Source organism: Carcharhinus amblyrhynchos, chromosome 16, assembly GCF_965287045.1.
Source record: "Carcharhinus amblyrhynchos chromosome 16, sCarAmb.v2.hapA, whole genome shotgun sequence".
NCBI lineage: Eukaryota > Metazoa > Chordata > Chondrichthyes > Carcharhiniformes > Carcharhinidae > Carcharhinus > Carcharhinus amblyrhynchos.
This window is the reverse complement of record NC_137339.1, coordinates 59,627,811-59,699,899: the sequence shown is the minus strand read 5'-3', so window position 1 is coordinate 59,699,899 and position 72,089 is coordinate 59,627,811. Positions and strand designations below refer to the sequence as shown.

General features: G+C 43.8%; 2 protein-coding genes across 3 annotated transcripts in view; both read left to right on the top strand.

The window, feature by feature from the left end:
• The first annotated feature begins 31,854 nt into the window (after window positions 1–31,854).
• Window positions 31,855–57,967, top strand: LOC145354047 (DNA-binding death effector domain-containing protein 2-like). Of its 2 annotated transcripts, XM_080205158.1 has the most exons (4): window positions 31,855–32,420; window positions 38,463–38,573; window positions 45,701–45,835; window positions 55,087–57,967. In XM_080205158.1, the coding sequence occupies exons 1-4, from the start codon at window positions 32,081–32,083 to the stop codon at window positions 55,449–55,451; spliced, it is 951 nt and encodes a 316-aa protein (XP_080061284.1). In that variant the 5' UTR covers window positions 31,855–32,080; the 3' UTR covers window positions 55,452–57,967. The 2 variants fall into 2 exon arrangements, 1 of the variants encoding a protein (XP_080061284.1); XR_013888787.1 differs by lacking the exons at window positions 31,855–32,420; window positions 38,463–38,573; window positions 45,701–45,835 and adding an exon at window positions 45,842–52,889 and having other exon boundaries at window positions 55,087–55,201.
• A 13,048-nt stretch (window positions 57,968–71,015) lies between these two features.
• Window positions 71,016–72,089, top strand: part of LOC145354046 (uncharacterized) — a 22,542-nt gene continuing 21,468 nt past the window's right edge. The window contains 1 exon segment of the mRNA XM_080205157.1: window positions 71,016–71,115. The gene's annotated coding sequence lies outside the window, so the exon portion shown is untranslated.

The window sequence follows — 72,089 nt, the reverse complement described above, 5'->3', positions numbered from 1 at the left end:
CTCTCCTGTCCTTAATGCCCTTCACAGTGTCACAAACCTTTACACTGCAGAAGAAAGCCATTGGGCCCGTCCAGTTGACATTGGCTCTCTAAAGGAACATTCTGCCTCATCCCACACTGTGACGCCACACATTCCCTCTTTTCAAATAGCAATCCAGTTCTCTTTTGAAAGCCTCAATCAAACCTGCCTCTCCCACCCTCTTAGGAAGCTCATTCCAGACTCCAACCACTCTCTGGGTGAATAAACGTTTCCTCTGGGTGAACAAATGTTTTCTCTGGGCAAATAAACATTTCCTCTGGGTGAATAAGTGTTTCCTCTGGGTGAAAAAATGTTTCCTCAATTACTTCACCTCCTTTTGCTCATGATCTTGACTCTGTGCTCTCTAGACCTTGATGTTCTCTTGAGAGGGGACGGTTTGCCATTGTTTACTTTATCCCAACCCCTCTGGTCCTTCAATAACTCTATTAGGTCTACTCTCGGCCTTCTTTTCGCCAAGGAAAACAGTTCCAAATTCTCAAACTATTCTCATAGCTACAGTACTTTATCTCTGGAATCATTCTTGTCAATCTCCTTTGTATTGTCTCTAATGCCTTCACACCCATTCTCAAGAATGGCACCCAGAACTGGATGCCAACTCCAGATGAGGCCTAGCTAGTGTCTTATACTTAAGATGTTAACATGAAGGGTCACAATAAACTAAAGAGACCCCTCTTTCCTGAATCTTACATGCAAGAATGTTGGACCCTAAGAGGATGAGAGGGGGGATTTAGTGGTGGGAGATGAGGAAATAGCTGAGGCCTTAAATAAGTTCTTTGCCTCGGTCTTCACAAAGGAAGACGCAAATAGTTTGCCGGATATTAAAGATAGAAGGATGATAGGAGTTGAGGGCCTGAATGCGATTACTGTCACTAGAGAGGTAGTGCTTGATAGACTAACGGGACTGATGGTGGACAAGTCCCCAGGACCGGATGGAATGCATCCCAGGGTTCTGAAGGAAATAGCAGAGGTGATAGTGGATGCCTTAGTGATTATTTACCAAAATTCGCTGGATTCAGGGGAAGTGCCGGAAGATTGGAAAACAGCTAATGTTACGCCGCTGTTTAAAAAAGGTAGCAGACAAAAGGCAGGGAATTATAGGCCGGTTAGTTTAACATCTGTAGTTGGAAAAATGCTTGAATCCGTCATCAAAGAAGAAATAGCGAGGCACCTGGAAAGGAATAGTTTGATGGAGCAGATGCAGCATGGATTCGTTAAGGGGAAGTCATGTTTGACGAATTCATTGGATTTCTATGAGGATGTGACTAGTGCAGTAGACAGAGGGGAACCGGTGGATGTGGTGTTTCTCGATTTTCAAAAGGCGTTTGATAAGGTGCCACACAAAAGGTTGCTTCAGAAGGTTAGGGTGCATGGAGTTGGGGGTAAAGTGTTAGCATGGATAGAGGATTGGTTGTTAAATAGGAGGCAGAGAGTTGGTATCAATGGGTGCTATTCTGATTGGCGGTTGGTGACTACTGGAATGCCGCAGGGATCGGTGCTGGGGTCTCAGCTATTTACCATTTATATAGATGATCTGGAGGAGGGAGCTGAGTGTAGGGTGATGAAATTTGCTGATGACACAAAGATGAGCGGAAAAGCAAATTGCGCAGAGGGTGTGGACAGTCTGCAGAGGGATCTGGTTAGGCTGAGCAAGTGGGCGAGGACCTGGCAGATGGAGTACAATGTTAGCAAGTGTGAAGTCATCCACTTTGGCAGGAATATTAGTTGGAGGGATTACTATTTAAAGGGCGAAAAGCTGCAGCATGCTAGAGTGCAGAGGGACCTGGGGGTCCTTGTGCATGAGTCGCAAAAACCCAATCTGCAGGTGCAGCAGGTGATCAAGAAGGCAAATGGAATGCTGGCCTTTATAGCGAGGAGGATAGAATATAAAAGCAGGGAGGTCTTGCTGCAACTGTACAGGGCACTGGTGAGGCCGCAGCTGGAGTACTGTGTGCAGTTTTGGTCGCTGCACTTGCGCAAGGATATATTGGCCTTGGAGGGAGTGCAGAGAAGGTTCACTAGGCTGATATCAGAGATGAGGGGGTTGGACTATGAAGAGAGACTAAATAGACTGGGTCTGTACTCGTTGGAGTTTAGAAGGATGAGGGGGGATCTTATAGAGACGTATAAGATAATGAAAGGAATGGATAGGGTAGAGATAGAGAGATTCTTCCCGCTTAGAAAGGACAGCAGGACTAGATTGCACAGCCTCAAGATAAGGAGGGGGGGGCAGTTTAGATCAGATTTGAGGAGGAACTTCTTCACTCAAAGGGTGGTGAATCTCTGGAATTCTCTGCCCATTGAAGTGGTGGAGGCTACCTCGCTAAGTATATTTAAGTCATGGGTAGATAGGTTTTTGACAGACAAGGGAATTAAGGGTTATGGGGAGAGAGCGGGAAGGTGGAACTGATCCACTTCAGATCAGCCATGATCTTACTGAATGGCGGGGCAGGCTCGAAGGGCTAGGTGGCCTACTCCTGCTCCTATTTCTTATGTTCTTATGTTTAAGAAGCTCCCGAAGCCACTGAAACGGGTTTGGTGAATGCAATATTGCACAGGATGGCCAATTGGCCATCCAGGGTGAAAGGCGCGTTTTGAGGGGCTCAGCGCAGCCTCGGGTGTGGTGTGAATCGCTTGGGCACTGAGGACGGAGGAGGAGCGGGTGCAGGCTGACATTTCCAATGTGCTCCCTGAGGCACAGAGTGGGAACAGCCACTGTGAAGCCAAGGGAGCTTCAGGCACATATGCATACCTGCTGACCAAAATATCACATGAGGGCGCTATGAGGTCGAACACACACCTGATGTCCTCACGTGCGAATTGGACACATGCCTATAATTTATAGGTAGAATTCTGGCCTCCATCTCCCGTTTCAAGAGGACACAGGTGATCGGATAAGATGAGGAAAATCATGTTTTTAATGCAATCAATGGTTCCAATTTGGAAAGGACTGAAGCAGGTTGAACAGAAGCTGCCCAAAGGAAACTGGGTAAATATTTATGAGGGACAGAAATGCAAAGATCTGAGGAAAATGCCAGAGAGTGGGGACAAACTGCATTACTCTTCTAAAGAGACAATACAAGCTGATTGGGCCTAATGGTCTCCGCCAGTATTGTATCATTGTCTGATTCTGCAATTGCCTCCCAGCATCTTATCTGGTCCCCATCCTCTCCACCTCCCTCATTGGCTCTCCCCACCCACTAACTGCTCCTTTACCTCTCATCACCCCCCTCACCTCCAATCTGCATCCCTCAATCCTGGCAACTTATTCCATATCCCACCCAGATTCCTCACCAGCAGATTCTCCAAAAGCACTTCCATAAGTTTTTTTTATCCCTTCATGGGAAGTGCGTGTCACAGGCTAGACTAACATTTATTATCATCCCTAATTGCCCTTTGAGAAGGTGGTGGTGAGCTGCCTTCTTCAACCACCACTATCCCTGAAGTGTCACTATATCCACAGTGCTGTCAGGCAGGGAGTTTCAGGATTTTGACCCAGCAACTGTGAAGGAATGACCAATATATTTTCAAGTCAGGGTGGTGAGTGACTTGGAGGGGAACCTCCAGATGGTAGTGTTCCCGAGTATCTGCTGTTCATCCTTCTAGATAGAAGCGGTCATGGGTTTGGAAGGTACTGCCTAAGGAGCCTTGGTGAATTCCTGCAGTGCATTTTGTAGATCGTACACATGGTACACATGGTGCATCAGTGATGGAGGGGGTGAATGTTTGTGGATGGGGTGCCAATCAAGTTTTGTCCTTGATGTGTTGAGCTTCTTCAATATTGTTGAAGCTGCATTTGTTGAGGCAAGTGGAGAATATTCCATCACATTCCTGACTTGTTCTTTGTAGACAGATGGTGGACAGGCTTTGGGGATTCAGAAAGTTAATTACTCTCCACAGGGTTCCCAACCTCTCATCTGCTCTGGTAGCCACAGTATTATTTTGTAAGTTGAGTTTGTGTCTTTATATGCCCTGTTTGTGAATAGAACTCCCACTCACCTGACAAAGGGGCAGCAAGCACTCCGAAAGCTAGTGGCTTTTGCTACCAAATAAAACTGTTGGACTTTAACCTGGTGTTGTGAAACTTCTTATTGTGTTTACCCCAGTCCAACGCCAGCATCTCCACATCATAGCCACCGTATTTACATGGTTGGATCCAGTTCAGTTTCTGATTAATGCTAAACCCTATGTTAATAGTGGAGGAATTCAACAATAGTAATGCCATTGAATGTTAATGGATGATGGAACATTGGAACAGAGGAGTTGGAAGTGGCCATTATGCCCCATGAGACTATTCCAACACTGATTTGATTGTGGTCTCAACTCCACTTTCCTGCCTGTCCCCCATATCTCAGCCCCTGTGTCAATCAGAAATCCCTCAAACTCAGCCTTGAACATATTCGGTGATACCCCCCCCAAACCCCATGCTCCCTTGGGGAGTCAATTCCACAGATGAACCATCCTTGGTGCGAAGAAAGTTCTGCCCCTCTGAGTCTTCAATGGTGGTGTGCTAGTGTAGCCATTTTAATAGGTGAACCTTTACGAGCCATTAGACTGGGCTAGAATCAATGGAACATGAGTACTTGAACCTCGGCCAATGAGGAGTGAAGAAGTGCATCCCTATGGGCTGGAAGTGGCGCAGCAAATTGGGGAGTCATTTGGAGCAGAACTGTGCTATTGTGTTATGAATCCTTTATTCATAAATAGTTTCTCCTCATGGAATAAATCTTCCTGTTTTATACCTGCCCTACCTAGTCACCATACTGGCGGCGAGGGCAAAACAGATCAGTCATTGAAAGTCCACAGTGCAGATTTAGAAGGGGAGGAATGTGCTTAGTCAAAGTTCAAAGGAGCAAAGATTCAGACTTTTTTTAAAGATGCTGCTATTCGAGAAAATAGAGCCATTTGACCTCAAGATCAAGAGTTGTGGGCAATACAATGACAGACAGTGGTATGTTTCCATGGCAAATAAAACAGCTGCCAAGGTGCAACAGAAGGTGATACTGCTCACAGTCTGCGGCCCACGGACTTAAAATCTGGTGAAGCGACACTCAAAACACAAAAACCTTCAACCAATTGTCAATTTGGTTAAGGGTCACTAAACACACAATCTTCCATTATCCAACAAAGGTACAAATTTCATTCTACAGTTAGGGAGCCAAAAGACACGGTCTCCATTTTCGTGGCCAGCTTCAATGACTGGCTGAGCATTGAGAGTTCAGACTTTCATTCGAAGACATGTTGAAGGACTGTTTGGTTTGTGGGATCAACAATCTCAACACCCAAAATTAATTGCTTGCTCAAACCAAGATTTTGTTATAAAGCGGAGGTTGATTCCCCTCTCTGAGAACTAACACTAAAACATCCAAAGAGGAGTACCTTATCTTATTGTCTGTAAACTGGTGTGACCTGCTCTTCAGCAACTGCTAGTGATTAAATGCAAAATAAATCTCTGACAGTCACTCTAAAATCAACACATAACAATTTATTTATCTAACTAACAGTGAACAAATTAACTACACTATTAACAAACCGAATAAATCCCTTCCAACTATTAACTATTCCCAAATAAAACAAGACCCTAATGGTATGCTGTTCCAATAAATACAATTCCCACTCATTAACAAAAATAGAATTTAGTCACTCTCTAAATTATAACCAGGGTTTGTAATTCCAGAATATTCTGGGCTTTCTCTGTTGATTCTTCAGTCTGGAACTTCCTTCTTCTTTGGTACCTTTACTATCTAGATGGTGCTTTCCCGAAGACATAGATGAAGGTATGGGAACCAGTGATTTTCTCTCTCGAGAGAGAGAGAGAGAGAGAGAGAGAGAGAGAAAGAGAACGTTGACAGCTGAGAGCTGTTATTTCTGGCAGCTGGCAGTTGCTCTCATTTTGTCTCATTGCCTCCTCTTTTACATCTTTGATTACATATCAATATTTTCCACAATGGGATTGATCCTAGGTTGCCAAAACCATCAGATTTAAATTTAATAGATTAGAGTCATAGAGGTTTATAATATGTCCATGCCACCCTTTTTTTCAAACCCCTAAGCTAATACCAATTGTCCGCATTTGGCGCATATCCCTCTGTACCCATCGTATCGACGTAACTATCTAAATGCTTTTTGAAAGACAAAATTGTACCCGCCTCTACTACTACCTCTGGCAGCTTGTTCCAGCAACTCACCACCCTCTGTGTGAAAAAATTATCCCTCTGGACACTTTTGCATCTCTCCCTTCTCACCTTAAACATACACACTCTAGTTTTAGATGCCTTACCTTTGGGAAAAGAAATTGACTATCTAGCTGATCTGTGCCCCTCATTATTTTATAGACCTCTATAAGATCATCCCTTAGCCTTCTACACTCCAGAGAAAAAAGTTCCAGTCTATCCAGCCTCTCCTTATAACTCAAACCATCAAGTCCCAGTAGCATCCTAGCAAATCTTTTCTGCAGTCTTTCTAGTTTAATAATGTCCTTTCTATAATAGGGTGACCAGAACTGTACACAGTATTCCAAGTATAGCCTTACCAATGTCTTGTACAACTTCAACAAGATATCCCAACTCCTGTATTCAATGTTTTGACCGATGAAATTAAGCATGCTGAATGCCTTCTTCACCATTCTGTCCACCTGTGACTCCACTTTCAAGGTGCTATGAACATGTACCCCTAGATGTCCTTAATCTGTAGCTTTACCCAATGCTCTACAATTAACTGAGTAAGCCCTGCCCCCATACAATCTACCAAAATGCATCACCTCGCATTTATCCAAATTAAACTCCATCTGCCATTCGTCAGCCTACTGACCCAATCAAGCAAGATCCCGTTGCAATCTGAAATAACTTTCTTCGCTATCCACTATGCCACCAATCCTGGTATTCATGTGCTGATTCAAACTGATTGGCTAAATTCAAAAGCTTGTGTCTTGGTAAAAACAGCTGCTTAGTCTTTTGATATGTTTGAATTCAAGTATGTACTTGCATTTTTTTAAACACAGGAAAAGCATCACTTTTTAAAGGGACCATACCATGCTGCACACCCCTCCCCCCGCACCCGCCAGCATTCTACAATTTTGCCATTCTTACAAACATCAAATTCTAACTTCCTACCTCCCAGTTTGCAATTACTCTACCCAACCTCGCAACAATTTCACTAGAAAAAGCAGTAGCTGTGGCGCAAGCAATTGAGTGTGCTGTACAAGGAGTTTGAAAGCTGCAAGGTGTGCAGAATGAGATAAACAAGTTGTGGCGGGAAACAGCTACTGTTACAAACAACCTGAGTGAGGACTCAGCGGGGCCTAAGAACAGTTGTTCAGCACCAGAATCTGAAGCATATTTTCAGTGTGGGGGAGACTACCTACAAGATATATGCTTTTGCAAGAATTGTATCTGTTTCAGATGTATAATCATGGGTCACCTGTCCACTAGATGTGAAGTGAAACAGGCTACACAGGGTGGATGACTGAAACTCCAGAACAAAAAAATGATGAAAACAACCCCTGTGAATAAACTGGAGGAGGAATCAAAGGAAGAATCCGAGGCTTACACACTCAATAAGGTCCCACTGTGACTGCTTTAATCGCCAATGGCCAGTCTCCGAAATTGGAAGTTGAAATGACTGCTGCAAGCACTGTCATAGGAGAAAACATGTACAGACATTTCCAGAAGGAACTGTAACCCTTAAGTCTCACCCATTCTAAGGTCGTTCTGGTGAGGTACACTGTGTAGTGGGGACAACATCCGTGCCTGTATTCTACAGGCACCAGCCAACTCAGCTACCCAGCCTGGTGATTGAAGAAAGGAGACCCAGTCTCATGGAACTGGACTGGTTAAAACAATTAAAACTGACTGGATGGAAATATTTAATGTCCAGGATGGGGGATTCCAAGAACGCCTATGTAAGTATAAGGAAGTATTTCAAAGGGAACTGGGTCAGAAAAAGAGGTTAGAGTCAACATTTACTTAAACCCTGAGGCTGCACCTAGGTCTGGTGCTCTATGCATTACACCAGAAAGTAAAGGTAGAACTAAAAAGGTCGATGTTCTATGTTCTATGAAAGGCCAGAATCATTAAGCCTGTGCAGTTTTCCGAATGGGACACACCCATCGTCCACATCCTGAAACCAGACCATATTGTGAGGATTGTAGGGAGTACAAATTAATAGTAAACAGGGGAGCTTCACTAGATTGTTATCCCATACCCAAGATAGAGGACCTCTATGCTCAGTTAGCAGGAGCTCACTTACCCTAAGCTGGATCTAAGTCATGTTTATCAACAGCTGGAACTGGAAGAAGACTCCATTAGATTAGTTACAATAAATCCCCACAACGGGGTTATATCAGCACACCAGATTGCCATTTCATGTCATGTCAGCCTGTGCCAGTTTTCAGTGCACTATACAGAGTCTGTTACAAGGGATCCTCTAAGCTGTGGTATAGCTGGATGATGAGCTTTACCGATGTGGCTCCTGAAGAACATAATGCAAACCTGAAAGAGTCTTTAAGATGTTTAAGGAAGCTAGCATACATTTAAAACATGAGAAATGTACCTTTCAAGCTGAGAAGCTTGCTGTAATAACTCAGGAAGCCAGACTGAAAAAGGATGGTATTGATTGTTAAACACAAAATAAAGCCACTGCTCCATGGCGTACATACACACATCCTGGACAATAGTGCTGCAGACCTTTCCTGCTATCTGCCTTACAATAGGTTCAGGAGAAGAGTTCCACTTGGCAGCCTCATAGGGAGATCAATTAGATTTCCCCATGGAACTCATGGGGCCTATCACACCCCTCCTCCTCCAAGTTTGATGGTTTCCCCCCTCGCTCCTATGGTGATGGGACTGTTTTTATCATTTGGTCTGTAGCCTAGTTTCTGTTATGTGCACTGGGAGGGGGATGGGAATAGACATCTCTTCCTTGAGAAATGTCAAAGGGCCACTGCAGGGGGCTCGTCCTCAGTGACAATCTCCAACTGCAAGTTCGCTGCCTTTGCCTCTATTTCTGAGGCTGAGTCTTCATAGACCTCTCTTGGGTTTTCTGGTGGAGTTTCCCGGCCATAGGTCACTGGTGGCATGTCTGGTGCAGCAGTCACCACTGTGGAGGGTTCCCAATTGCAGAGGTGATTAACTTTTTTTATAGCCTTATCCAAAGCCTTTACTGCATACAACATTGGGCCAGTTTTTGAGAGGACAACTCTGGGATCCACGAGGAGCCATCTCTGAAATTCCGTGTGTGGAAGGTGTCTCCCAGTCTGAAGGTCCTGTCAGGCTTATGCCATCATGGCCCCTTTTTTGGACTTCTCGTTTATTGATTTTACTGCCAGGTTTGGGAAAGTGAGGTTTAGCCTGGTCCAAAGAAGTTGGCCCATCAATAGCTTTGCCAAGATTACTGCCTCTGTCATGTTCGATTTTGTCCCATTATTGAAAAGGAAACATGCAAGCTTTGTTTCTAGAAAGCCCATAGTTTGTTTTTTCATGTTGTTTTTTGAATACCTGGACTGTTAGCTCAGCCAGACCATTTGAAGATGGGTGCTAGGGTGCCACGTGGATGTCCCTCACTCCATTTTAGTAGAATTTAATAGACATGGTTAGTAAGTTTGCAGATGACACCAAGATTGGTGATATAGTGGACAGTGAGGAAGGTTATCTAGGATCTTGATCAATTGGGCCATTGGACTGACAAATGGCAGATGGAATTTAATTTAGATAAATGCAAGGTGCATTTTAGTCGATCGAACCAGGGTAGGATTTACTCAGTTAATGGTAGGACTTTGAGGAGAGTTATACAACAAAGAGATTATGGGGTACAGGTTCATAGCTCCTTGAAAGTGCTGTCACAGGTGGGCAGGGTGGTGAAGAAGGCATTCAACATGCTTGGTGTCACTGATCAGAACATTGAATACATGAGGTGGGACGTCTTGTTGAAGTTGTACAAGACATCAGTAAGGCCATACTGGTCACCCTATTATAGAAAGGATATTATTAAACTAGAAAGAGTTTAACTAGGATGCTACTGGGATTTGATGGCTTGAGTTATTAGGAGAGGCTGGATAAACTGGGACTTTTTTCTAGAGCATAAGAGGCTGATGAATGATCTTACAGAGGTCTATAAAATAATGAGGGCATCTATCAGCTAGATAGTCAATATTTTTTCCCAAAGGTAGGAGAGTCTAAAACTAGAGGGCATAGGTTTAAGGTGAGAGGGAAAACAAACAAAAGGGTCCAGAGGGGCAAGTTTTTCACACAAGATGGTAGTGACTGTCTGGAACAAGCTGCTAGAGGTAGTAGTAGAGGCAGATAAAATTGTGTCTTTTAAAAAGCATTTTAGACAGTTACATGGTTTAGACAGTATCTGTCTGGCAGATACTGGCAGAATGTCCATGAAATTCAACATCATGATGATTTCATTTATCTATGGAGGTGAGGGTAGGCTCGTGGGTAGTGGTAGGCAGCTCAACGCATTTATGTTGGTAATCTGTGTTCCTGGACAATGTTCTAGGGTGTATTCATTGGCACCTAACAACAGTGTCCAGCATTGGATCTGATCTGATGCTATGGGAGAGATCGCCTTGCTTTCTGCAAAGAGGCCCAACAGAGGTTTGTGGTCCATCACTATGATGAAATGCTGACCACAGAGTAATTGGTGGAATTTATTCACCATGAATATCATGACCAAACCTTTTTTCTCGATTTGGGCATAAGCCATTGAACATTCTGTCTCATTGTCCCAACAGTGCATAAATACCAGGGTGGCAAGGTAGCACAATGGTTAGCACTGCTGCTTCACAGCTCCAGGGCCGTGGGTTCGATTCCAGGCTTGGGTCACTGTCTGTGTGGAGTTTGCATATTCTCCTCGTGTCTGCATGGGTTTCCTCAGGTGCTCCAGTTTCCTCCCACAATCCAAAGATGTACGGGTTAGACTGATTGGCCATACTAAATTGCCTCTTAGTTCCTGAAATGTGTAGGTTAGAGGGATTAGCGGGTAAATATATGGGGATTGGGCCTGGGTGGGATTGTGGTCAGTGCAGACTCGATGGGCCAGATGGCCTTTTTTTGCACTGTAGGGTTTCTATGATTCTATGAATACCGCTCCTATTCCAAGCAGGAGGCATCACAGGTTACGATGAGTGGTCTCCATTGATCGTAATGGGCCAATATGTTTGTCGACTGCAATTGCTGTCTGACATTTTGCCACAAATATTTGTTTTTCTTAAGCAGGTCATGGAGGGATGCCAGCAGAGTCACCAGGTTCGGCATAAATTTCCTGTAGTAGTTGCTGAGATCTCAGAAAAACTTCAACTATGTTGTGTTCCTTCTAGTTGGAGCCCATTTTATGGCCTTCACTTTCCCCTCGACAGGTTGTAGCCCTTCCTTGTTGACTCTGTATCCAAGGTACATTAGTTTGTTACCAAGGAGACTCGTATTCAACAAGTTCCAAAAGGAGATCAATGAGAAACTCCGCAGAGAACTCATAGGGGTTATCACTATTATGTCCCTTTGTTTGAAAGCGGATGCAATGGGATTGTATCCCCTCGAAGAGGAGGTGAAAGTGTATGTGCCAGCTCCTAGAAATGAAATAGAACTGAATTAAGTCTTTCCTAGGAATAATCAGTTACTGTAAGAAGTTCCTGCTGAAAGTATCAAAAATTATGCCTCCCTTCCCTCTCCCCTGGCCTCTCCCCCACCCCCTCACACCAGCTTTTAAAAAAGCAACAGCAATGGAATTTGGGAGACTTACAAAAAAGTAGCTTCTCTCAATGTTAAATAGGCTTTAAAGTTGTTGGCATTACAAGACCCACACAAGCCATTAGTTGCCATTTATAATGCCTCGCCATATCGGGGTTGGAGGGGTTCTGTCCCACAGATGGGGTGGAGAGACATTTGATTTGAGGACTTTGCCAGATGCTGAGAAAAAGTACTCATGAATGGACAAAGAAAGCTTAGCATTCATTTACACAGTAAAACAAAATTCATCAGTACATCTACAAGCACAATTTAACTATTGTGTGAGACCTTAAGCAGTTGCTGGGGCATTTGCAGGAGGATAAGGCTGTGTTGCCTGTTCCCATGGCCAGGGTGCAGAGATGGGCCCTGCAGCTAGATGCTCCAACATAGGCTGGGAACAAAGATATCAAATGCAGATGCAATAAGCCATCTCCCACGGCCACAGACCATCCTACCATCATCACCTTTTCTGCAGGAGATACTATTGGCTTTGCATTTCCTGGACATTCTGCCTGTCTCAAAAGCCCACATTAAGGCATGGATATGTAGGGAGCCGATGCTGTTGAAGATTAAGAAAATGCTGCAGATAGGGTGGCACTTCAACAAGGCAGAGCAAATGAGCCGTATTTGTAATCCAGGGTTGACATAACCAGCAAAGTTGGGGTACATTGGGGATGCTGTGTCATTGTACCACCCCTGGGGCAATGGCTACTGCTCCAAGAGTTACATGATGACCATCCAGGTCAGAGGAGAATGAAAGCATTGGCCAGGAGTTACGTCTGGTGGTCTGGCACTGATTGAGAAATGGAACAACTAGTGGGGCAACGTGAAAATTGTCAGACCAAGCAAGAGCAATCACCACCAGCAAACATGCACGCCTGGCAATGGTCGAGCCATCCATGGTCATGGATTCATTTAGATTTTGCTGGGCCTTTTTGGGGCACATGTTCCTCATACTAGTAGATGTCCATTCAAAGTGGCTGCACTTTCAACTCATGAAATCCACCACAGCTACTTCGAACACTGAGAAACTGAGGCAGATATTTGGGATCCATGATCTTCAAGAGTTGGCACCAGACAAAGGAATAGCATTCAAGGCTGATGAATTTCAGACTTTCGTCAAGTCCAATGGCATTTGTCATGTTAGGTCAGCCCCCTACCATTCTGCCTTGAATGGGTTGGCGGAGCCCCATGCAGATGTTCAAAGCTTCCATATAAAAGCAGGCTCACAGGCCATTGCCATTACAATTGACAAGTTTTTGTTGTCCTATAACACTACACATCACACCACCACTGGGATCACGCTTGCAAACTTACTAATGGATCAGCAATGTACCTGTTTGGACTTAATGTTCTCAAATGAATTGGGGATGATGGAGGCTAGGAAAGCCTCTCAGAAAGAGCATCATGACTCTCAGGAAGGGGACACATTATTTAATATTGACAACCTCGTTTTGGCAGTGGACCTGCCTGGGTACCAGGGAAGATTATGGATAAGATAGGGTTCAGCTCATATGTGGTGAAGACACAGGGCTGTCAAGTGGAGAAGCATGCTGACCATGTGTGTAGGAGGACAGAGGCATCTCCACAAGACACATATATGTGCCCTGTATTGGTTTCATCTGTACCAGCTTCTGAATTTCAGATTTTGACACCCAGGGTTGGAACAAAGGATTCAGCGACCGAGGCAGAAGAAGGGGCCAGTATAAGCCTAGAATCAGAGGTGGCTAATCCATCCGCTCCCTCTGTGGATCCCGTGTCTTCCAGTGCTGAGGGTGCCTGGCAGAGTTGCAGCATTCCACCAGAGGCCAGAAGTCACCGGACAGACATTATTAACTGACACCTCCCCCCTTCTCCAGTGTCCCCACTGTTATCTTGTTGCTGTATGTGTGTGTAACTGCTCTTCACATTTGTTTTGTTATAGATACAGGTCCAGGAATTAGGGGGGATGCGATAGCGTGGCCTCGCTAAGAGTCAATCCTTCATGGGCCATGTGACTGGGCCAGACTAATGGAATGTGAGCACATGAATCTTGGTTAATCAGGAGTGAAGGGATGGGCGGAGTGAGTTGGTGAGTTGTTGGGAACGGAGATGTGTTATGGGTTGTAAATCCATCAGTTGTAGTTTCTTCTCGCTGAATAAATTGTGTTTTATACCCGTCACATTGAGTCGCCCCAAGTTGTCACAGGCAGACATATTTTTAAACTGTATCCCCTGGTTCTGGTCTCTCCCACAGGTGGAAACATCCTCTCAGTTTCCGCTGTCAAATCTCCCTCAGGATCTTACCTGTCTCAATATGGTTGCCTCTCATTCTCCCAAACTCCAATGGATGCAAGCCTAACCTGCCCAACCAATCCTCATAACTCCCTCACCCCAGGAATGAATGGAGTGGAATGAACCTTTGCTGCATAGTTTCTAATGCACTGGAGACAAAGACTGCCTCTCAATTGTGTTGTGGCAATGTTACTGACTGGATGCCACCCCCCCCCCCCCCCGCCGTGCCCCCCCCCCCCCCCCCCCTCCCCACCCCGCCTTGCCATTTATAATACCTTTGGTATTCTCCACATTCAAATAACATTTCCCATGGGACACTGTGTTATATCAACGTTGAGAAAATCAATTATTAGTCCCATCATACTAACAATATTAAATACTAGTGCTTGTATGTGAATAGTGATAAGTATTGATGGTGGCATTTAACATCTAACAGGAGCTTTATCCAAAAGTATATTGACCCCAAGCCAGTAGAGATATTAGACTCAAGATATTGAGTTTTACAACACGGAAAGAGGCCCTTCAGCCCATCGTGTCCATGAAAGCCATCAAGCATCTATCTATTCTAATCCCATCTTCCAGCACTTGTTCTGTAGCCTTGTATGCCATGGAATTTCAAGTGCTCATCTAAATTCTTAAATGCTCTGAGGGTTCCTGTCTCTACCACCCTTTCAGCCACTGGGTTCCAGATTCCCACCAGATTTTCCTCAAATTCCTTCTAAATCTCCAGCTCCTGATCTTAAATCAATGCCCTGTGGTTACTGACCTCTCAACTAAGGGGAAAAGTTTCTTCCTATCTACCCTATCTATGTATCTGTGTCTTCGTAATTTTGTACACCTCGATCAAGTTACCCCCCCCCCAAGCCTTCCCTGCTCTACATAGCTGAAATGCCCCAGCCCAGGCACCAACTTACTGGGATAGTAAGAGTGCACGATCAGCTGTGATCATATTGAATGGCGGTGAAGACTTGAAGGGTCGAATGGCCTACTCCTGCAACCATTTTCTATGTTTCCATCTCGGCTCATTTCAACCGGACCTCAGGAAGTAGATAGCAGTTGGACAGAGAGGGGGGGCAGCCCAGATTCTCCAGAACAATGCCTGGGCTGCAAGGGTTAAAGCACGTGTAGCACGGCTTGTACCCCTATGAGTTTAGACTGTAGTGAGGTAATCTAATGGAGGGTGTGGAAAATGAGACAGTGATCTGATGGGAGTTGCTACGCCACCCCTCACCCACCCGTTGCCAAAATCAGGGGCAAAATCAGGTAACAGTCGCTCCCAACCCCAAGCTGGATCAAAGGTGAAGCCCCCAGTCAAAAAAGGCTGCGGTTAGTGAGGGAACTGAACTGGTCACAGCAGAGGTTTTTCTGCGGTGAAAGTAGTGACAGACGAGGAGACTGAGCTAACGTATCGGACAAATGCGACTGAACTGGATGGCCAAACCTGCCAAAGTGGCTGAACAGGGCCTGAAAAGAGTGGCTCTTCTGGCGTGCTTCAGGCCGAGTGGTCTCACCATGTGCTGTAGAACACTGCATGAGAGAGAGCTAGACAGGACAAAGATAGAGCGCGAAGGAAGAGAGAGCAAGGGCAAGTTACAGAGAGTGTGACAGCAAGATAGAGGGAAGAGTGAGCAAGGGGGAACAATAGCAAGCCAGAGAGCAAGAGAGGACAGAGACAGAGAGAGTGCAAAAGAAAGAGAGAGAGAGTGCAACAGTGAGAGCAAGAGAGACAGAAAGATACAGCACAATGGAAAGCGAGAGATAGACACAAAAACCACACAGAGTGAGAGGCAGATAGAGACAGGACAGCATGGTGGCACAGTGGTTAGCACCTTTGCCTCAAAGCACCAGGGACCCGAGTTCAATTCTGGCCTTGGGTCACTGTAAGTGTGGAGTTTGCACCTTCTCCCAGCGTCTGCATGGGTTTCCTCCAGGTGCTCCGGTCTTCTCCATAGTCCAAAGATGTGCGGGTTGGTTGACTGGTCATACTAAATTGACCCTACTGCCAGAGGAATTAGCAAGGTAAATATGTGGGGCTACGGGAATAGGGCCTGGGTGAGATTGTGGTTGGTGCAGACTCGATGGGCCGAATAGCCTCCTTCTGCACTGTCGGGATTCTATGAGTGCAAAAGAGAGAGAGTGTGTAACTGAAAGCGCAAGGGAGTTAAGGGAGAAAGTACAAAAGAAAGAGAGGGATAGGGAAAAGAGAGGGGAGACACAGAGAGAACAAGTGGGAAAGGACAAAAAAGCAAGTAAGAAAGACACACAGAGAGAGGGAGCATGCACAAGAGACAGCGACAGAGAGAAGAAACAAACAGACAGAAGCAGAGCAATAGCAAGCAAGGAGAGAATGACCCAAGCGAGGGAGAGAAGAGAAAGAACCGAGAGCAAGGAGAGGCGTAGTGTCAATGTGAAAGGGTGAGTAATCCAGAGACCGGATTCCAGCATGCAGCCGGTTTCTGGAATATAAGGCTATTGAAAAACTGTGATTGTTGTAAAAACCCATCTGGATCACCAATGTCCCCTTTAGGGGAGGAAATCTGCCATCTTTACCTGGTCTGGCTGACACATGACTCCAGATCCGCAGCAATATGGTTGACTCTTAACTGCCCTCTGAAATGGCCAAATGAGACACTCAATTCAAGGGGCAATTAGGGATGGATAATAAATGCTGGGCCAACCAGAGACACCCACATCGCATGAAAGGATTTTTTAAAAAAGTTTCTGTTTGCAATATATGATAGGGCAACTTATACGTTCAGGAGAAGTGTGCACATTTGTGGTCTCCTTACTCTAGAAGGGATTATATTTATGTTGGAGCTACATCAGAGCAGTTTCAGTGGGCTGGTTCCTGGAATAAAGAGGGTTTGTCTGAAGAGGAAAGGGTCTCCTATTTCTTATGTTCTTATGTTCTTATGAATGTGTAATATTTCAGATGGGTCAACTTCTCTGGATGTTTGCCCCTCATGAGGGAAGTCTGGAGCAAAGGGAAAGGGGGGGCACATTGCAAACAAAAGGTAGCGGTAGATCAATTCTTACAGGGCAGGGGAATCATACGCTATTGGGTCGATGCGAAATGTGGAAGTTGAAACACAACTCGATCAGCCATGATCCAATCGAACAGCCAAGCAGACTTGAGTGGCTTTCTGGTTGTATTTTGTATGTTTGCAGAAGGACATAAGGAAGAAGAACAAGAGTAGACCAATTGGCCTCTCAAGCCTGCTCACCATTCAATGGGATCATGGTTGATTCAACGTTCCTCACATCCACTTTCCTGTCCTTTCCTCGTAATCCTTATTCCCTTCCTGATCAAAAATCGATATATCTGAGCCTCGAGTACACACAAGGACTCTGCTCCCCACAGCTCTCTGTGGTAAGGAGTTCCAAAGTCTCCCCACCCTCAGAGAAGAAATTCCTCATCTCAGTCTTAAATTGGTGCCCCTTTATTCTGAGACTATGCTCTCTGGTCCTAGTTCTTCTTATAAGGGGAAACACCCTCTCAGCATTTCCCTGTCAAGCTCCTTAAGTATCATGTATGTTTCAATGAGATCACCTAATTCTCATTCTTCTAAATTGCAATTAGAGTCCTACCTCCCTACAAGGGATCATCCTAGTGAACCTCATGAGCCCATGTCAGAATCAGATCGACCACGATCGTGTCGAATATGGGGGCGGGAGGCTCGAGGGCCGAAATGGGTCAACGGGCCTGAAACGCATGTCAATTAGGATCTCACCTGGCTGGCGACAGGGGCTAAAGAGAGTTCGGAGAACAATTGGCCTAGGCAGCAGGTGCGCAGTGGGCCAGAGGGTCTCGTTGAGTGACCCGTAATGCAACCTCTGCTCTGCGTTATTTGATGGGCAGAAGGTGGCCTGTTATCGGTGTGGGAATCCCGCTGTAGGAGCCGGGACCGCATACGCAAACACAAGTGTGTGCCCTGCTGGGTGGGACCACCCTCCGCGGACCCTGAGTTTCCCTGCGAAGCTCATCAACCTCCAGAGCCAAGCAGCACATTACAAAATAACATGCTTCCTGGGGAAGGTTTAACAGTGTGTAAGGCGAGGTGGAAAAGGGGGATGTGGTTTGATTCACACTACTCCACTCACACAGCAACGAGGGTGATAGCACAATAGGGCTGGTGCTGCCTCGCACTCACGCAAACACACCTTCACAAATCCATACATGCGAAGATAAAAGCATCCAAAAGACAAAAACATAGTCCACACAAAAATCCAACCAAATCTATGCATTGCATTGTGTATTTTTTTCAATCAGGTAAAAGTTTTCACCTGTAGCCGATTTTTGCCCATTTAAGATGTTTCACAGGTTAACCGCGGATAATGCACCCCAATCTCTGTTTCAATATGAGAGCTTGGTAAAGCCTGGTTTGCATTGCAGTTAAAAGCACGCTGACTTCAAATGCAAATATTTAATCTATAAATTAATATATTTAGTATGGGGAATAACGCGTTCTTGCATAAAAATCTTGTTGCATTGTATTTTCTAAATTGCATTGCAGTTAAAGCGTGCTGTCTTCACCGCGAGTACTGGAAAAATTGTTCGTATATTACAGCAACTGGGAATAATGCGCCCAGTATTTTCCAACAAAGCTTGTTGCATTGTATTTTTAAATTGCATTGCACGGTGAAAGCATGTTGTCTTCACCTGCGAATGTTTCGTCTATTAAAAATGCTTCTACAATAATGCATCCCATCCATCTCTTTTTACAAAAGCTCCGCACCATTTGTACTATTTTTGTGCATTTCAGGGTCAATCGAGTGGACTTAACCTTTTGGCAAATATTTCCTTCGGCAAAATATGTAATCTACTGAAAATGTTTCTGTTTGCGCACACATACACACATATATATAGATATCGTTTCGCTGCCAGACATGTAACATCACAACATAAACGACAATGCACCGAATTCAAATGGTCCCTGCAGACATTTTAACCGGTTTAAACTGTTAGAAGAAAGAATAATATATGGTTAGGAATAAAAGTAGCAAAGCCCTAAATGTACTCCAGCCACCCCAACTCCCCTTCCTTTCTCCCTCCCCTCAATTTGCAGGGACGTTTCTGCTGAAGGTGGAGGTTGTCGTTTTGTAGCTCCTGGTAACATTGCAATCCTGTGATGTTGCACCACGCTCTTTCCCTTGCTGCTCCTTCTTCTGCGTGCTGCTAAATGAATGCTCGCAATTTCCCTCAATTCCACACCTTTTAATTGATTTTTTTGCAAGAGGGAGGGAAGAGAGGAGGGAGGGAGGAGGGTGTAATATACACAAGACATTAATTTCCGTCCCTTTTCATTGATTTCACTTCGTAAGGAAAATATTTATAAAGAAACACGTTTTGTGGCTGCAGACAGCATGCATGCCACTCTCTCCATTTGGCAGATGAGCTCTTGTCAAATTGTGTGTTGCTGCCTCTCCAGCACCATGTCTACATTTTGATTAAAATCCTTTTCTACAAATGTAAAAGTTAATCCTGAAATCAAATTACAAAGATGTGACCCTGCACACACACAGGAAGAATAACTGCACATTAGCTCCTATTTTATAGAGCTACGCTGCATTGTTGTATTGTTTTGCTTTTGCGTTGACACATTCAAAAGCATGCGGTCTTCACCCACTCGCACGTTTAATCTGTTGCAAATGTGCTTTTTGTGTGTGTGCATTACATGGATTTCTGCATAACTTCTGCAAATATCTCAGTAGCTGGTTTACATTAGCCTATTTCTCTCTCCCCTTCGTCCCCTCTGCTTGCCTCCCCGATCCCACCTGCCCCTTCTGTTGCAATCAATGAAAAAGAAGGCGCTGTAAATTATGCAAAGAGCAGATAATAATATGCAAAAAAAATTAAGAAGGACATGAGAGAGAGAGAGTGCACATTACCGGCGCTTCCATCGGTGGGCGCTGACTCACTCCATTCACAAGCTCAAGGCTTTGCCTGGGCTGTCCCACCACCCGCCCCGCCCCCGCCACCCCAATCTGCCGCGCGCGTCGCCAGGGGCAACCGGAGCTGTCAGTCATCCCGCAGTCCCCGGGGCCGGAAAGTAATAACATGCAGATCGGTGACGTCACTCAGCCCGTCCCCTCGAAGAGTGGTGGGGGAGGGGCCGCCGCCGCGCAGCCGCATTGAGTTCCATTTACGACTGCGAAACTCTAGAGGTTCGAGACCCACATCGGCTGAAGATTGGGTTATTACTTTCTTTGATTTACACGTACCTCAGCTTCAATGATTTTTTAATTATTTTTTCAAACGATGCTGTGGTATTGGTCAACAAAACTGATTTTTTTTAATAAAATTACTTATTCATTCCAGGTACTGGGTATTTACCCCTCACCTGCCCCCTTTCCTCCTTCAGCCTCCCCTTTCCTCTCCCTCCTCCACCTTTCCACTCCTCCCATTCCTCTTCTCCTGTCTCCCCCTTTCCCCTCCCCTCTGGCACAGTGGCTAGCACTGCTGTTGCACAGCGCCAGGGACCTGGGTTCTATTCCGAGCTTGGGTCACTCTGTGCAGCATCTGCATGGGTTCCCTCAAGGTGCATAAGTTTCCTCCCACAACTTGAAAGACATGCTAGTTGGGAGCATTGGCCATGCTAACTTCTCCCTCAGTGTACCTGAACAGATGCTGGAGAGTGGCATCAAGGAGATTTTCATTGCAGTGTGGCGTCATGGAGATTTTCATTGCAGTGTTAAAGTAAGCCTACGTGTGACACTAATAAATAAATGTAAAACCTATCTTTCGTCTTCATCTATCTCTCATTTCCTCCCCTTCTCCACCTCTATTTCCCCCTCCCCCCACTTTCGTATGTGTATGTGGGTGTGTGAGAACATGTGTATTTGTGTGCTCCTGCCAGTGTCCAGCCAACACAGAAACTGTCTGTTTTCCAGAAAACAGTTTTAAATCAACCAACTCAGGGTTTCCCAAACTTTACCCACCACCAAACACTATTGCCTCCTAAGACTACTGATGGAACCTGAAATAAGACAGCAGAGACCGGTGTCCTTCAGTAGGTTCCCTTTTATTTACAAGCTTAGTAGTACATACAGTGTCAGCATCAGGAGTGCCAGGAAACCAGACATTCCAAGTTATGTACTCAGAAAAGACTCTCTGATTGATCTTATTATTGCCTGCGCAATCAGGGAGTTCATATTCTAAGAAGCCAACCTCAATGGCCTCATGGAAGTCATTACACCCCATCCCTTCCTAAGTCCAAGGAACCTTGGCATTTTGAACGCCTAATTTGTCTCTTTCGATGTTTCAATGCGGGGTCCAAATCTTAAAACTTGACGTCTGACATTGGTGGAGTGGATCTGATAGGCACCATTCTCTTGCATAGCGAGCACTGGAGTTCGATTTCACCCCCCCCCCCCCCACTTCCTTGGACAGCAGAGGGGTAGCCACAGCTTCATCTGCAGTGTCCGTTTCAAACCCCAAGTTTTAACTATGGGTGACAGAGAGACTGACAGGCTGGTCTGGGAAGATTCTCCGCGGACCGCTGGGCTGAGTTAGTTCTGGGACAGACTGTGGTTTCAACGCCTGCACTTGATCTAAGTGTTTTTTCAGGAGGACCTCTCCCTTTGGCTCTGTTCTGGTCTCAACCATTCCCGGTAACTATGTGGGATCATTTGTTCAATTCTTTACCCAGGCTTTATCACCAGCCTCCAATTGTCTCTCCTGGCGACTATTATTGTCATGGCATCTGCATGGGCTTCTTGTTGCCTTTCCACACACACACACACACACACACACACACCCCAACCCACAGAGTTGGGAATAGCAGGCTTAATCTGGCGCGGATCTGTCTGCCCCTGAGTAATTCCGTGGTTGTTATTTCCGTACTGAAATGTGGGGTTGTCCTGTAGTTGAATGGTCGATTCATTGTCAGAGACAAGCACCACTGGATGCCAGGTGTTGCAAATAGGTGCAAAGCTTCTCTCCCATTATCATTGTGTTTGCAGAATTCATCCTACGTCCATCCAACCACTTTGAATTGGCATCCACTATGACCAAGAACATCAAGCCCCTGACTGATGTAACTTCATAATCCACATGCAGCTGAATCCATGGTCTGCCTGGCTATTCTCAAGGGTTAGGGTTGCTGTCAGCGGCAATTTGTATCCCTGCTGGCATTCCTGGCACTAACCCACTAGTGCTGCTGTACCTGCATCTGTTCCAGCCACAAAATATAGCATCAGCATCTTAATTTTGGACATGCCTGGGTGGCCATGATATAATTCAGCACAGCAATCCTCACTCAGGACTAACACTTGTGGCCCCCATAGCAGTATTCTGTCTTCTACTGTCATCTGCTTCTACTCCAATAAGGGTGGATTTAGGATTCCCTGTCAGTATGGAGTGTTTCACTTTTGCGAGCGCAGGGTTCTTTTGCATCCAGAAACATATATTATGTGAGGCCACAGGAAGGGTATCCAGAAAATCCATAGTTACTGCCGTCTCTTTTACTTTGGCTACTATTGGTGGTGTGTCTACTTAAGGTATCTGCATATGCCACTCAAATTAAAGGCTGGTGCTCCAATTGGTAGTTGCAAACTGCCAACAATAATGCTCATCACTGGATCTGAGCCGATGCTATCAGTGGCACTACTTTGAACTCTTCATAGTTCCAGCAATGCTTGTGATTGGTGACATTCACAAACTTCCTCTTAAATAGATATTGATGAAATTTCTTCACTCCAAATATTATGTTAAATCTGTTTCAATATGGGTGTCCTTTCTTTCTGCTGTAGCCAATGTCCTCTTCATTCTTCCATCAATGTGCTATGGTGACACATTACAGATGAGCACCAGCTCTTTTCTGGGGTCGTAATGTACTAACACCTTCGCCGATGGCAGCAATTGCTTTATTCTCTTAAAAACAAGGTCTTGGACAGGTGGACCACTTCCAAGCTTGATCTTTTTTTTAGCAGTTGATGTAGGGGAACCAACATGGAGGCCTGGTTTGGTATGAATTTCCTGTAGTACGTTACCAGTCCTTAAATGACTGTAACTCCTGGATTAAGGTGGGTGCCAGGGCATCTTAATCTCCTGCATCCTTCAAAGGATATAGATATACCTTGTCCACTTTGTAACCCAGATAGGTCACTTGAGGTACCAAAAAAATTAATTTCTCCCTTGTTAAGCGCATACCCGGCTGTTGAAAACTGTCTTAAGGACTTCCTCTATAGTAGCTTTCATAGAACATAGATCATAGAATCCTACAGTGCAGAAGGAAGCCCATTAAGTCTGCACCGACCACAATCCCACTCTATTCCCATATTTACCCTAGCTGGTCTACTAACACTAAGGAGCAATTTAGCATGGCCAATCCACCTAATCTGCACATTTTGTTTGGATTGTGTGAGGATACTGGAGTACCTGGAGGAAACCCACGCAGACACAGGGAGAATGTGCAACTCCACACAGACAGTGACCCAAGCCGGGAGTCAAGCCCGGGTCCCTGGAGCTGTGAGGCAGCAGTACTAACCACTGTGCCAGCGTGCCACCCCTAATGTAGTGTTCTATCTTTGTTTTACCTGCAATGAGCATATCATCCGGGTGTGGCTGCCTGTGGTAGACCTTGTGATATGTTCTCTATTCTTCGTTGAAAAATCGTGCAAGCTGATGATACACCAAAAGCTAACATTGTGTATTGATTAGGAGGACCTTAGTATTGATTGTTGAATATTTCTGCGAATCCTCATGCTGCAACTGCAAATAAGCGCGACTCAAATCTAGTTTCGAAAGAAAGAGTCCCCCTTTGCATATAAATCTTCAATCTTGGAATTCAGCTATTTGTCCAGTTTTGAATAGCAGTTTATTGTTTGTTTAAAGTCCCCACAAAGACAGACTGACTGGCTTCATTGTAGGCACCAAAGGTGCTGCCCATTCTGCAAACTGGATAGTTTTTATTGTACTTTCTCTTTTCAATCTTCGAATTTCTGTTTGTACTCTTTCCTTTAAGGTAAATGGGAGTGGGCGGACCTGGCAAAATCATAGGACTGCGTACAGATCAACACATAATATTGCTTTGGCTCTTTTTATTGTTTCTAGCTCTTCTCGGAAAACCTCCGGGAATTTGAGCAGGACTTCACTCCGACTGGAAAACGTTCACTCAATTCAGTTAGATTTCTCTCAGCCAGTTTTGCCCCATTAAGCTTGGCTGAGAGCCCTACACTACCAATAACAGTAGCCAGATGTTTTTCATAACAAGAACAAAGGTTGTACCCACAACTCTTGGTGGCTCCCCTATATAAGTCCTCAGTCTTGATTAGGGGTACGGGTTGGAGTCCAATGAGAATTGTGCTGCATGCTGCTCTCCAACCATGGATACAACCGCACCTGTGTCACCCTGCATTTAATAGGTTTTGATTTACTCATTGTTATGCAGTTTAATTGATCCTCTTCAGATGTAGGTGGAGCTTCCAGAGTGTGCATTCTCCTGGTCATCGACCTACATATCAGTTTTCTAAACCTAGATTTTGAGTCTTTATTTTGCTGCCCAGACTCGGATACTGGCAACAGTTAGAATGTCTTGTCGGGCGGGATTGTGCGGGGACCATTTTCTGTCTGGTCCAAACTTGGCCTTATTTTGGGACAGTCCTGTGGGTAGACCTGGGCTTAGTAGTTTCCAGATCCTTCCTGAGGGCATCAATTGCCTGCCCCCAAGTGGTGGTCCCCTAACTCAGTTGCACCTGTGTGGGTGTCCACTTTCAACCAGAACCCTTGAAACTCGTATGCCCCACTTGCTGTCTTTTTCAATGACAAAGCAATATGTAGTGCTTGTTTGCAGTCCATTTGGGCCTCCACCAGCAGGTGTTTTTGGATAGTTATATTATTTATCCCACATACCAACCTGTCTCTTAGGATCTCATTAAGGATCAACCTGAATTTGCAGGCTTCTGTCAGAAATCTCAAACTTGTTAAGAAACTAGTGACTGACTCCCCCATCTCCTAAACTGCTGAGTAAAACTGGTACCTTCTCAGGATCAGAGGTAGCTTGGGGTCAAATATTCTTTCACTAGGACTGCGAATTCCTGGAAGGTTCCAGGAAAGTTAAGCTGCACAAAGCGCAAATGCCACCTGTGCACACAATCAGAAGAATGACCTGTTTTTTTTTTATCTGACAATATGTCATTGATCTGGTCCTTCCATGCGGACACTATAGTTAAGAAAGCCCACCAACAACTCTACTTTCTCACAAGACTAAGGAAATTTGGCATGTCCACTACAACTCTCAGCAACTTCTACAGATGCACCATAGAAAGAATCACAGAATTCCTATAGTGCAGAAGGAGGCCATTCAACCCATCAAGTCTGCACCAACCACAACCCACCCAGGCCCTATTCCCATAACCTCTAATATTTGCCCTCCTAAACGCCCTGATACCGGAGTTAATTTGGCATGGCCAATCAATCTAACCCGCACATCTTTGGACTGTGGGAGGAAACCGGAGCACCCAGAGGAAACCCATGCAATCACGGGGAGAATGTACAAACTCTACACAGACAGTGACCAGTGGCTAGAATTGAACATAGGTCGCTGGTGCTGTAACCACCCCTGTAAGCATGTTTCCTGGTTATATCCCAGCTTGGTATGGCTCCTGCTCTGCCCAAGACCACAAAAACCCACAAATGGTCATGAATGAAGTCCAGTCCATCACTCAAACCAACCTCCCATCCGTTGACACTGTCTACACTTCCCATTGCCTTGGAAAAGCAGCCAGCATAATCAAGGATCCCACGCACCCTTGACATCCTCTCTTCCACCTTCTTCTGTCGGAAAAAAGATACAAAAGTCTAAGATCACATACAAACTTCTCAAAAGCAGCTTCTTTCCTATTGAATGGAACTGCCTTGCATTAAGTTGATCTTCCTCTACAACTACCTATGACTGCAACATTAAATTCTCCACTCTCTTCTTTCCTTCACTATGTCTGGTATGCTTTGTCTATATAGTGCTCAAAAAAAATACTTTTCACTGTATACTAATGCAAGTGACAATAATAAATCAAAGCAAACTGCCTTTAAAAAAACAGATTTGTTCTACATATTGGGCCCAGTCTACAGCAGGATCAAGAGTCCAGTTTCCCAAACAGAGCCATGATGCCTGACAATGGCTTATCCCCAGTGTGTCCCAACTATTGGCAAACAATTCCTTTGAGTTATTATCTTTCCTCATCACCAGTAAAGTAAGTCAGCAGAGGCCAGTTTCTCTTTGCAAGTCCTGTCATAGTTCATGGAGTGCTACATGTTCAGTGTCAGCATCCAGAGTGCCAGGAGACCTGACACTTGCAGTTATATATACAGAAAAGATTCTTGAAATTGGGCAGGCACTAATGAGCTTAGTCAGGGAGTTCATGTTCCAAAAGGCCAATCGCAATGGCTTCATTGAAGTCATTATAGAATCTCTGAGAAACGTGCTTATTATGTTGAGAGTTTAACCACCAAAAAAGTTATGTTATTGTGCAATAGGTACAAACATACAAAACCACATTGATACAAATAGTTTCAATTGCTTACCTGTATATATTTATTAAAATGAAAGTACTTTCATTCAATAAAGTACTTAAGTCTAATCTTCTTTCTGACAATTTCATTGGAGGAGTGATGCTGCTTATTCTCCTCATAAAGTAGTCCAATATTCAGAGTATGTCTGGAGGGCTGGATTCTTGTATCAAACACACTCATACCTCTCCCTTACACACACACACACACACACACACACACAATTAAACTCCCACCTCTATTCTCAAAGAAGCGCACATTTCCACCTCTATCTTGCGCTCACGCACAGAAATATGCTCCCACCGCTCTCATATATACACCCAATCTCTCTCACACACACATTCACCTCATTCTCTCACACACACCCATCTCTCTCTCAAACACATACACATAAAAACAAACAATCCCAGCTCTCCCTCTCTCATACCCACACACACCCCAACCTCTCAAACACATGTACATAAAAACAAATGCATCCAACTCTCTCCACCATCCTCTCAGGCAGCACATTAAATATTTCCATTACCTTCTGGGTGAAAAAAGTGTTTTTCTTGGATCACCTCTAAACCACTTACTCCTCATCCTAAACGTATGCCTTAGACATCTCTGCCAGGGGGAAATTTTGCATACCTCTGTCAGGTCCCCCCTCAGTCTCCTCTGCTGCAGGAAATCTGTAAACTGTCTGTGCTGTTATATGCTCTGTCTGAGGCCAGAACTCTCCATCCACCTGACGAAGAGGGAAACATCAAAAGCTTGTGAGCTTACTATCAAATAAATCAGTTGGACTTAAACCTGGTGTTGTCAGACTTCTTACCAGGTAAGCAAACCCAGTCTTTCCAGTCTCTCCCCGTTGCTTAAATGTTGCATCCAGACAATATTCCTTTGCATTTCCTCTGCTCCTTCTTCTGTGCAATCACGTCCTTCCAATAGTGTGGTGACCAGAACGACACACAATATTTTATGTCCTAACCAATGTTTTATCAGTCTGTAGCCACAGACTATCCTCTTCACTATGAATGACACCAATTCTCATGTCATCTGTAAACTTACTAATTACACTTTCCATATTCAAACCCAAGTCATTAATGTATAGAACAAACAGCAAAGGTTCCAGCACCAATCCCTTTGGTACACCACTAGTCACAGTCTTCCAATCACAAAAGCAACCTCCACCTTGCCTCCTATTAACTTGTTAATTTTGGACCCAATTTGCCAACTTGCCTGGGATCCTATGGGCTCTAATCTTTTGGACCAACTTTCCACATGGGACTTGTCAAAGGCTTTACTGAAATCCATGTAAACCACATCAACTGCATTATCCTTATCAATATACTTAGATACCTTTTCAAAAACTCAATTAGTTAGGCAGGATCTCCCACCAATAAATCTGTGCTGACCGTCCCTGCCTTTCTAAATGTTGATTAATTCTGACTCTCAGAATTTTTTCCAATAATTTCCCTGTCATTGATATTAGACCAGCTGGCTTGTAATTACCTGGCTTATCTTTGCCGCCCTTCTTGAATAAACTTAACACATTAGCTATCCTCCAGTCATCTGGCACTTCACCCGTGGCTACGTCGAGGGCATCCTGAAACCCATTGTACAAAGAACCCCCAGCTTTTGTCGCGACACTACGGACTTCCTACTGAAACTCAGCACACACGGAGCAGTTGAACCAGGGACACTCCTCGTCACAATGGATGTCTCAGCACTCTACACCAACATCCCCCACAACGATGGCATTGCTGCGACTGCCTCAGTACTCAATGCTGACAACTGCCAGTTTCCAGATGCAATTTTACAACTCATCCGCTTTATCCTGGACCACAATGTCTTCACCTTCAACAACCAGTTTTTCATCCAGACACATGGAACAGCCATGGGGACCAAATTTGCACCTCAATATGCCAACATCTTCATGCACAGGTTCGAACAAGACTTCTTCACTGCACAGAATCTTCAACCGATGCTATACACTAGATACAACGATGACATTTTCTTCCTTTGGCCTCATGGTGAACAATCACTGAAACAACTATATGATGATATCAACAAATTCCACCCCACCATCAGACTCACCATGGACTATTCCCCAGAATCAGTTGCATTCTTGGACACACGCATCTCCATTAAGGACGGTCACCTCCGCACCTCACTGTACCGCAAGCCCACAGACAATCTCACAATGCTCCACTTCTCCAGTTTCCACCCTAAACATGTTAAAGAAGCCATTCTCTATGGACAAGCCCTCCGTATACACAGGATTTGCTCAGATGAGGAGGATCGTGACAGACACCTCCAGACCCTGAAAGATGCCCTCATAAGAACAGGATATGGTGCTCGACTCATAGATCGGCAGTTCCGATGCGCCACAGCGAAAAACCGCACCGATCTCCTCAGAAGGCAAACACGGGACACAGTGGACAGAGTACCCTTCGTCGTCCAGTACTTCCCCGGAGCGGAGAAGCTACGACATCTTCTCCGGAGTCTTCAACATATCATTGATGAAGACGAACATCTCGCCAGGGCTATCCCCACACCCCCACTTCTTGCTTTCAGACAACCACACAACCTCAAACAGACCATTGTTCGCAGCAAACTACCCAGCCTTCAGGAGAACAGTGACCACAATACCACACAACCCTGCCACAGCAACCTCTGCAAGACATGCCGGATCATCGACATGGATACCATCATCACACGTGAGAATACCATCCACCAGGTACATGGTAAATACTCTTGCAACTCGGCCAACATTGTCTACCTGATACGTTGCAAGAAAGGATGTCCCGAAGCATGGTACATTGGGGAGACCATGCAGATGCTACGACAACGGATGAATGAACATCGCTTGACAGTCACCAGGCAAGACTGTTCCCTTCCTGTTGGCGAACACTTCAGTGGTCACGGGCATTCAGCCTCTGACCTTCGGGTAAGCATTCTCCAAGGCGGCCTTCACGACACACGACAGCGCAGAGTCGCTGAACAGAGACTGATAGCCAAGTTCCGCACACATGAGGACGGTCTCAACAGGGATCTTGGGTTCATGTCGCACTATCTGTAACCCCCGTGACTTGCCTGGGTTTGCAAAACCTCACTTACTGTACTGTCTGGAGACAATACACAGCTCTTTAAACTGTGATCAGTGCTCCTTCCACTCACATTATCAGCCACTTCAGGTCTTGAACAGCAGGTTAGGTGTAAGGATTCGCATTCTAATCAGTAATCTCTAAACTGTCTGTGCTTTATATGCTCTGTCTGAGGCCAGAACTCTCCATTCACCTGACGAAGGGACTAACCCGAAAGCTTGTGAGTATATTATCAAATAAATAGGTTGGACTAAAACCTGGTGTTGTCAGACTTTTCACTGTGTTTACGCCAGTCCAACGCCGGCATACCCACATCATTAAATATTTTTATCAGGGTCCCTGCAATCTCCTCCCTTGCCTCCCACAGCAGTCTGGAACACAGCTCATTGGGCTCTGGGGATTTAAGCACTTTTATGCATGCTAAAACATCTAATACACCGTCCTTTTTAATGGTAATGTGCTTGAGAATGTCACACTTAGTCTCACACCTCACACACACACACACACATCTCTGTCAAATACTCCCACCTCTTTCATATAGCACACTCCCACACTCTCTCATACACATACATACAGACTCTCATACCTCTCTCACACACATCTCACACTTACACATTCTCATATCTCTCACTGTCTCACACACACCTCTGTAACATACCTCTCTCACAAAGATATAGACTCATTCTTACACCTTTCTCATACATACACCACACACTCATACCTCTCTCTCACAAACACATCTCTTCTCACACAAATACACACTCATACCTCACTCTCAAAGATATAGCCACTCACGTCTCCCACACTTCTCACATACCTACACACACACATACTCACACCTCTCTCTCACACACATACAGCCCAATTTTACCATTGCATCACATCTGTTTCCAGGCACAAAAACTTGGTAAAGTTGGGGGGGGTGAGGCCATTAACGTGATCCACTCCTGCGTTCGTACAGATGCCCAAGGCCCAAAAATGGTTGCGACCCGATTTGTGGTTTAAATGCATTTAAATTGAATTAATGGGCTGCCTGCCCAACTTTACCTGCATTTCCCCCTTTACCATTGCATTCGCCTGTTCAGATTCAGCACGAAACAGACATGCTCGGCAAAAGTCTGTGGGGGTTGGAGGGAGAACTGATCATTCTCGGAGGGGGGAGGGATGCCCGATCATTCTGTGGGTGGGTGGGTGGGGGGGTATGATCATTCTCTGGAAGGAGAGGGAGGCCCGATCATTTTCTGGTGAGTGGAGGTCAGATGGTACTTTGATTGGGAGGGCGGGGGTGGTCTGCTGCCACTGCAGGCAATTGGTTGCAGGGGAGTAGAGGTCGCGATTTGTCTGCTTAGCAAGGGAGTGGATGGATAAGGGAGGACAGCTGTGTTGTAGGGGTGGGGCGATGTCTATAGGACCAATTCTCCCGCTTTTAATTCCCACAGCCACTTTATCCTTTTTTTTAATGCAACCTGGGAGTGATGCGACAGAAACGCGTTATTTTCAAATTTTTTTCTCACTGCGTGTGCACAGTGAATAGCTTCGATCGGAGCTGGAGCATTTTGGGCGCAATAAGCCCAAGCCACAGCATGATTCAGACCCGCAATTCTTTTTCCCGGTTTATCAGGGCACCTGAGAGCAATTTTTCAAGTCAGATCTGAATTGCGCCCGGACTCATGGAAATGGGAAAATCGGGCCCATACACTCACACCACTCTCTCACAGATTCACACCTCACATACCAACACACACCCACACACCTCTCTCACCTCAGACAGCTCTCACGCACAAACACATTGACACCTGTCTCACACACATGCATATAGACACTCACCTCTCTCTCACGCATACATAAACACTACCTCTCATATCCCTCACACATATACAAAGTCACACCTCTCTCATATACGCACTTACACCTCTCACACACATTCGCACCTTTCTCCCCCGCCAGTTAACGATTTTTTTTGAAAAGGCTACTCGCGCGCTCTCTCTCTTTCTGGGGGAGGGCGGGGAGCAGGGACGTGTCGCTCGCGTCACTATGACTGACCCACAGTACAAGGAGGGGCCAGCGTGCCTGGAGCAGATTCCCCAGCCCCGCCCCAAGCGGCGCAGGCGCAGCGGCCGCAAAAGCGAGACAGGGACAAATAATGGAGTTGGTTGCTGGGGGAGGGGCGCTTTGCACCTGCGCACAGAGACAGAGGTCGGGCGGAGCTGAGCGGTTGGCGCCTGCGCGGGTAGTGTGGAAAGTGCCAGAAGGAGGAAGAACAACAACAACAACGACGACGTTGGCTGAGGGCGAGCAGAGCAGAGAAGTCGAGTTGGGCAGGGGTTGTGAAGAGTTTATGTGAATTAGTTTCCCCCCGTGATTTCTTGAGTAGCCGCTGTTTGGGCGGTGGTTTGTTTAATTTAATCGGTGTAGTTTGCGGGAGTTAGGCCTCAGGCTTGGGAGCGATGGCGGCGATGGCCAAACGGATGCGGTGGCAAGAGGAGGAGGCTCTCTCCACACACCGAATGCTGTCCCTACATCAGCGCTTCCAGCTGCTGGCCTCGCAGCTCAGCCAGGCTGACATGGAGGCGCTGCGAGCTGGCCTTCTGGCCGAGGGTGAGCGGCCAGACCCGGGCCCGGCTCCAGGCCCAGTCCCCGGCCTCCCGCCGGCCCTGAGGATGCTCCTGGAGCTGGAGCGGAGCGGTCGCTGCGACGAGGCCAACCTGAGGGAACTGCTCCACTTACTGAGGCTGATCCACCGGCAAGACCTGCTGCCCTGTGTGGGCCTGAGAAGCGGCCCGGCAGGTAGGAGAGAGTGAGAGGGATGGTCAAATACTACCTACATATCCTCACGTCACCATCAGATATTGTTTAAATGCCCCTTCCGATATTGTCTAAATGTCTTCAGTGCCCCTTCCAATACACTACATGGTCTCAATCCCCCTCCAAATGTGGGCTATTGCATTAAAATGCTCAAATATTGTGAATCGCTGAAATACTGCTTAAGTACCATGAACTGCCGTCAGTCGCCTGCAAGATTCACTAAAATACTGTCCAAACCGCCCCCTCCCCCCGCTCTCCTTCATTTGCCTGCCTCCTTTCCAATTTTACTGCACGACTCCTATCATATGTTTCTGCTGTTTGCTTAAAGAAAAAGAAATGGCTTACAGAATGGTGCTTTAAGGAAATAGCGTGTTTAGTGATTGAGTACTTTGTATCTGCCTTCACAATGGAGGAAGAGAACAACATAAGTTGCAGAGCTGGGCCGAGAGGTGGAGGATGGAGTTTAATGCGGAAAAGTGTGAGGTAATTCACTTTAGTAGGAATAACGGATGTGTAGAGTATAGGGCTAACGGTAGGACTCTGAATAGTGTGGATGAACAGAGGGATCTAGGTGTATGTGTACGTAGATCTGTGAAAGTTGGGAATCAAGTAGATAGGGTTGTTAGGAAAGCATACGGTGTCTTGGCGTTTATTGGTAGGGGGATCGAATTTAGGAGCCGCAGCGTCATGTTGCAACTGTACAGAACTCTGGTGCGGCCGCACTTGGAGTATTGTGTGCAGTTCTGGTCCCCACATTATAGGATGGATGTGGAGGCTTTGGAGAGGGTGCAGAGGAGGTTTACCAGGATGTTGCCTGGTATGGAGGGGAGGTCCTGTGAGGAGAGACTGAGGGATTTGAGGTTGTTTTCGTTAGAAAGAAGGCGGCTAAGAGGGGACCTTATTGAAACATATAAGATGATTAGAGGTTTAGATAGGGTGGACAGTGATAGCCTTTTTCCTCGGATGGAGAAAGCTAGTACGAGGGGGCATAGCTTTAAATTAAGGGGTGGTAGTTATAGGACGGATGTCAGGGGTAGGTTCTTTACCCAGAGGGTGGTGAGGGATTGGAATGCCCTGCCTGCTGTAGTTGTAGATGCGCCTAGTTTGGGGGCGTTTAAGAGATCCGTGGATAGGTTGATGGTTGGTAAGGGTTTGGTTTAGGTTAGAGGGTCATTGTTTTTTAACTAGTCAGCGCAACATCGTGGGCCGAAGGGCCTGTTCTGTGCTGTTATGTTCTATACCAGCAGCACAAAGTCATCTCAAATAAGTCACACGGGGGAACTTCAACATCATTTTTAGAAATGATAATGGGACAAGAGACCAATAATCTCCAGGTCCTGTTTGTTCCCACTCGAAAATGTTGAAAAACAAAGGGAAATTGTGATAGTTTTCCAAATGATTTTGATTTGGGAATTGTGCCTTTCAAAAACTGCAAATAAGACGGAAGTGGCTGAGGAAGCAGCTAATTGTGTTCTTCAAGTATAGGCTGATTGAAGAGTCTACAAGGATTTGTAATTGGTGTGTCATAACTGAGGGATTTAGAATCATAGAATCCTACAGTGCAGAAGGAGACAGTTCAGCCCATCGAGTCTGCACTGACCGCAATCCCACCCAGACCCAATCCTTATAACCTCATGCATTTACTCTAGTTTGTCCCCCGACACTGAGCCAACTTAGCATGGCCAGTCCATCTAACCCGGACATCTTTTGGACTGTGGGAAGAAGCCAGAGCATCTGGAGGAAACCCAAACAGACACTTGGAGAATGTGCAAATTCCACAAACAGTGACCCAAGCCAGGAATTCAACCTGGATCCTTGGTGCTGTGAGGCAGCAGTGTTAACCACTTTGCCACCCGTTTAGTTGAATGTTTTGAGGAGCTGCAAGGTGGGCAGCTTCTATAGATAGCCACCTTGATAAGGTTTCACTGGATTGACAGGAATGTGGAGATGCACAACAGTATGAGGGATCATGTCAGTATACTGTGGCATGTGAACATACTGGGATCTGTGTTCTGGTCTTATAAATGTACATCTATGTCTTGGATAAAGAAATTACCTGACAGCAAGGCTGGTGAACCTATCATTTTTCTGCTGTTTTCCATATGGCAACACTCAGCAATCAGAGTTGATTTGCTGATCACTCGGCACCTTTTCTGCTGCAGTATAAATTGTGATTGTTTGCCCATCTGTTTGTAGATTGTGTCCATCTGTATTCCTCATTTAGTAAAATATGCTTCAGTGGATTGAATACTGAATAAGTTGGTATAAAATGACAATGGTAGAAGGCATCGACCAAAATCCCATCCCACTAGGAAAGAAAGATAGAAAAAAGCAGAAGTGTTCTAGAAGTTTGTAGAGGGCCTAAAGGCTGCTGGAACAGAAGGTAGAGAATATCGGCTGGGGATAATCTATAAAATTGTAGCCTGCTCCACCATTCAATAAGGTGGCTGATCTTCCTCAACTTGCCCTATCCCCATATGGTGTCCAAAAATCTCAGTCTTAGTCATGGATGTACTCAATGAGCTTTCCTGCTGTCTGGAGTGGAGAATTCCAAAGATTCATAACCTTCCCAAGAAAGCTGATCTCATCTGAGCCCTAAATGGACAACTGTTCCCTTGAGACTAGTTTTAGACCTTTTTAACCAGAGAAAACAGTCTGTGTCTACCTTATCAAGCCCTGTTAAGAATTTTCTTTGTTTCAGTGAGTTAATGTTGAATTTTTCTAAACTGTAGAGAACCTAGACCTATTTATTAGGCTTGACATCTCCTCATTGACCATCCTCCTGATTTCTCATGAATATCTAGTGAACTTTTATTGCACTTCTTTTGGTAAGGAGACCAAAACTGTGCAGTGCTTTGGGTGTAGTCATAGTACCTATACAATTGCAGTAAGACTTGTTGTTCTTGTACTTCAACCCCTTATGATAAAAAATATTTTTCTCAGTTGCTTCCTGTACTTTGACTCAAATCACAAGTTGAAGTCAAGGACGCCAACTTCCTCTGCTTGACTGTAGGATTCACTGGTCCACAGGCCCCGAAGCTTGCCCCTTCTGTGGCCTTGTGGAGTCTGTGGACCATGTCTGTGTTTCGTGTCTTAAGTTGCACGCCCTTTTTGTTTTCCTGAAGAACCTTTCATTAATGTTTTGTTTGCACTTCAGTCCCATGCTTCTGATGTAAGGACACCTGGTGCGGAGAGGGGAGGGTCAGGATGGCGACCTCCTTGTGAACCTGCTCCTAGCGAAATGCGCCATTTACAGGTCCAGGCAGCGGGCGATCGAGAGAGCTGTCTATCCTGATTGTCTGCCTCTCTACCACGGCTACATTTGTGGCCAGATGTCCCTGGAGAGGGAGCATGTGGTGTCCGCAGGTGCAGTTGACGCCTTCAGCACTCATTGGGCACTGCAGGGGCTGAGGTGCATTATTGACCCTAATAATCTCATTTTAATTTGACGTTTTTAAGTTTCCTTTGTACTTTGGTTTTGCAGCTGTATAGGGCATTGGTGAGGCCGCAGCTGGAGTACTGTGTGCAGTTTTGGGCGCCGCACCTGCGCAAGGATATTTTGGCCCTGGAGAGAGTGCAGAGGAGGTTTACTAGGCTGATACCGGAGTTGAGGGGATTGAGCTATGAGGAGAGGCTGAATAAACTAGGCTTGTACTCGTTAGAGTTTAGAAGAATGAGGGGAGATCTCATTGAGACGTATAAGATGATGAATGGGATGGATAGGATAGAGGTGGAGAGACTCTTCCCGCTCAAAAAAGACAGTAGGACTAGGGGGCACAGCCTCAAGATAAGGGGGAGGCGGTTTAGAACGGAGTTGAGGAGGAACTTCTTCACTCAAAGGGTGGTGAATCTCTGGAATTCTCTGCCCGTTGAAGTGGTGGAGGCTGCCTTGCTAAATATTTTTAAGAAGCGGGTTGATGGGTTCTTGATAAGAGAGGGGATTAAGGGTTATGGGGAGAGGGCGGGAAAGTGGAACTGAGCCACGACAGATCAGCCATGATCTTATTGAATGGCGGGGCAGGCTCGAAGGGCTAGATGGCCTACTCCTGCTCCTATTTCTTATGTTCTTATGTTTGGGCTGTTCCCCTTTTGAGGAGCTGCCCCTCTTACTTTGTCCTATTTAATTTGAGTTTGTTTATTTGGTTTGACCTTAAAAGAGGCCAACATTTACTAGTCTTTTCAATTAACGTTCTGCTTTTCTCTTCATATCAATTTAGATGATTTCACCCTTCCCCACATTTTAATCTGTAACTCAGTGTTTCCCTTTGCAGCCTCAGTGTTCCCCTCACAGCTTACTTTCCCATCTAGCTGTGTATGGTCAGAAAACATGGATACAATGCACACTGTCCTCTCGTCTGTTAATATATTTTGCAAATAATTGAGACCACATTTTGTGGCATTGCGCTAGTTAGAGCCTGCCAAACCAGTTTTCTTCTCACCAATCCTTAATTGCAGCTAATCTGTTCCCCTTCATTGCAAATGTATTTCATGTAGAAATCATCCAGTGGGAAGAAAATTCTGGAATCTTTAGTGAAATATTCGATAAGGAAATATGTAGAGGTTGAGAAAGTAATTTCAAAAAGGAAGATCAATTGACAAGTAATGGTAAACATAGATAAGGTGGTGTACGTAGACTCAAGGCCCTTGATAAATGTGCTACATGACAGATTGCTGCAAAGTAGAGCAGATTGAAAGATAATTACAAAATTGAGATTATGGCAAGTTTGCCATGGCTGGCAGAAAGTGGAAAATGGCATTTGTACTAGGACGGCTGCTAGTCAATCGATATCAATGATTTGGACTCTTGAATTGGAAGTTATGGCATCAGTCTGTATAGCAAATATCATGGGAAACAATCAAAAGACCTGTGGAAAATTAGTTTGTTTTTTATCCAATAAGTGTAGGTCTGGACTGCGCTGCCTGAAAGGGTGCCGTAAGCAGATTCAACAGTAACTTTCAATGGGCAATTGAAACATTTACAGGACAAAAGGAAAAGAGCAAGGGCAACTATTTCAAAGGCCCATTGAACATCACCCATCCTGTCCAATTTGTGAACAGATTTGCAGACTGTCTGGATGAATGTCAAATTCAATTCAAAATGAGCTAGTTCACTTTGAGAGAAACGATTGGAAGGTAAGAAATGTAAATGGAGAATGAGAGCGCAAAGATCTGCAAATACAGATATTAATCACTAGAAGTAGCAAAACGCCAGGCTGCAAAAGTGCAAAACAAGTAATGGAATTTATTTCTGGAAGAATGGAATATCAAAGTGTGGCAGAAATGTAAAATTGATACAGCTTTTTGGTTAGCAGGCACCTGGGGCACTATATGCAGATCTGGTCTACATATGGAGGTCTGAAGCAGGTAGGACAGAATAAGAACAGGATTGTAGCACGTGAAGAATAAGCACTCATCTGTTGGATCAAATGGCCTGTTCAGTGCTGTGGGGAAAAAGTAAAAAACTTGATGTTAAGTTATGTATGTTTCATGGTCACAGTCATAAAACCCAATACCTTACAATGGAGGACAAAATTCTTCTATATTCAATATATGGTTCTTTGGACTGAGTGGGGAACAAATTTTAATTGATAAGGAAATCTCTTCATTATGCTCCCTGTTTGCAATCGTGCAACCTTTGACTTGCTGAGAGTCATTCCATGGTGATTTGCCACTTATTTTCTTCAACCTTTGTTTAGCAAAAGAAAATACTGAGAGCTGCAACTTGACTGTATTTTTCAAAGATTAATTCCACTGCCTGTTTTCTTATTATTTCTCATTCTCAGATTTAATATGTATTAATAATTGGATCTTCTCACCCCCACCACACTAAGTGAACTGTGGCAAACCTATTGGTCTGGTATTCCCTCCTACAGATTTTATTGTAACACAGCCATGTTATGAAGCTGCAAAATTTATGTGGTAACTACAAGGTTAATCAGTTGCTGAGAATTGAAATTACTTTTTGTCAATGGGTTCATTAACAGGCCCATAACTATATATTTTCATTTTCTCCATGCTTTCCAGTATCTCCTGAGAGGTGCAGTTCTGGAGGTCCCATGTCAAGAGTCGGAGAGCAAGTGGAAAGCTGTTTGAATTCTGAGCGCACTGATGCAATGCAGACTGAATGGCAATCTGGTAATCTTCAGTCTTGTCTTCAGCCTATTCTGTTAACAAATCCCATTTTCATATTAGCTGACATATCACAGCATGCACTTCTGACACTGTTCTGGTATCAAGCCAAGAGGCAGGAAAAATAGAATGTGAAAGCTGAACAGGTGTTTTTGAGAGATTTTTGAAAGACTCTTGAAGTTAGTGACTGGTCAGTGATGATTGAGTGGTGAAATTGGGGAGTGAGTTGATTGCCAAGGGGGGAAGGGTATCTTTGGGACATGAGACTGGAGGGGTGGCCAAGATAATAGAGAATTTTGATGCTATAAAACCATAAAGGAGCAGAATTAGGCCACCCAGCCCATTGAGTCTGCTCCTTTCTCATCCTCATTCTCCTGTCATTTCCCCATAACCCCTGATTCCTCTTACTAATCAAGAACCTATCTATCTCTGTCTTAAAGACACTTAATGACCTGGTCTCCACAGCCTTCTGTGGCAGATTTCCACAGATTCAGCACTCTCTGGCTGAAGAAATTTCTCCATCTGTTTTAAAGGATTGTCCCTTTAGTCTGAGGTTGTGCCTTCTGAATGCTAACATTGTGTTTGCCTTCCTAACTGCTGACTGAACCTGCACATTAATTGTCAGAGTATTTTGAACCAGGACTCCCAAGTGTCTCTATTCTTCTGATTTCCTAAGCATTTCCCCATTTGGAAAACAGTCTGTACCTCCTTTCCTGCTTCCAAAGTGCATAATCTCACACTTCTTAAAATTGTTTTCCATCTGCCACCTCTTTGCACACTCTCCTGGCCTGTCCAAATCCTTCTGTAGCCCCCCTGCTTCCTCAATACTATCTGTTCCTCTCCATATCTTTGTTTCATCTGCAAACTTAGCAACGGTGCCTTCAACTCCTTCCTCCAAATCGTTAATGTACATTGTGAAAAGTTATGACCCCAGCATTGACCTCTGAGGCACACCCCTAGTCACCAGCTACCATCCTGAAAAAGAACCCTTTATCCCCACTCTCTGCCTTCTGTCAGGTGGTCAATCCTGTATCCATGCCAGGGTCTTACCTTTAACACCGCAGGCTCTTAATTTATTTAACAGTCTCCTATGCAGCACCTTGTCAAAGGCCTTCTGGAAATCTAAATAAATCATGCACACCGGTTCTACTTTATTTAACTTCCTTGTTACCACCTCAAAGAGCTTTTAACAGTCTTGTCAGATGTGACCTCCCCTTGACAAAACCATGCTGACTCAGTCCTATTTAACCATGCACTTCCAAGTACTCCATGATTTCAACTTTAATAATGGACTCCAAAATCTTGCTAATGACAGAAGTCAGGCTAACAGACCTACAATTTCCCATTTGTTGCCTCCCTCCCTCCTTTAAACAGCGGTGTTACATAAGCTACTTTCTGGTCCTCTGGGATCCTCCCTGCTTTCAGTGATTGTTGAAAGATCATCACCAATGCCGCACAATTTCCTCAGCTATCTCTTTTAAAACTTTGGGGTGTAGTCCACCCAGTCCAAGTCATTTATCCACCTTGACCTTTCAGTTTTCCCAGAACCTTCTCCTTAATGATAGCCACTACACTTAGCTGTGCCCTCGACTCTCCTGGAGCTCTGGCATTCCACTAGCGTCTTCCACCGTGAAGACTGATGGAAAGTAACTATTCAGTTCCTCTGCCGTTTCTTTGTTTCCTATTATTACTGCTCCAGCCTCGTTTTCCAGTGGTCCAATGTCTATTTTTGCCTCTTTTTATATATTGAAAAAACTCTACCTTTTATATTGCTAGCTAGCTTACACTCATATTTCATCTTCTCCCCACCCTTATTGCTTTCTTAGTTATCTCTGCTCGATTTTAAAGGTTTCCCAATCCTCTGGCTTCTCACTAATCCTTGCCACTTTGTATGCTTTTTCTTTTGCCTTTAAGCTGTCCTTGACCTCCCTCATGAAGCATGGATGCCTCGTCCTCCCCTTAGCATGTTTCCTCCTCCTCGGGATGAATTTCTGTGCCTCCTGAATAACTCCCCAAAAACTCCTTCCATTGCTATTCCACTGTCTTCCCTGCTAAGTTCCCTTTCCAATCAACTCTGGCCAGCTCGTCCCTCGTCTTTGTAGTTACCCTTATGTGATTGTAATACCATTACATTTGTTTGCAGCACCTCCCCCTCAAACCGCAGGATAAATTCTATCATATTGTGTCTCTGCTCCCTGCGGGTTCCTCAAATCTGCGTCTTTACACATCACCAAATCCAGAATTGCCTGTTGCCTAGTAGGTTCTGTCACAAGCTGCTCCAAAAAAACTATCTGTTAGACATTCCATAAATCCCTTTTCTTGGGATCCACTACCTACCTGACTTTTCCATTCCATCTGCATATTGAAGCCCCCATGAGTATTGTAATATTGACTTTTTTGTGCCTTCTATCTCTTGATTTATTTTTCTCCCCTCATCCTGACTACTCGTAGGGGCCTGCACATAACTCTCATCAGAGTCTTTTTACCTTTGTGATTCCTCAACTCTACCTGTAGAAGTTCTATACCATATGATCCTATATTGCTCCTTGCTTTCGATTTAACTTCATTCCTTACTAACAATGTAACCCCACCCCCTTTTGCCCATCTGTCTGCTCATTCAATAGGACTCACATCCTTGCATATTTAGATCCCTGTTCTGCATCCCCTTAGTCACGTTTCTGATGCTGAAGATGTATGGATAAAATTAGTATCAAGGAATCCAGGGGCCCAGGTTAATGATCTGGGAGTAAGGCTTCAAATTGCACTATGGTATTTAGTAGAATTTGAAATCAGTTAATGAATCTAGGATTAAAAAGCTAGTCTCAGTGATAGTGACCATGAAATGATTATCATAATAGATCTACCATGTTCTATAATGCTGTCCTTACCTAGTCTAACGTACATCTGACTTCTGATCCACAACAATGTGGTTGACTTTTAAATGTCTTTTAAAATGGCTGAGCAAGACGCTCAGTTGTATCAAAGTGCTAAGAAGCCAATGAGAAGGAATGCAACTGGATGGAAACGACAGCAGCAGACTTAGCCCTGTCAACCTAATGAAGTCCACTTGACTGACATCTGGGGGCATGTGCCAAAATTGGAAGAGCTGTCTCAGATGAATCAAGCAACCATCTGACATTGTCTGTAAAATTTGATTCCGTGAATATGACTATGTCCCCAGGTAGCATTCCTCGGTAAGTTTTGTCCATCTAACATGACGAGGTGGCAGCATCGTGGTATATATTTGAGCAAGTTACCCTGGGAGCTCTGAGCATCTGCTCTGGATCTCATGAAGTGTCATGGTATCAGTTCAAACATGGGCAAGGGCACCTCCTGACTACCATTCACCAGGCCCTTGGCTGATGAATCTGAACTTCGTACAGGTGGTCTTCAACATGGAGAAGCATTGAGGGTTACAAGGGCACGATGCCCTTTCACTGGGGACTTTAATGTCCCTGTGACTGACTGACTAAGCTGGCCAAGAGCATAGCTGCTAGACTGGGTCTTCAGGTGGTGTGGGAACCAACAAAGGAAAAACCTGCTTGATCTCGTCCTCACTAAGCTACCAGTTGCAGCTGCATCTGTCCATGACAGTATCAGTAGGAGTAATCCCCTGCACAGTCCTTGTAGAGACAAAAATCCCATCTTCCAAATCTTCAGCACTACCACTGTGCTAATTCCAAACAAATCTAGCAACTCTGGACTGGGCATCCATGAGGTGCTGTGGGCCAACAGCAGCAACAGAGTTGTACACCACCTCAATCTGTAACTTCATGGCCTGGCGTATTTCTCAATCCACCATTACCACATAGCCAGGGAATCAATACTTCTCAATGAAGAGTGCAGGAGGACATGCCAGGAGCAACATAAGCATACATTAAAATGAGGAGTCTGTCTTGGACAACTACATGCTAACATGCCAAATAGCAAAAGTAACATGACAGAGCTAAGTGATCCAACAACTGATGGATCAGATCCAAGCTCTGCAGTCCTGCTACATCCAGCTGTGAATGGTGGCAGACAATTAAAAACTAACTTGGAAGAGGCTCTGGAGATATCCCATCCTCAGTGATGGAGAAGCCCAACACATCAGTGCAAAAGACGAGGTTGAGACAGTGGCAACAATCTTCAGCCAAAAGTGCCAAGTGGATGGTCCATCTCGCCTTGGAGGTCCTTAGCATCACAGATGTCTGTCTTCAGCCACTTTAATTCACTCCATGTGGTAGCAAGAAAATGCTACGGCATTGGATACTGCAAAGGCTATGGGCCCTGACAATATTCTGGCAATAGTACTGAAGACTTGTGCTCCAGAACTTGCTGTGTCCCTAACCAATCTGTTCCAGTACAGCTGCAACACTGGCATCTACCCAACAATTTGGGAAACTGCTTAGGTGTGTCCTGTATAAAACAAAGAACAAGCCCAGCCAATTACCACTCCATCAATCTATTCTCAATCAGTAAAGTGATGGAAGGTGTATCATCAATGCTATCAGCTGGCAATTAGTTAGCACCTTGTTCACAGATGCTCCTTCAGCCAGGGTCACTCAACTCCTGACTTCATTACAGCCTTGGTTCAAACATGGACCAAGTTGCTGAATGTCTGAGGTGAGAGTGACTGCCCTTGACTCCAGGCAACATTTAACAAGTTTGACATCAAGACCCCAAGCGGGGATGGGGGTCTGCACTGGTTGGAGCCATACCTGGCACGAAGGAAGATGGTTGTGCTTGTTGGTCTATTATCCCAGTTGCAGGACATCACTGCATGAGTTTCATAGGACCAGCCATCTTCAGTTGCTTCATCATTGTTTTTCCCTTCTATCACCAGGTCAGAAGTCAGGATGTTTACTGATGAACATTCAACATCATTCGTTTGCAACAGCTGGGATGCTACGTATTGGCATAGATGGTTTCAATAAGATCTTGGGCATCGTTCTATCTTGTGCGAATAAGTAGCAAATAACATTTGTGCCAAACCGGTGTCAACTAATGGTCATCTTCAACTAGAGAATATCACTCCCTGATGTTTAATGATGTTATCATCACTGAATTCCGCACTACTTACTTTCTGCGTGTTACAATTAACCAGAAACTGAACAGGACATCCATATAAATATTGTGGCAAAAAGAGAAAGTTGGAGGTTGGGGATTTTGTGACAAGTAACTCACCTCCCCACTTGACTCCCAAAGTTTACCCACTGTCTATAAGGCACAAGTCAAGATTGTGACAGAATACTCTTCACTTGTCTGGACGACTGCAGCTTTATTAACACTGAAGCTTGACATGATCTAGGACAATGTAGCCCTGCTTAATTGGCAGCCCATTCAGTCCTTCTACCATCGACGTAATGCGCATGGGTGCCACTATGTACAAGATGCACTGACACAACTCACCAAGGCTCTTTCCTTCCACCTTCCAAACCCACAGCCTCAACCATCTGAAAAGATAAGAGCAGCAGATACTTGGGAGCACCACCACCAGGAGGGTCCCCTCACTTGGAAATATATCAGCTGTTCCCTCACCTGTTCCTAGGTCAATCCTCAAACCAAGTCCCTAACAGCAGTGTATTATATCTCCACTATCTGGACTGCAGTAGTTCAAGAAGGTTGCTTACCACCACCTTATCAACAGCAATAATTGTTGGTCTGTGCAGTAATGTCCACGTCACAAGAAAGAATGAAGTTTTTTTTTAAAAAGTGCTTCGTCAAATGCTTTTTTTCAATCCATGTACAAAACACCATTGTATTCCTTTATCAGCCTTATCATTTCATCCAAATATTAAATTCAATTTATTGAGGACAGAATCAATATATCCTAATCGTTAATCATAAGGAATCTGTGTGCCATTTTGAGCCTATTGTAAATTAACAAGTGCAATGATTTGCATCTCGTGCTTTCGGGAAATGTAGGTAAATAGCCTGAGATGCTTTACAATGCTGTGGGGGGAGAAAAGTGGATCTAGGATTCAAGTTGGAAAGAATGGGCAAAAGCTTGGTTAAAGTGGGTCTTTAAAGCAGTTAAAGAAGAGAATCAGCAGGCTTGGGAAAGAGATTTGAGTGAGGGGCTGCAGAAACTGAAGACATATCTGGGGCACTGAGAAGGTAATGTAGATCAGAAGGCAGGTGTGATGGAGGTAAAATCCTATGGGCAGCAGAAGCTTTAGAGAATTGTGATGACCAGGTGAGCATTAGAACAACAGTCTGGAAGTGACAATGAGAAGATTGACTATGTTGACAGTGCAGAAGCTGTATGATAAGAGTGACGGGAGAAGCTAACCGTCCAAGATGGGAAGAATATGGAATGGAAACATCCTGGAAGTCAAACAGTGTCATATTTGCTAAAACCTGTGGGAAGTAGGTTTGCAAGAGTAATAAAAACTTGTGGTGCAAATAGAGTTGATTCTAATAATGCTTCTACAGCAGTTTCCTTAATCAGTATTACATCCAGCAAGAAGGATACAGGATGAGCAACTGTCCAGTCAGACAATGAAAATTTGGGAAAATTGGTTCACATTCAAAATATAAAGGGAAGTAGAAATCCCAAACGGCTACCTTAATTCTCGTGATGTTGTATGTTGCAAACACCATGCACGTATATAATATACAAAGCAAGTAACAACACTAGTGGTTAAACCCAGTCTCGCATTTACTTGCAAATTCCACCCAAGCATTTCACTGTTCATACAACATCAAGTATGCTGCAACTCTCCAGAATTCGCTTGAATTTCTCCTCAGTGTTCCAACTATTTTGAAGCATGAGATTTGGGGTTCAGGGAACTACTCCAGAGGGTTATAATATGAAATATTCTGCTTGAAAGGATGATGGTTCAGACTTAGTAATAACGTTTGATGGAAATGTATAAATATTTAATGAAAAATTAGTTTGATTACGTCGTAAGAGGAATGGAGTGCACTAAGTGGATAGTTGTTACAAAGAGCTGCCATTGACAAGATGGGCTGAAATTGCTTCTGTTTTGCAGGACTTTGTCTTTGTAAGTATTTGGAAGCATCTGGAAAATAAAATTAGACAACTTCAGTTCAAACCAGCAGAGATACATGGCCAGATAGCTGCCTGAGATTTTTATCTACTTGTGTTTGGATTGGAAATTGTACTGAATCCAATGCTTTCTTTACAGGTGCATCTCTTGGCAAACGACAGAGTACAAACCGCAGGAGAGGTCGAGGCGCTGGTAAGCGGAGGGGACGTAAGGGGCATGTGCTCCGTAACCATGAACAAAGAGAGTCTCCCCTTCAATCAAGAGCAACTTGTGGTGAGTGTTTTGCCCTGAGAGTTCATTTTAGTTTCTTAAATTATTCCATGGCTGATACTTAAGTTAATAAAATTTCTGTTGGGAAGCTGCTGGCTCTGTTGAGCACAATCTAGGTAATTGAATATGCAGTGATCAAGTTGATTATATTGGGCACTAAGTGCCACCTCCTTCTAAAAACTGCAAATAACTTTTCAAAATGAAATGGAGCTGCTGTAAAATTGAAAATATGGGGATAGAATGAATGTGGTAATTTGGTATGATAAAAAAGACCGTCAAGTAAATAGCATCATCAGCAAAGGCATGTCCTGTTAACTGAAATCTTTTCTATCAAATGAATTTTTCAAAAAACTAGGAATCCTTCCTTATCCCCAACTCCACCCCTCACAACCCTCTCCAGAGAGAACTGGTTAATGTATGAATTGTTTTCAAATGAGTGCCAGATTAAAACTGGCAGTGGGCAGTGGCATTTCAAGTATTCTTCAAAGAAATCAGTTGATCCAAAACACAACTTCAATAAATTTTTTTGTATTGAGGGGGATGGTACTCTGCAGAAGAGAGCCTCACCGTGCTCCTAGGAGCATTGCCTGTGTTTGAAGTGCATTGCAAAGTTTCAATTCATTATCAAAACTGTGCAATTCCAGTTTCATTGGTATTGTGCACAAGTGGGGCCTGAATATTCACATGGGTCAGTGAGGAGTGACGGTGCAATGAGCTCGTCTCTGGGGAATTTTATACTCTTAAAGACTGTCAGCTGAGCTTCTCAGTTATGTAAATTCCCAATGTTATCATTTCTCATCAAAAAAAACCCCACAATTAATCTTGGAAATGGGGTAGGGGGTTGCATGAAGTACTCGAACTGTACTTGTAAGAAATTTTAAACAGTGTGTGCATGGGACTGACCTCTAGTAATGTTCCCAGGAGAACTCTGAATTGCCTTTTTAATAAAACTTTATTTTTCATTTTGAAAATGTGGGCTGTTCCAAGTTAATATAATCCACGGATCAGAGCTTTGCATGGTATCGATCTTTCAAGAATCAGGAGGTTTGTTTTTTCTGTATCCTACGCAGTTTGTAATGTTCCTCAGTTCACTTCAAGCATTACAGTATGAGATTGCAATCTGTAAACTACTGCAGGATTAAAGCCTGCCCAAGAGGAAAAAGCAAGTGTTGGAACTGAACTGTCTCAGCATGCCTCTGGGTAACTCAACAATCACGATCATACTCAAATGCTCACAGACTGGTCTTCCGATAGTATTGTGTGAATAATCCCATACTAATCCTCTCGGTCCAATGCTGCTTAAAATAAGTATGCAGTCTTTTGAGTGATATGCTTATACTTGACGTGTTTGCTCATGTGACCTACATCTAGCTCATCTGTATCTCTACACTCATTGGTGGGTGGGTGTGTGACTCCTCTGTTCAAAGCTCAGCCACTTACAGACAGCATCTTGGACATGTCACTAGCTTTCCTTGGTGGGTAAGTGCATAAATTAATGCCTCTTTTTGTAGCAAAGAGCTAGGCAGTGAAAGAAAGCCTGCCTTCTGTTCCTGGCCAGTTTTAGAGATGGGGAAACTGTTTTAGAGATGGGATCTGTGTGAATATCATTCAGAATCAGGCTCAACTATAACAACCTTCATTCAGAGCTTACCAACCAATAGAAATGTCAAGCCTTTCCATTTCTTGTCCGACTCATTGTCCCGGAGTGTTTTCAGATAGATCTGCTGTAAGCCATTATTAAGGCTGTTTTGAGAGATTATTTGCTAAAGGATACTCAGTAGAATTTTGGAAGATGCAGTTTCTCGACTGGAGCGTTCAATTTCCTGAATAACATCCTCTTCAATTCTGTTCCTGGCTGCACTAAAATTTAATCCTCCACAATTTTTATTATAATATCCCTGATCAATGTGTTCTAAGAAGTGACACTATAGTGGCCAGTCCATATGTTCTTGTCTCCCACTTTGTTTCCCCACCTCATCCTCACCAAAAAAAGGAACCAGTATAAAGGGTGGGACTGCTGAAGTGACCAGCAGCAACAGATTAAAGATCTACCAGCCTGCGTGGGAGTTGACCACACACAATCGTACATTTGTACTTCAGGGACCAGAGCTTGTCTTACATTCTCAAAGTTACAATTGTACTGACAACTGTTAAAGCTGCATATCTTTTAACCTCCATGCCAGTGTGAGCGAGGCTTGCCCCTTGAACTTTTCCACTACTCATTCAAACTAGCGACTTTTCACCAGTCTGTGAGCATGTTGTAAAAATCGACACAGTCCATAGAGCTTCAGCTTATGTTTCTGAATGAACTGGGATTGTTGTAATATATTGATCTTAAGTTTAACTGTAGTGTTACAGCACTCTGTCACTGCTGGTGAATTGAGGATTGTAACTCTACGGTAAGGCACCCTGGCAATTTACATATCTACTTGAACAATGCAGGAGCCCTTCCTCGGAGTTTGATTACTTGCATTTTCACACTTGAGTGTTAAATAAATGATGAGGAATTTTGTGGAACAAAACATTGCTTTTCAAAAGTCTGGTGAAATATGTTGATCCTGTTTGTGTCCATGTTGCCTACGTGACAGCAATCCTATCCTCTGAGCGATCCGCAAGATATCTGTTCTAAAGAAGAGTTTCTCTATGCACACGTTCTTTCAAAAAAACATAGGTTGGCTCTCTTGTACAACAACTTCCTTCATGATGTGACAACAGAAGTTTCTGGTAGGTCCGAGCACAGCATCAACAACAAAAAAGCAGTATGTGATTTTCTTCAAATATTAATCGCAAAAAAAAAAGCCTTAATTCTTTAAAAGCAGTCCAAGGATTCTTGTTATACTATACTATAATATTATAGTACAATCTAGTTGTACGTGCTTTGAAAAGTAGTGTAACTTGTTTTTATACTTGAACAACACTTCAGCCTCTGTCGTGAGATCTGTTTTTTGAGGATTTTTGTGATCAAACATTTAATTGCAGGTGTACCATTCAAAGGTTGGTGATAAAAGAGAGTCTGTGTCTCTGACAAAGATTCGACTTTAAGGAAATGTTCTGACACGAGAATAGCAGAAAAGGTAAACCTTTAAACTTGTTGAGGGGGAGCAAACTAAAATACTCAGTGACCATATTATTGAAGGTGACATCCAGGCTAGATCTTGTAGATGGAACAAGTGTCCTGTTTTCATGAAAAGAACATTCTGAAGTGTGCCCTCCACGTGTCTCATGAAAGGCCAGAATTACTTCAGGCTAAAAAGAGGAGCTGTTGGAATTGATAACGACCCTGCAATCCGCTGTGTACAATCTTGTCATAACAAACAGACGCTGTAAACAATCCTGAGTCCTTACAAAAAAAGTATCAGCAACTGGCCTCCACCCAGACGTGCGCTCCGATTCCACTTGTTAAGAATATGAAGTGACCATTGTTTACCTGGTTCTTACATTATCTTACACTATAAAGTCCTGAACAGCTAGTAAACGAGCATCACAACAACTCTCACAACTCCCCAAATGTGTTGGTGACAAGCCCTGAGGGGTGGGGGAAGTCTGGTACGAAGCTGTTGATGCTTCTGTTTAACCAGGCTTAGGAGATTTTTAACTTCATTTTGTGTGGTGGGTGTGTATATCAGGTGGTTAGTAAAGCAAAATGTGGTTGCAGCTGGTATGAGGTCAGTCAGGTTTCCACCCACTACTGCCCCTTAAAAGCTAGATGACATTTGGAATTCCCTATCCATGGAGTGAAAGCCTGGGATCTACCTGCTTTCTGCTGTAACATAACTAGTTTCAAAACTCATCTTTTACTGAAAGGAACACCCAAAAGGATTAATCCTAAAGAACCTGCATGTTCCTGGAATTTGCATGTGACTATTGGGCAAAACTTATTACTAAAATTTAGCAAGGTTAAAGGGAGTTGGTTTGTGGCAGTCATGACACTTTTGAGATGCTCTTTGAGATGGACGCCATTGACTTGAAGCTTCATGATTACGTTCAGTTATCGGCCATCTGGGGAGGTAGGGTATTGGGAAAGCTCTGTTCCTCCCTCTGCCCCCACCCAACATGTGTTGGAAAGTAGTCCTGGACTGAGTTTTCTTGTTATTTTGCATGATACTTTTAGCATACAAGCTACTACTGTGTGGGAGGGTAATTAACTTCAGGACCAAATCCATCTTGCATTAAGAATGCAAGGATTTGGACATAGGGAATGTCATCTCGTTATCACATGGCATCCATAAGAACAGCTAAGGCACTAATTGCCTTTTCTAGCTTTTTTACTGATATGGGACATTTCTGATTGGAATATCATGTAATGAACCAGTTAGTATTCTAGGACCAAAACCAGATATTAGAATTGGTTTATCTTTTGTTATCTTGAAGGTGAAACTCTATCCGCCCTTTGATTTGCTATCATTGTCCATATTTTCCTGCCACCACAACTGTCTGATCAAACTGAACTGATGTGATTCCCTTGGACGAAGAGCACTGGTTGCAGTGTTTGTCACATGTTCTGCCACACTTCAGCGAATAGCTGCATGATGGTGGTTGAATGGGTGAAATTTTTTAATAATGGCCAATTGCACAAAAGCAACAGTAGCCTGCTGCTAGTGGTGTGATCATTGTTATCTCCAATATGCAGCACATGTGTCTTGGAGGTACAGCACTGGCATTCCCTGCCACTGTTTGCTCTGAATCTAGTCTGGGTATGTGTTGTGAAGGTGAGACCTGCCTGTCTGTGTTGCCAATTGTATAGTCTGAGCTGTGTATGCGTAACTGTTCTGTTGATGAAGCATATATCAAGTAGCAGAAATGTTTTAAAAGTCAAAACCTGTCTCTCTCAGTTCACAGTTAACACTCTGCAGCAAGATGATAAAGTAGACGCAAAGAAACAGCTGGTGGACTAATTGTCAACCAGCAAAACGCAGGAATTTAAACAAACGGGGGTCCCCTCAGCCTCAAGGAAATCAACTTACATAGGAGTTACACTCTCAAAGCAATCTGCTCTCCTGTATCTACGTTGTCTTTTGGACTAAGGTGCACATCTTCTCACAATGAAGCTTGAGATTCAGAGCTGGAATGGGGGTATTCTGTATCCCCACAATAACCAAAGGTTGGAAAATGTTGAACAGCGTGTTTGTCAGTGAATTCAACTGGCATATCCGTCTTGAAATGTTTGTCAAGAATCCATCATTCTGGGTGCAGTTTCGGTTACCACATGGTTCCCATCCAATAGGGCGAACAACCTTGTGACAGGATTAAAAAGTTACAGCCAATTAATGATGCTGTACATCTCGGGATTACACAAGTACTTTGGAGAAATGCTGGATTAAAAAAAAATTCAGACAAGGCTTTCCTGTCCAGATATGTATCCGCTTCCTAGTCGTAACTCAGCGGGTGTAAGTTCAAATTCTGAAGTGTCCAACTCGTTTGGTTGATCCAGCTGCTTCTATTAAGGTCAAAAAGCAAGGCTTGAATTTGTAAAGAAATGACTCTTAATGCTGTTTTATAATCCACTGAGGTTTGATTTAATGTGTCCAGCCCAAATAGTCTAAAGTATGTCTGTGTTGTGGGGGCTCAAAGCTCTGGGCATTACCTGGAAAGGAGCTGCTCTGCTTGGGACACTCATACCCAGGAGGCTGCAGTATATTGATCACTGAGCATTTTATGTAATTAATGTTATGAAGTATCATGCCCTTACTGGGAAGTGGGCTGGAAAGAGGTAAAAATCCAGAATGACGTGCTGCACTGCAGACCGATACTTTCCCTGGTATCTCACGGTGTGCAAGCTTCCCAGCTTTCTGGAACTGAGCTGATGCAAGGCATAGCACCTTGAGTTGTGCTGTAGAACCAGCCCAACTTGGCTTGGCGTATGTCCCTATCTCTTTCCTACTTTGTCCTAATGTCTGTTGTGCACATGAGTGCAGAACCTACCTTATGCTGCTGATTTCTGAAATTTATTCCTTGTGCAAATTAATTTGCAGCTTTTCCCACAATAGTGAGAGACTTCCCTTCACCCCGAATCCCCAACTACAGAAATGGAATTTACATCAACCATGGAGGTTCTGTTGTAAGACTAGCACGCCTCTTGCTGCTTTTAGTATTGCCGTGCTCTTGACAAAGCTTTGTGAATCTAATTTGTGCAGAAAACTCAGGTTCCTGTGCACGTGTTAAACTATTGGCAGAGATGAGGACTGAGTGGAATCTCTGAACTACCTTCGTATTTGTATGTGGATGCCTGTAAAACTCTCAGCTTTGTTTCTGGCAATTAACTTTGCAATTACTGAAAGCTAGATTAACCAACCGGAGCAAAGTCTTAAAAGTGTAATGCTGTCAATGGTGCTGGGGAATTTCTGACCACTGCTGAGGTTATATAGATCAATATGATTCTTTTGTTCTGACTTGTTTCCAATATGCTCTTTGTTTAGAGATTCCACTCTCTAAAAATCTGTGCTGCTTTCAGCAGGGCTCCTGAACCCTGGCATTCCTTTAGGTACCCACCTATATTTACATTCAGGGTCCTATCTGTCACCCATTCCCATGGTTGGTCTGTGTAATGGCTATTGTATTGGGATGTGTTCGTATTTTATTTTAAAGAGCAACTTTGTTTTTGAAAACTGGTCGTTATATGCTGTATCCTTATCCGTCATGTAAAAACAATTCCCATCGAATTACGGCACTCGAGTGTTCACTCAGTGTTCTGTTGCGAATCTGGCTCTATTACTGATTTGTTGAAGGGGGTTGGTATAACTTTCAGATGCCAGCGGGCCATGAAATCTTACAAGGCAGCAAGAGTCCAGAGTTGGGTGCTGAAATCCATTTTAATATTAACCAAATATTGTTCATCAAAATGTCAAACTGAATCTGCTTTGTAAATGGAGACCACTCCTATCTTGTTGATTTGTTACACAACTTGTCAATAGTAAATTTGATGTGGTAAATGTCACATGCTGAATCCACTTTCTCCTTGATGGGAGGGGGTCAGATGTGTTTATGCAAGTTGCTGCTTCCACAGGTGTCCGTCCATGAGGGGAAAGTGATGTAAAGAAAATTCATGATGGTGCTCAGCGTATGTAAAATCCTTTAATCACCTGCATTTCTTCACTAGATGGTATTAACTGACTTGCTCGTCTTGTTCTTCACTGTTAAGAGAAAGGAGAGTGAGAGAAGCAGGAGCCTCTTTGTACAGCTGCGACTAAAAGTATTGGTACTAGGAGCATAGCAACAAACTACACCTGATATTTGGCTGTGATTTCAGTTGTAGCTAGCAACAGCAGACCACACTGTCCTGAGATAAGATCTTAACAAAATTCTAGCACAAACATTAGTGACTTCTTTCTGTAAAGTTGAATATTGTACAGATATTTGAAAGGGGCTTCTAATTTACTAAAATCTAAATCTGCAATAAAGGCACAATTTTTCTTAGCTACAGAATTCTTTCCTCCCTTCTCTCTATTCTTTGTCCTCAAAATTTCCAGCCATTTTGTAGACACTCTGCTGCAGCCTTTGGGTGGCCCTGATAATCAATTCTGCAGTTCAACCAGACATAGAAAGTTGATGTTCCACATTCCATATGATTTCTCTAAGCCAGTGCGAGGAAACTCATTGCAACTGATCCAAAATTAAAGCATACTTTGATTTTACCAAAGTTAGAGTATAGCTTCCAAAAAGTTCTGGTTCCCATGGCTTGCTTTTGGAGTTTTAAATTCTGAACCATTCTGGAACTTTAATATGCTCTCAATGTTGGAGCTTCTGTGTTATGTTTCCTTGGGTTAAACGGGAAAAATTGTAGTGTAGCCAATCTAGGCAGTATCCAATTTCAAAATGAAAATATTTGACCACAACATTAGATTCCACTTCCACTTCTTGCTCATAATAAACAACATATTCCATTGGAGGTCAGGCTGTTGAAATGCTGACCATGTAACCAGGCTGGTGACTTGCATTTACAGTACAGACTAGCCAATGTGAGAATGCACAATTTAAAACGCTTTCACAGAAGAAGTGTATTTGTCTCTTCCAATTCTTTTAAATTGTCCTCTTTTGTTCAGTGGTCAGCCACTTTGACATGACAGTCAGTCAGTTGCATGTCAGGCATCGTAAGTAAGCGACATACACTTGGTGCAGTGCAGAGCAGTGGAAAGTGGTATTTCCTCTTTGCTGGTTACTTTGTTTAAACTTTGAGTTGGCCTTGTAGTGGTTCAGCTACAACATGTTCCTGTAACATCAACACTCAGCAGTTATTCATGTATTGCAGCAACATTTGCTGTGAAGAGGTGGCATCCCTTATCTGTTATAAAAGTATTTGAAACCGAGCAGAAATTTCATTTCACCATCTTTGTCTCCCTCCATTTCACTCTCTGCCTGTGTTTCATTCTGTTGCACTCTGTCTTTCACACTCTCTGTACATGTCTAAGTCTTTTATACTCAACAACACCCATCCACCTTCCAGTGGAGTATTTGTGCCATCAACTGGTACACACCTGTAAATGCAAGTCATGGCTTATTTTGATCTAAAGGCTTGTGCTTTTAAAATAGAGTTGACACTGCCCATAGCAATCCTCTGATTTTATAATTTGCAAGTATATTAGCTTGACCCTGTTAATCAGTCTAAGGTTGCCCACTTCAAATGTACGCTCTGTAACTTGGTGTAAAGTAGCCCAGTCAAAGAGTATTTAAATATTATACTATTAGAAATATTCCTTTTGGAATTACCAAGACCACCTGCATCCTGTTAACTTTGTCAACTCTTTAAAATGGAAATGTCCTAATTCTGCGAGAATCCTGTTAACTGAAACCAATTCTGCCTCACTGGCTGGAACCTAATGTTTTGGTGCTGAACGGCAGGTTTGTTGTAGGCATTGAAAGGGTGTTAGTGTAAACGACAGCTGGCTCTGCTCATTGCATGACAATCTTATTTACTTCAGTGGGTGGGGGTGGGTAGAGTTGCCATCTTGTGAATCACAGTTGAAAGGATACAGTTACCAGGAACTTTGTGTCCAGTATTTAAAGAACTTGTTGAAATGTGAGCAACACTGCAAAAGAATCCAAATCATGTCCTTCTGAGTGGTCGTTCCCATTCTCATCCCATTTTTAAAGTTTATCCCTTCCATGCAAGGCAGGATTTGCCTGTTTGGTTGCTGAAGGCAAAGGGTTCCTGATGATTAGGTCCTTTCAGCATACAGACTCATTAACAGTGATTGAAAAGTGGTGTTTATGGCTGGAGTGCTAATACAGAATGTTTGGTGTTTTCTTTCCTAATGCAGACATAAGGCTACGCGTGCGAGCTGTATATTCTGATCAGAATACTGTGCTCCGAGGGAATGTAGTCTCTGTGAAACAGGACCCACTGGATCGCTGTTTTGACCTCTTTGGGCAGGCAAATACCATCCTGAAAAGCCGGGACTTGGGATCCATCATCTGTGACATTAAGTTCTCCGAGCTGTCCTACCTGGATGCTTTCTGGAACGACTATATCAATGGTTCACTGCTGGAGGCGCTGAAAGGTGTATTTATAACAGACTCACTGAAGCAAGCTGTGGGGCAAGAGGCAATCCAGCTGCTAGTCAATGTAGATGAAGATGATTATGAAAAGGGCCGAAGGGTCCTTCTGCAGAACATTTCTCCATGAGAGATTTAGCTGGAACTGAAATAATTGACTCTATTAGCTGTTAAGCTAATTAACTTCTTTATATGAAGTAAAATAAAGAGAAGTAATTAGCCAATTATTACAAACTCTCTTTTATTCAGTCCTTTCCTGTAGGTCTGTGTGGATGAAGAGCTTATGACATGGTGCCCCTGCATCAGTACAAACACTCAATCAGCATTGGCAGCCCTTTGTAAAGGTGATTGTGTTGTTTATTGCAACAATATTCTCTGTAAATGAGGTAGGAAGTGTTGAGTTTGACCTAAGACTGACCTTTCTGATTATGAAGTTCACTTTTTACACATGCCTGCAGTCTGAGTACACAAGGCTGACTTGATCTCTAATAGGTGAAGACCTATGATAAAAGCAGCTGTCTGGTTTTAATTGCAGATGCCAAGAGCATGAAGCTTATCAGCTGTGGGAAAACAGCGTGATTCCCAATTACATGGGCCATAATTTGCTGAATGTTAGCCTGTGTCCAGTAAGAGAGTTACTTTTGTTTTCCCCAGGGTCTGTAAGTGATTCCTGTTTTTTTTTGGAATTCTGTGGTTCCAGTGAGATAAATCAAAAACTGCAGGCATTAACTCGGGACCTCATTTCTGGCCCCCTCATACCATTTAACATTTGCTTGCATCTTTGGGTAAGAGTTCATTAGTGTCCACACTTTCTTTTTTTGTCCTTCCATGTTCCCTCCCTTCAGCAGAGAAATTAATTGGATAATGTTGGTAAATGGAAATTTATGAAGCCTGAACTGCTAGTTTGATGAACATTGGTTGATTTTGGCAGAGAGTAAAAGCCCTCAGACACTGAGCTGTGTGCTTCAGTGCCTTTTAATCAGACTCACCAAGAGCTAGGAGGGGGGATTCTGAAAGGGGGTTTGTGCCATATTAAACCTTTCAACCATTTTTTCAAGAGGAAAACAAAGTAGGATCGAAGTTGCACCCAGCCTCCAAGCATGCGGGGAGTTGTGGATGAAAAATTGAATTCTAATGTACTGCTCTTGTTAGATGTGGAGCCATGTAGGAAGAGCTGAACTGTATCCAAACTCATGTTTATTAGGCTTGATTAAGGGGGTTAGGACTGTAATGATCCTATATTTTCAAAACATCAACACCTTGTCTTTATAACTGTTTTGTGTTCATTCCCCCCTCAGTTTCTATCCTGTCTCTTTGTCCTCTTATGCTGTCTTGCTAGTGATCTGTCTCCAAACCATACCTGTAGCTGTCAACTTGTCATGGTAATGACAGTAATGCTTTTTGAAGGCAATTAAATATTTTAAAATTTGGAAGTCCAGCTCTGTGATTCTGTTGTAAGCTAAATGTGAGACAATTCATACTGCAGTTGGAGAGAAATGATATCATCCTTCAAGGGCAGAGAAGGATTGGATTTCTGTAAAATGCTGCCAAACTGAATTCTCATTTGTGGAGTGATGGGGCAGGAACTAGGGTGACTTGTAGGATCTTGATTTTTCTACAGACTTGGTTGAAGATCATGGCCAACGATACCACTGAACATCTCCTCCTAGACTTTACAAAGAAACTTGGAAACCTTGCTCTTTATGAAGGGACCTGACCAGAATGATCCTTCACTGGAATGTGGGCTGTGTCCTTTTAAATGTATAACTGCTGGCTTCATTCTGGTGCTGTGACATCCAATTTTTACCTGGATAAATGATGAGTTGCCTCTGTTTGGTAACTGGAAAAGAATATACTCTGGATTGAAAATAGAGGTTGAGACATGTGCCTCCCCTTTCTCCACCTGTTCACAAAATGGAGGCATTCTACATTACAACTGCAAAATTGTTTCACAAAGCCGGAAAACAAAAGGTTTTAATGCAATTAGGTTATTGGTGTTTATTCAAAATAGTACAGCAACTAACTTTTTGTCGGGGAGTTAAGGATGTAATGTTGGCTTCTCAAAAGTTAATGGCTTCTACTCCTGGGACAATGCAAAGGCTGAGAAGAAAGTTTGCAAGCAATGAGCAAAAAGCAACCTTGGATGATGTGAATAAGCAGATGTTTGACACAGTTATTCATGTAGCAAGTCAGTCATAAACTGAGCAGAAAGCCAAAAGTTTCGCTTGTTAAGCTGGGTGAGACCCTGCCTGTGACACCATTTGTAATGCAACCTGCAAATGCATGTGGGACCTGTCTGTGGCTTATTAGTGGCAGTGGTGGTATGCATACCATTGTTGCTCACTACTTTGGCCATACAGCCCTCTAGTATCTGGTACCAACTACATCTCTGCTCAGGTAGCCAAATTAGAAATGGCTATTTATCTTTGAAGGGTTTCCCTGCTCACTTCCCCTTCCTCTTTTTTGGCCAGTTGATTTTGGGGGAATTTTATTTTTCTTGTAAGCTTATGTGAATAGCTAAAACTTCTGTATACCTGTCAGGGTACAGTATAGCTGGAGAACATAAATGTAAAATGTTTTCCTTCGTGAGGGCAGATGTTTTGGGGCACCTTTTGTAAAGTGTGTTCAATAAAAATTTTCACAAGGCTTGTTGTGTTTTCTTGGAGAAAGTTGCACAGTTAAAACTGCACTTCCAAACAGGAGAAATTAGTTTAAAAACAAAACTCTCCCTTTAGCTGTGGCAGGACTCGGAATAGTGCAGCAAATACAGGTCATTGGGTGCACTTTCTTTTTGAAATGTAGTCTAGTTAGTCTCACTTCTCTGCTCTTTTCCCAAATAACAGCAACTTTGATGAAATTGTTTTGTATCCATTATCCTATTAAGAAGTTTGAATTAAATGAGAAGTGAAGAATTGTAAAGATAGTCATGTAAACAACACTGAGTAGGGTGAGCCTCGTACTTAAGTAAGAGTCTTAACAGTCCAGAGACCTAGATCACAACTGGTTGCAGAGTCTCTCCTCTGCCACACCACCACCACCAACAGCTCTTCTCCCCCCCGCCCCAAAGTCATGTTATTGTGCTAAAGGAAGCTGTCTGGTAGACCCTCCAAATCCTACTCTAAATTTGACAAATTTGTCTAAAAACAAGCTACGTGCCATGTGTGCTAATTGCTGGACTTGGCTCATTGTGTTAACTAACACCAAGGTTGTTATGGAAAGATGTATTCTTAGAGTAGATTGGGAGGAAGTAGTTGAAGGATATTGTCAATTTTAAACATTCTTGACTGTTGCTCATGCGTCTTAAAGTTTAATAAACGTCTTGTTTGAATACAACACTGACACCTTTCCTCACCACGTTTCATCCCCTTACTGTTTCCATATTGCAGAAATAAATAAAGAACTGGTATTCTGAGTTTTCATTTAGGGAATTGGGAATGCATTGAACCCCAGTGGGCTTCATTATACTACCAGGCATCTTTCTTTGCACATTTCTTCATGTGGTTCTTTGCTGAGTCTATCCACTTAATGTTTTGTCCCCGCACCATTCTAATCCGTTTCTTTCATATTCCCACCAAGCCCCAACACAAAGCAAGACCAAACTATTCCTGTACCCAAATCCTCTTGCAATGAAAGTTAATGTTCTATTAACCTTCCAAATAGCTTGCTGCAACTGCATCTTGGACGTCTAGATAAAAACATTCATGTCCCTTGATATATCTACATTTCCTAATTTACCATTTAGGAAATGCTTTGCAAATATGTTCCTCCTACCAAAGTGGATTACCTTATATTTTTCCACACTATATTCCATGCACCATATTCTTGCTCATTGAATTTGTCCAAATCCTTGTGTAGCCACTTTGCATCTTCTTCACAACACACATTCCTGCCTAATTTTGTATAACATGCAAATTTGGAAATATTAAATTTTGGCCCCACATCCAAATCATTAAAATGTATGTGAATAGCTGGAGCTCAAGAATTGATTCTTGTACTTCACTAGCCACAGCCTGCCAATGCAAGAATGACCCGTTAGCCAATCCTTAATTGATCCTATTACATGTGTTTTTATTTTACTTATCAACCTCCTCTGGGAGGATTTATCAAACATCTTCTGAAAGTCCACTGATGTGCCATTATCAATTTTATTAACTTTGGGAGTTCTTTGGAAAATGTTATCAGCAGGAACATGATTTTCCATTAATAATCCATGTTGACTATGCTCAATCTGACTATGATTGTCCAAGTGTCCATTTATCACATTCTTTTATAATAAATTCCAGCATTTTCCCTGCTGCTGGTGCAAGGTCTGGAGTTCTGTTTTCTCTCTCCCCTCCCTTCTCAAGAGTGGGCTGACTTTTTCTACCTTCCGATCTTTTGGCACCATTCCAGAATTCAGGATTTGGCCATTTAATTCATTACAATCCTTACAGTGCAAAAGAAGCCTCTTAATATCCTTCTTGCTGCTTACATTCCCACTTAATTTTGTCACCAGCAAAATTGGAAATATTAATTTTGGTTCCTTCATTCAAATCATTGTATATTGTGAACACCAGGAGCCCAAACACTGATTCCTGGAGGAACTCACTAGTCACTGTGTGCCACTTTAAAAAAGACCCATTTATCCTTACTCTGTCCTCTGTCTGCTAACCAATTCTCAATCTATGTCAATGTCAATATCAATATATTACTCCCCCATCCCATGTGCTTTAATTTCTCACACTAACTTCTTATGTGGGATTTTATCAGAAGCTTCCTGAAAACCCAAATACATCATGTTCACTTATTCTCCTTATTTATTCTATTTGTTGCATCCTCAAAAAAAACTCCAGCTTTTCCTTTTTCCCTTTTATTAATTCATGTTGAATTTGTTTAATCCCATTGGTATTTTTCAAGTGTCCTGTTACCACATCCAATTAATAGGCAGTAGAATTTTCCCTGCTACTGATGTTGAACTAACCAGTCTATAATTTTGTTTTCTTCCTTTTTTAATAGTGCTGTTAGATTTGCCTTCCTCCAATCAGTTGGGATAGAATTTTGAAATATGATTTGTTTATTCATTCATGGAACATGAGTGATGCTGACTGGCCAGTGTTTATTGCCCATCCTTAGTTCAGAGGGTAGTTAAGTGTCAGCTGCATTGCTGTGGCTTTGGAGTCACATCCAAGCCAGACTGGGTAAGGATGGCAGATTTCCTGCTCTAAAGGGGAGATTAAAGGGAACCAGATGGTTTTTGTGATCAGCGGTAGATTCTTAATTCCAGACTTTGACAACCAATGCATCCACGATTTCCATGATCACCTCCTAAATCCCAGGGAGTTGAATTATCAGGCTCTAGGGGTTTATCAGTTTTAATTTCACCAGCACTATTTTTCTAATAATACTAATTTCCTTCAAACCCTCCTTCTTGCTAAGACGGTAGATTCCCTAACATTTCTGGGAAGTTATTTGTGTCTTCTTGAAGACAGAACTAAAGTTTAATTGCTCTTCTGTTTCCTTGTTCACTAATATGAATTCTCCTGTTTTGGACTGTAAGAGACCAACATTTATCTTTACTTTTTTTATGTACATTTTGATAATTACACTCCAGTTTCATGTTACTTGCAAGTTTACTGTCATACTGTATTATAATAGATTGCAGGAGAGTCAGATCCATTCCCATTTAAACAAAGTCAATGTCCCTTAATTACCAAGCCAGGTAACTGCTGTCTGATACTTGTATGATGCTGTAATTATGACTGGCCCTAAAGTCTGCAATGTTTCTCCAGTTATAGGTAGATAATATGGTTTCTTATTCATTTAATCTCGATGGTTGGGAATCTTTTTGAAGAGACAAACATAACATAATGCCTGCTCCTTTATGATTAATCACAACCCCTAGGTCAAATTCCATTTCAAGAGATCTGCCATTTACCATCAAGGCTATCTCGATAGCGACACTTTAATTAGTTGGAGTTGGTTTAGGGTAACTGATTTGGCTTTCTTGTCAGGTTCTTTATCCAATTTCTCCAAAGGAGTTAAACAAGTCATTATGGGGTAATTTTTTTGTACGTTCTGTATTGACGGTTTCATTCTTGTAAGTGACAATAGCACTCTGACTCCCATGAGCGTCCAGCCATCCAACCGCACCCCTTAAATATTGTATGAGTCAGCGATTTCACTTGCTTCCGGATCAGGGGTGTGTCCACCAACCCGAGCAACGTATGCTTCTGGCCACAGTCAGAATGTGTGGTTGCTGTACAATAGTTAACAAGACAGTTGGAAGGAAGTGAGATTGCAAAATTGTGAAGGATTATTTCTGTTGTAATAGTAAAAAGTCAGTGCGTAAGCTATTGGGTGCTGTTGAGACAGCAGTTAGTTCAGATCTGTCAAAGTAAATCAGCAGAATATTCCAACAAAATATTGGGCCACAACCTCCTGGCTCCCCAACATCAATTCGCTTCAGTAAGTCTGGTGATGTCAGAATCAAGACCAAACTACCAGTACTTCCTAGCAGCATCTTCATTTTTGTTACACCAGGTGGCCATTATGTAGCTCTGTTGTTATTGGACATTGTTCCAGAGATGGAACGATTATTCAGGACTCCCACAGAATGATCCTGTGTCTTCAACACTAAGTTCAGCTTTCTTAATGAGGTGAAGTTTCATTTCTTCAGAGGTTTGTCCTTGGAATCCATCATGTAAGATTGTGCCTTATTCTGAATAAAGTTAGATCTTTTTGGGCCCAGGCTTTAATCTGCCTTGCTGACACTGAAAAGGTTTCCAAAGGCATCAGATCCATCACAACCTCCTCCAATGCTGATAAAGGAGCCAGGTTTGTGGGCAATGGAGGTGACTCATGTGCGTCAGCATTAGCTGTCTGGGTTCCAGGGTGCTGTTCCACAATGTATTCATAGATCACTGATAACAGTGCCCAGTGTTGTATCTGAGCAGGCATAAAGGGAGGAATTGCCTTGTCCTCTTCAAAGAGGTCCAGTAAAAGTTTATGGATGGTAACTATAAAAAAAAATATCTAACCATAGACATATTGATGGAACATTTTTGCACCAAGTATGACTATCAACTTTGCCTTCTCAATTGAGAATATTTTTGCTCCATATCTGAAAGGGTCCTAGAGAGAAATGTGATGGGCTTTTCCTTCCCATCTTTCCAGCGATGTGGCATCGCTGCACCAGTCCCATATGATGAAACCTCGCCAATTAAATTCTTTCTTAGGTTCAAAATGTAAATGGATGTCAGTAACTGATGTTTAACTTCAGAAAAAGTCTCTGCCTGCAGATTTTCCCAGGGTCGGCTCTACATTTCATAGCAGGGCATGCAAGGGAGCCAGCATGGAAACCAAATTCAGGCTTTGTTTTTCATAATAATTGACTAATCCCATTTCTCCTTCTTCAAGTGAACTCCTGCTCTGGAAAATCTCTAAGTTGGTCACGTGTTCCTGTTCTGAAGCCCCTGTGACCAAGATGTTCTCCATAACTCTTTGGAAGACGGCACACACTAATAAGAATCTGTTGTAGGTAAAATAATACCTCTGAGACAGTGGTTTTTATTTCAAAGCTCTGGCGTTTATTCCAGAGCTTTGGGAGAACTAGTTCCAAACAGGGACTACCAGACTTCTCATAGAACACAAACACAAGTGGGCATTTATACATTATGAGCTCCAGCAGTAATCACGATTCAAGGTTCCAATTCCGACCAGACCTCCAGGTCTTCCTTCCCTGGTCACGATTTAGCTTCAGAGTTGACCAGAGATTACTGTCCAGCTGATAGCTGCAGTCATGACACAGGCTTAATCCAGTCACGGTTCAAAACCTTTCTGCAGCAGTACCAACATTTCTGTCTTTGAAGTTACTTGTGCGGTTGCAGCTGTCCCAGCAGGAGTCTTCCTTTTGAAAGCCAGTTTTGTGATTTCCCATCAGCAGCTGTCAAAAGCCGATATCATAATATACCATCTGTGTAATGATGTCCAACTAACACAAATAGGTAAGATTTGCAAAGTCTACAAAATAACAGCCACATTAAACTGTCTTTATAAAAATGAGAGTTAAAGCATGTAACACATAAACAAATAACTTATATTAGTGCCAGGAGCAGTATAAGCAATATAAGCTTGAGAAGATCAGTCATGAGGAAGGGTTTGTCATATATTCTAGGTACAAAATCCATCCCTTCTTCAAGGTACAAAATGCATTCACCCTTTCCGTACTTCAGAACCCAAAGGGCAAACAGATGTACTCAGAGTCCCTTACTTGAGCTGGTCATCACATATTTCTGGGAGGACCCATCCACTTCAAGTTGAAGATAGGCTTGGTTCATATCCAACTTGGAGAATGTCTTGCCACATATTAATTTAACGTTCAGAACTTTAAGATGAGGGATGGGCTACCTATCAAGTTTGAAGGTCTGATTCACCATCAGTTTAAGCCCATTGAGCTTAAGAACAGGACTACAAGCAAGGCCCATTCTGCAAATTTAACCGGCCTTACTATACTCAAACTTTCAAGGTGCCCTACTTCGGTTTCCACCCTATCCAGCATGGGGTATGGGACTGGTGTGGCTCTGAAGTACCTTGGTGTAACATTGGGGTCAATGAAGTTAGGTAAAGGAGAACCAGTGGATGTGATTTATTTAGATTTCCAAAAGGCCTTTGAAGAGATGCCGCAAAGGCGACTGTTAAATAAGTTAGGAGCCCATGGTGTTAAAGGTAAGGTCCTGGCATGGATAGAGGATTGGCTGACTGGCAGAAGGCAGAGAGTGGGGATAAAGGGGTCTTTTTTCAGGATGGCAGCCAGCGACTAGTGGTGTGCCTCAGGAGTTAGTGCTGGGACCACAACTTTTCACAATGTACATTAACGATTTGGAAGAAGGAACTGAAGGCACTGTTGCAAAGTTTTCAGATGATACAAAGATATGTACAGGGACAGGTAGTATTGAGGAAGCAGGGGCATTGCAGAAAAACTTGGGCAGTTTAGGAGAGTGGGCAAAGAAGTGGCAGATGGAATACAATGTGAATAAGTGTGAGGTATGCACTTTGGAACGAGGAATGGCGGCAGTCTATTTTTTAAATGAAGAAATGCTTAAGAACTCAGAAGCACAAAGGGACTTGGGAGTCCTGGTTCAAGATTCCTTGAAGGTTAACATGCAGGTTCAGTCGGGAGTTAGGAAGGCAAATGCAATATCAGCATTTGCCTTCCTCAGGGATGTACTTCTGAGCTGTATAAGGGTCAGGTCAAACCCCATTTCGAGTATTGTGAGTTTCGGGCCCCATATCTAAAGGAAGATATGCTGACCTTGGAAAAGGTCCAGAGGAGGGCCACATGAAGGATCCCTGGAATGAGGAACGGTTGAAGACTCTGGGTCTGTACTCATTGGAGTTTAGAAGAATGAGAAGGGATCGTATTGAAACTTACAGGATACAGCGAGGCCTAGATAGAGTGGACATGGAGAAAATGTTTCCACTAGCAGGAAAAACTAAAACCATAGGCCACAACCTCAGGTTAAAGGGACGTTCCTTTAGAATAGAGATGAGGAGAAATTTCTTCAGCCAGAGAGTGGCGAATCTGTGGAACTCTTTGTCGCAGAAGGCCAGATGGAGGCCAGGTCATTAATATCATAGAAGTTTACAGCATGGAAACAGGCCCTTTGGCCTAACTTGTCCATGCCACTCTTTTTTTTAAAGCCCTAAGCTATTCCCAATTGCCCACATTTGGTCCATATCCCTCTATACCCATCTTGCCCATGTAACTGTCTAAATGCTTTTTGAAATACAAAATTGTATCCACCTCTACTACTTCCTTTGGCAGCTTGTTCTAGACACCCACCACCCTCTGTGTGAAAAAACTGCACCTCTGGACTCTTTTGTATCTCTCCCCTCTCAACTTAAACCTACGCCATCTAGTTTTAGACTCCCCTACCTTTGGGAAAAGGTATTGACTATCTAGATGATCTATGACCCTCATTATTTTGTAGACCTCTATAAGATCATCCCTCAGCCATCTACGCCCCAGAGAAAAAAGTCCCACTCTATCCAGCGTCTCTTTATAATGCAAACCATCAAGTCCCAGTAGCAACCTAGTGAATCTATTCTGCACTCTTTCTAGTTTAATAATATCCTTTTTATAATAGGGTGACCAGAACTGTACACAGTATTCCAAATGTGACTTTACCAATGTCTTGTAGAGTTTCAACAAGACATTGCAACTCCTGTATTCATTGTTCTGACCAATGAGACCACACATGCCGAATGCCTTCTTCACCACTCTGTCCACCTGTGACTCCACTTTCAAGAAGTTATGAACCTGAACCCCTAAATCTCTTTGTTCCGTAACTCTCCCCAACGCCCTACCAAAAACTGAGTAAGTCCTACCCTACTTCAATCTACCAAAATGCATCACCTTGCATTTATCTATGTTAAACTCCATCTGCCATTCGTCAGCCCACTGGTCCAATTGATCACGATCCCGTTGCAATCCAAGATAACCTTTTTCACTGTCCACTATGCCACCAATCTTGGTGTCATCTGCAAACTTACTAACCATGCCTCCTATATTCTCATCCAAATCATTAATATAAATTTCAAATAACAGTGGACCCAGCATTGATCCCTGAGACACACTGCTGGTCACAGGTCTCCAATTTGAAAAACAACCCTCCACAACTACCCTCCAGCTTCTGTCATCAAGCCAATTTTGTATCCATTTAGCTACTTGACGTTGGATCCCATGAGATTTCCTCATGCAAGTATCTACCATATGATACCTTGTCAAAGGCCTTGCTAAAGACATCAACCTCACTGCCCTCATCTACCTTCTTGGTTACTCTTCCAAAGAACTCAATCAAATTTGTGAGACATGATTTTCCACTCACAAAGCCATGTTGACTGTCCCTAATAGTCCTTGCGTCTCTAAATGCCTGTAGATCCTGTCTTTCAAAATACCTTTCAACAACTTACCCACCACAGATGTGAGGCCTACCGACCTGTAGTAGGCTTTTCCCTGCAGCCCTTTTTAAACAAAGGCACATTGGCCACACTCCAATCTTCAGGCACCTCACCTGTGAATATTGATGATTTAAATATCTCTGCTAGGGACCTGCAATTTCCTCTTCAGTCTCCCGCAATGTCCTGGGATACTCCTCATCAGGTCTTGGGGATTTATCTACTTTGATATGCCTTAAGACTTCAGCACCTCCTTCCTTGCAATATGTACACTCCTGAAGACATCACTATTTATTTCCCCAAGTTCCCTAACATCCATGCTTTTCTCAACAGTAAATACTGATGAGAAGTATTCATTTAGGATCTCACCCATCTCTTGTGGATCCGCAATAGATGACCTTGTTGATCTTTAAGAGGCCCTACTCTCTCTCTAGTTATTCTTTTGCCCTTTATGTATTTGTAGATCTTTGGATTCTCCTTTGCCTTATCTGCCAAAACAATCTTGTGTCCCCTTTTTGCTCTCTCTCTCTTGACTTTACTTCTACACCCCCTATACTCTTCGAGGGATTCACCTGATTCCAGCTGTCTTCTTCTTCTTGACCAGGGCCTCAATATCCGAGTCATCCAGGGTTCCTACTTCTACCAGTCTTGCCCTTCACTCTAAGAGGAATGTGATTATGCTGAACCCTAGTTAACACACTTTTGAAACCTCTCACTTACCAGATGTCCCTTTGCCTTCCCACAAAACCCCCAATTAACTTTCGAATGTTCCTGCCTGACACCATCAAAATTGGTCTTGCCCCAATTTAGAATTTTAACTTTTGGGCCAATCTATCATTCTCCATAGCTACCTTAAAACTAATAGAATTGCTCCCAAAGTGATCCCTCACTAACACTTCTTAAGACAAAGATGAATAGGTTCTTGATTAATAAGGGCACTAGGGGTTATGGGGAAAAGGCAAGACAACGGGGATGAGAAAAATATCAGCCAAGATTGAATGGCAGAACAGACTTGATGGGCCGAGTGGCCTAATTCTTCTCCTATGTCTTATGGTAGATCTTGGCCTTCTATTGATTCCTTCTATTTTTCCCAGGCCCTCCCGAAAAACTCCAAGGAATCGACTGATTACTTTTGTACAGTCCCCTCTAGCCTGCGCATCTCCAACCAGTTGAGCCAAATCTGCTGGAGCCAATCTCTCCTCAAAAGGCTTGATACAACAATGAGTGGGAGACAAAATGATTGTTGCCTTTTGGCCACTGTGGTGCCATTTATCTGTAAAGTTTCCCCCAGTTAAGTGCTAATCTGGCCTTTGTAGCTTCCAACCTCAGGAGTTGGATGCCTGATTGGAGGTGCTTATAAATCTGCAGCTCCCGTGTCCACCTCTATCTCCAAGGGATGGCCAGTGATTCTAACAGGGCAACTTCTGTTGTGATAATATGATTCACTTGTATTGTTCCTGTAACTGGAAAAGGGGATACCTGCATGGTATGCTCAGGTACTGGCCTCGGCTTTCTTCTTAAGCAATATGCATTTTGCCTGTTCCTGAAACTTTGTTGTGGCTGTGTTCTTTGATAGCACTTCCAAGAATTCATCATCTGGCAACTGCACCTTTCTGAAGTATTAGGGTGTCACTGCTATTCCTTGATTGTCTGGTGGTGACATTAGGATTCCTGTATTAAAAGAGGCTCCTTAAACCTGATTGACACAAGCATTCTCCATTGAGGACTGATGACATGAGGTCCCTCCCCTTAATAGGAGGGCATTGCTGTCTGATGCCCCTTGTTGTTCCTGAGCCCTTAATTCTGCGTTCTCAAGTGACAAGGTGATTTAAGTGGCTTTTTTAGGCCCACATTGGGTTCTGTCAATAGGTTGTTTGGATGGTTAGGTCATTTTTGCTACATACTAATCTATCCTGTAACATTTCAATAAGAGGCAGTCCAAATTTGCAATTTGGAGTTTACCAAGAACTTACAGATTCTCCAGGAGTTCTCCCAGCCATGTTGAAGTAACACCCCTGAAGAGCTTTGGGTCGTAGTGGTTTTTTACCATGTCTATTAGCTCATTAAACGTTTTGGACTCTGAAGCATCCGGCCAGGTCAGACTTCTTATCACACTGGAAGTCGGAGCCCTATATGCTGTCAACAATATCACTTTTTGCTTTTTATCTCCTTCAATGTTGTTAGCACGGAAGAAGTAATGCAGGTGCTCAGTATATTGAGTCCAGTCTTCCCCACTGATATCATAGAATAGAATCCCCACAGTACATCAGGCCATTTGGTCCATCAAGACTGTACCGACCACATCCCATAAAGGCCCTGTTTCTGTAACCCCCCCACATTTATCCTACTAATCTCCCTGACACTAGAGTCAATTTAGTATGGCCAATCAACCTAATCTGCACATCTTTGGACTGTGGGAGGAGACCGCAGCACCTGGAGGAAACCCACGCAGACACAAGGAAAAAGTGCAAACTCCACACAGGCAGTGACCTGAGAACCTAGGTGCCTGGCTCTGAAGCAGCAATGCTAACCACTGTGCCACCCAGAAAAGCGGAGTTTGCACATTCTCCCCATGTCTGCGTGGGTTTCCTCCAGGTGCTCATTTCTTCCCATAATCCAACGATGTACAGTTCAGGCATATTGACTATGTTAAATTGCCCCTAGAGTCCTGGGATGCATTGGTTAGAGGAATTAGCAGGGTAAATATGTAGGGAATACAGGGATAGAGCCTTGATGGGCTGAATGGCCTCTTTCTGCACTGTAGGGATTCAATGGTGTCATAGGGCTCAGGTTTCCTGAAGAGAGACATAATGGCTTTCTTCTTTTCAGAGAAGATTCTTGACTTAGAGTTTGTTCAGAAAAATGGAAAAAAGAAAATGTTGTCTTTATTGTCAATGTAGTATTTCAGCTGAATGACAATTTTGCATCACAAACACCCTTTATTGTGCATCAAAGGAAAAGGCACGACCGCAGCTTATAATCAGGTAGTCTTCACCTTGGCACCTACAACATCAGTCCAGATAGAAAATAAGATTTAAAACCCCCGCTGAGCGTTTCTCATTGACTCACCTGATGAAGGAACAGCGCTCCTTAAGCTTGTGATACCCCAAATAAACCTGTTGGACTTTAACCTGGCATTGTGAGACTCCTTAAATGTGCCCACCCCAGTCCAATGCCAGCATTTTCACATCATGCTTCTCACTGGGCAAGCCTCCACTCGCTCAATAAGGCAGTTTGTATTCCACGAAGCCCACAGGGAGATTGACTGATGATCTATCAATAATCAATCAATTTTTTTTTGATAATGTATTGATGATCAATTGATGACCTATTGCTGATGCATTGCTATTGATGATGCTTTGTTGATCTACTGATGGTCTATTGTAAGAGGAATTTTCTCAGGTATCTCCTGGGGTGCTCTGTATTGTTGAACCTCACTCAACTAATATATATACTGCGAAAGACAGGATATACTTAAAGGACAAAAAGGAATTTATTTGCTAATGCATCAGGAGAGAGACACAATCTATAAGGGCTGACTGTCCTCTGTGAGCTAATATTGCAAGGTAAAATTACTATGTTATTCTGAACATTTCAATATCCTGCCTAGTCTTGTCAATCAGACTGAGGGTCCAATCACAACATCACACATTATTACCTCAGCCAATAATGTTCCACCTGTCAACAGGAGTAGGAGCTTATTAGCTTATTGCCCATGTAGGTTCCTTCCCCATTACCTAGGAAACATAACCCACATCATTAGCAATGTCCACGGCTGTAGTCAACATCTGTGATTTTAATTGGTGAAAGGAGTCATTCCTTTGCTGGAACTGGGGCCTCCTTTATCAGTTCGAGGGGCTGTGCCAGCCTCGTTACCCATGAATGAATTTACTCCCTTAAATAGCAGGCCTATGATTAAACTTGTTTTCGTGTATCCAAAAACAGATTACAGAAGCTGCCTTTCTGTGCTCCATTGTTTTAAAAGAATTTGGTCTGTGTTTCCAATCACACTATATTGAGACCAAAGTTGGCCAAAGTGCATAGTTCATGAATATTGAAAATACAATTTAGCTTATAACATAGTACTTGGTTAATTTGTGGTTATACAGTTTATAATACCTTTGCAGCTTATAACAACTTTACCTATTTTGTTCCAGGCATATTGTGAATTCTCAGTATATTTATATATATATATAAAGGCATTTTATAATTACCTTAACCTAGTCTACTTACCATATTAAAACTAAAATAAAGGGCCTCATACTAAGAATTCTTTACTACCCCCCATCATCTATTGATGATCTATTGCTTAATCATTGATCTATCGATGATCAATTATTAATGATCTAGCAATGTTCTACTGCTAATCTTTCGAGGATCAATCTGATCTATTGCTGATCCAATGCTAATATATTGATGATCAACTGATCTACTAATGATCTATTACTGATAGATCAATTATCTATTGATGATCAGTCGATGATATCTCAATGATCTTTCAATAATTCTCTCTGGTCTTCATCATAACACTTTGGATGGGACCTTTAAAGCTCATCTGGGGGCATGTCCCCTTGTTGTAATTAATGCCTGGCGCTGAAGAGCTAACCCCACCCCCACCGACTGCCACTCAACTCGCACGTCCCCTACTGGCGCCCTCCGGCGCACAGACGCGGGGAAGCGGATGTGACGTAAACCCGGCCGCGAAGCCGCTGGGAGTTACAGCTTCCCGCACCGGAAGTCCGCCTCCCAGCAAGAGTCGCGCTTCAGTACGGGAGTCGCCAATTGGCTCCTGGGAGCCCGGGGCGGCGGCCAATGGGAGCGCGCTTGGGAAGAGGTGTAACGGTGGCAGAGAGAGCAGAGTGAGGAAAATATTATCAAATAGAAAAATATATAGACAGAGATAGAGAAACCGGGGAGGGAGACAGAACGAGAAAACCGGGGGGGGGGAGCAGTGAGACGGAGCTACGCGAGAGTGGGAGAGGTTGGGCGTGGGGGAGAGAATGGGGCGAGGGGAGGGGGGGAGAGAATGGGGGGGGAGGGGAGGGGGGGAGGGGAGGGGGGGAGGGGAGGGGGGGATAGAGAATGGGGGGGGGGAGGGGAGGGGGGGATAGAGAATGGGGGGGGGGAGAGGGGAGGGGGGGATAGAGAATGGGGGGGGGAGAGGGGAGGGGGGGATAGAGAATGGGGGGGGGGAGAGGGGAGGGGGGATAGAGAATGGGGGGGGGGAGAGGGGAGGGGGGGATAGAGAATGGGGGGGGGGGGAGGGGAGGGGGGGATAGAGAATTGGGGGGGGGAGGGGAGGGGGGGATAGAGAATTGGGGGGGGGAGGGGAGGGGGGGATAGAGAATGGGGGGGGGAGGGGAGGGGGGGATAGAGAATGGGGGGGGGAGGGGAGGGGGGGATAGAGAATGGGGGGGGGGGAAGGGGAGGGGGGGATAGAGAATGGGGGGGGGGGAGGGGAGGGGGGGATAGAGAATGGGGGGGGGGGAGGGGAGGGGGGGATAGAGAATGGGGGGGGGGAGGGGAGGGGGGATAGAGAATGGGGGGGGGGGAGGGGAGGGGGGGATAGAGAATGGGGGGAGAGAATGGGAGGGGGGGATAGAGAATGGGGGGGGGGGAGGGGAGGGGGGATAGAGAATGGGGGGAGAGAATGGGAGGGGGGGATAGAGAATGGGGGGAGAGAATGGGAGGGGGGGATAGAGAATGGGGGAGGATGGGAGGGGGGGATAGAGAATGGGGGGAGAGAATGGGGAGGGGGGGATAGAGAATGGGGGAGAGAATGGGAGGGGGGGATAGAGAATGGGGGGAGAGAATGGGAGGGGGGGATAGAGAA

What these genes read in the sequence shown, in the direction of transcription:
- LOC145354047 (XM_080205158.1), top strand. Translation starts at nt 32,081, where the DNA reads ATGGCGGCGATGGCCAAACGGATGCGGTGGCAAGAGGAGGAGGCTCTC. An exon ending in CCTGAGAAGCGGCCCGGCAG is followed by an intron (nt 32,421 to 38,462) that starts GTAGGAGAGAGT and finishes CATGCTTTCCAG; the next exon opens with TATCTCCTGAGAGGTGCAGT. An exon ending in TCAATCAAGAGCAACTTGTG is followed by an intron (nt 45,836 to 55,086) that starts GTGAGTGTTTTG and finishes TTCCTAATGCAG; the next exon opens with ACATAAGGCTACGCGTGCGA.